This window comes from Eurypyga helias, unplaced genomic scaffold (assembly GCF_000690775.1).
Source record: "Eurypyga helias isolate BGI_N326 unplaced genomic scaffold, ASM69077v1 scaffold5042, whole genome shotgun sequence".
Classification (NCBI taxonomy): domain Eukaryota; kingdom Metazoa; phylum Chordata; class Aves; order Eurypygiformes; family Eurypygidae; genus Eurypyga; species Eurypyga helias.
Genome location: NW_010236476.1, coordinates 1 through 71310, shown reverse-complemented (window position 1 = coordinate 71310; position 71310 = coordinate 1). Strand labels below are relative to the sequence as shown.

The 71310-nt window shown below is 35.0% G+C and overlaps 2 protein-coding genes across 2 annotated transcripts; one reads left to right on the top strand and one right to left on the bottom strand.

Annotated features, from left to right (window-relative positions):
- The first annotated feature begins 11778 nt into the window (after nucleotides 1–11778).
- On the top strand, nucleotides 11779–30664 carry ANGPT2 (angiopoietin 2). Its single transcript, XM_010147091.1, has 8 exons — nucleotides 11779–11934; nucleotides 14038–14159; nucleotides 15793–16025; nucleotides 18333–18463; nucleotides 24100–24201; nucleotides 24712–24878; nucleotides 27852–27982; nucleotides 29375–30664. The coding sequence occupies exons 1-8, from the start codon at nucleotides 11803–11805 to the stop codon at nucleotides 29533–29535; spliced, it is 1179 nt and encodes a 392-aa protein (XP_010145393.1). The 5' UTR covers nucleotides 11779–11802; the 3' UTR covers nucleotides 29536–30664.
- A 1894-nt stretch (nucleotides 30665–32558) lies between these two features.
- MCPH1 (microcephalin 1) lies at nucleotides 32559–67224 on the bottom strand (the record flags this gene model as incomplete). Its single annotated transcript, XM_010147092.1, has 11 exons — nucleotides 32559–32600; nucleotides 33850–33927; nucleotides 41092–41254; nucleotides 44337–44374; nucleotides 55870–55982; nucleotides 60834–60842; nucleotides 63261–63458; nucleotides 64891–64986; nucleotides 65910–66050; nucleotides 66359–66479; nucleotides 67111–67224. Coding segments are annotated over 11 exons (1113 nt in total), but the record flags the coding sequence as incomplete, so codon positions are not given.
- Nucleotides 67225–71310: the final 4086 nt, after the last annotated feature.

Here is a 71310-nt window from a genome sequence, read left to right as displayed (position 1 = left end):
AGTGGATGGAAAGAATTCTTCTTGTTTCTGTTCTAACAAACCAAACTGCCTGCTTTTAGATCAATAACAATATTGAGACCAAAAAGAAGTATTTTTTATCAGGATTACATAATTTAAATTACTTTTTTTTTTCCTGCATCACACACCACCTTTTTTTTCTGCAATATGCTGCCTATACGTGCTGATATTATTTCCAAATATTTGTGTTTGTCTACTCTTAATGCAGTAGCTTCCCGTTTTATAGTTCAAGCATGGAATTCCTCAGAAGCTTTTCCTTTAAAGACTGTGCTAATGGAATAGCAAAGGGAATGAGTAAGTGGCATTTGCCAAGAACATATTAAGAAGCTCAGCTTTTTAACTAAGCAGAGGTGACCACCTGAGCTCCCTTTACTTGAGGCAGCCCGTAGTGCTTTCTGTAGTCACAGTCAAGTCTATTTTGGTTTTGGGGTCCTGCTTCCCCTGCCCAGCGTTTCGGAAACCTCAGGGAAGTTCTCTGAGAGGCCTGGATGGGCGAGTGAAGAATTTTCAGACTGGTCATGAAAATGTAGCAGCTTTTCAGACCCACCACCCACCCTGTCCATCTAACGTTATTAGCAATGGATGCGGTGGTGAGAAAGGAAGATGTGGCATGACTCGAGCTACAGAACTTAAGAGAGGAAATTGTACAGGAAAAACCAGTGTGTGAGTTCTTAGTAGAGAAATTCAGGCCTTCAAAACTGAAATCAGCATCTGACATGTACTGTCTCAAAGTCCTGAGCATTCAAAAATTGGCAGGCCTTCAGCTCAAAGGACTGGTTCTTGGTAGCAACATCACTGAAGCTTCTTCTTAAAGAAAAAAACAACCCTTATAAAAGCTCCTTAAACTATATTTAGAAGCCAGTATGTCGTATAGTTTATGAACTACTCAAAATGCTTTCAGTTTCCTTTATCTGTGAAGTTCCTTTAAAAAAAATAATGAGTTTTCATGCTGAAAGATGCTCCGTGAACACAGCTTTGAAACAGGAGACACCCAGTTTTATAGCTTACGAAAGGGACTAATTGTGTTCCACAGCTTCCTAACTAGTTTGATCCTTGAACTCCAAATCATTCTTCCTTCTGGTTGGAAGTGGAATGCAAGATGACTGCTTCCCTAGAAAGCAATGCTGAGAATGAACTGTGAATGCCTAGTTCTTTTTTACTTCCTCAGTAACATACTTTGAAAAGAGGAATTTGCTTCATATTTCCTCAAAAAGCTGCATTATTTGTTCCACCACCTCATGAGCTAGTCTCTAAATTAGGCTGTCCTGTTGAAAAAGGAATTCATATAAAAATTCACTTGATACTGTAAGTTGAGATTAAGAAGGTAAATGGTTTTATATTATGAAAAATCTGTGACAGATATAAATTTACTAAGAATTTTGTAAAGTTTATAAAATTTATAGCCAATGTCTTTCATGAAAAATGTCCTAAGTAGCCCCACCAACATATCTGATGGTGAGTTTATTTCAGCTGCCTATAGCTCAGTGAAATGGAAGAAATACATAAATAGAAAAGGATTACTTTAGATGTGGGATAGCAAGTGTTTATTCAAATGTGGGCTTTTTAGGGCAGCATCTCATCTTTACACCAGTCTGGTAAAGTCCTGATTCCCTGGTGGTAGTATGCAAGTACACAATATAGTTTGGGTTGGAAGGGACCTTAAAGATCATCTAGTTAATTTTTTTATGTATCTGTACAACTTATCTTCTTATTACAATTGCATCATCTGCACATTTATCTCCTTCTCTGGGGATTAATTCTAACATGAGCAGTCTCTGATATTTATTCTTCACGACAGGCCTGCTAAGGATGTATTTTCTCTTCGTTCTCCTGTATGTGAAGACCCACCAAACTGATAAATTTGACGGCTGTGCACACACATCACAGCACGCCTACTCTATCTCAGAGTTCCTAAGAACGTTATCAGCTGTTCTGATCGGGACTATTTCTGCAATACATTTTCTGTAAAGTCAGGTGGTATAGTTACCAGAATTTCCATTACACACTAACCCTGTGTGAGGATTTAAGGACCTAATCTCTTTTATGTAAGAGAACAATGGAGAATCACCTAGGACTATTAGCCAAACAATAAACAATATGGGAGCAAACTGTACATGCAAAGTGTGAGAGAGTTAATATTTTTTGTCCTACATTTTAAAAAATGTTGATTGTTTGAAGCTGCACTCATAGGACAGAGGACTGTAGACGGAATATTGGGAAAGGAAGGGGGAATGCACACCAAAGGGATGATAAAGTAATGAATGGCAGTGCAAACAGAAGAGGCACTGGGGAAAGTAAAATACACGGAGCAGAACAGTGTTATATTTACCAAAAAAAAAATTAAGCAGTGTTATATTTACCAAAAAAAAAAAAAATTAAGGTCAAAGAGGACAAGAAGAAACTTCAACTTTGAAATTTTGCCAAGAGGCAGCTTTTGGTAATCAAGGTAGTTCTATCAGAGTGTAGAAATGAAAGCCAACTAGAAGAGATCCAGAAGAGTTGGAGTAACTTAAGGTAATGGTGACAGACTGCCTGTCCACTTAATTTGGAAATAAAGGGAATGTGGTAAGGAAAGCAGGATTGGGAGGAAAAGTGTGAGAGATGCCTCCTCCTTATTGGCTAAGGAAGAAGCTAGAGGACAGTGACAGGTATGGGAAGAAAATAAGAGGAAGGCAAACTGCAAACATGCAGGCTTGTCTCCAAAAAGTTTGACTATTCAGTTGATGAAACTATAGCCCAATGCCGTAACCTAGAATTTAAAAATAAAATACTGATTGGCAGTATTTCTTACACTGTTCATACATAAGGAATCCTAATTCTGAATGTTGGTGGCTTGTTGAACATAACGAGGAATTTATATTCATTTCAGTGAATGGCAGAAGCATCACTGGCTTCTTGTCTTCTTGGCTTCAGTGCTACTGAACTTCGGCAAAATGCCATTCATGACTCACACTATTTATTTATTTATTCTTTATTTTTAGACTAATGGGAACTTTATGAATTCCGTCCCTGATTTCTAAGAGAACTACCACTTAGCTGTGATCCTGAAAAACAGTGATTCAGAATCTTAGATTAGTGCCATAATGAATATCCTTAACTCTTAATGAGAACGGTTAACCACCAAATAACTGATTTCAGTTCTGAAGATAATGTTAAATTTTGATTTTAAATTATTTTCTTATCCATGTAGAAATTCACACTATTAAAAGGTTTGTCGACTATTAACAACATTCTTCTTTTTGATATCTTAGGAATATTTATATCTCAGGAATACTTTTCATTTGGAATTTTATTTACATCTCCTAAAAAAATGCACCGTAAAAAGTATATGCATCATCTTTAGTATAAAGAACCTGTGTCATCCTCCGGGTGACAAACTAGGTGAAAACGCATGTGCAGTTAGGGAAGTTGTAGTGCTGTCACATGTACAAGACCAGCTCAGTGTCTGGAATGGTGGGAACTCAACTGTAAGATAGCCTTTGGGATAGTTTCAGCTCTCCAAGTCCCTTTCCTTTTCCTGTGCACTCTTTTGCTTTTTATAGATCATCATTTTGACTGTAACTTTTGTAGTTAGTTCAAAACATACAGTAGAAAGTATGATTATGCTATAACACCTTTTAGTATTAGGTACAAAATATTAGTCCCAGTCCAGAACACAGAGTGAAAGTCATTATTCCTAAGTATTTGTGCAGACAATGAAGGCATTTCATGCATTTAGTTTCATGTTATAATAATGAAATATTTGGGTTTTATTCAGGTAGATTATTGACAGTGAAGGGGGGAATTTTTTCCTTCTGCTAGGAAGTGTAAATTATAAAGGCATAACAAACAGCTTCCTCTAAATGAAATGCATTCAGACATGACAGTAACTTGGTAAGCTTTCATTAGAGCACAAGTGGCATTAACTGAACCATATCCTGTGTGTAGAATGTCTGCATTTACTATTTTAAGAGTTACCATTCAAACATTTAGTATTACACAATTTTAGCTTGAATATTTTCCAATAAATCACAGCCCACTTTCAGCTAGTAATTATGATGTTACTTTCACCTTTTGTTTGCTGACAGGAAAATGAGATAAGAGAAAAATCTTAGCTGGAGGTCTGGACAGGCAGACATGCTCGATGGGGCATGTAAGAAGCTAATAGCATAAAGACATCTCAAGCATTCCTATATACATTCCCAAAAGATTTTTTTCCCCTCCCTTGAGAAACAACACTATTGGGACTTCCTGCCCCAGAAAAAAAAAAAAAAAAGGCGATTTAAAATGTCCCTTTTCTAGACATGATGCCTTTTTTCTTTTGCAGTATACTACTTTTTTCCAAAAGTCACAGGCTACTAAAATGGATAACTGACTTTCAGAAAACATAGAGAAATATATTATTTTATTAAAAGCTGTTTTAAAATAGCTTAAGATCTGATTGATGGGGATTGATGCAATGCCCTGAAAAATGTGTTCCCTTGGGTCTGTCAAGAGAAATGGATCTTGGAAGGAATAGTGATTCTTCCATTTTTATTCTAACTTTAAGCAGTAGCAACATCAATAGACTGCGAGAACAAGTATGAAAACCTATTTTAAAGAGCACAAAACTGTCTGCAAAATTGAAAGTTTTACAGTATTCTGTCTTCATAACACCAATACATTGTGATGTGGAAATACAGATATAAGCACACGTGGAGACCCTGGCAATATGGTGCTCCATTCATTACATATATGCACATTAAGCAGCATGTGTGGCGCACATAAGTATATATATAGAGAAAATACTATATATTGCCTATATGAACTGCTGTGATGAAACTGTGATAGTGTTTTCTTCTTTTTATACTATGTTACATTTCGCTATTATCCATGCTCAGTAGGATCCAGAAAGAGGCTTATCCCAAGAAACCCTTCGTAGTGTGCATACCAATTATACTACAAATAAACAATTTGCACATGTAGTATTTTAATTGAAAGTGAAGTCTGTTAAACTAGTCTTTGATAAAACTATATTTTCTGCCTTTATATGCAAAAATGTACTTGTGAATCAGAAATGTAAGGATTCTGTGGCATATATGGGTAACTTTCTGCAATGAGACAGTTGCACAACGGCACAGCATTTGGAAAAAAAAAAACCACACACATTTCAAATTATGGGCTAAATTCTACTTTAGATGACTCATGAAGAAACCAGACATGTCCACAGTCCAAGGAACACTGCCACTCTGAAACAAGGGTGAGGCAATTAAGACCAAGCATTACTGAGTTAAAGATAACTTAAGACATCTAGTGGAAGGTGTCCCTGCCCATGGCAGGGGGGTTGGAACTAGAAGATCTTTAAGGTCCCTTCCAACCCAAACCATCGTGTGAGAAGTAGGAAGGTCTAATCTGTACTCCAAAAAAGTATTCAGAAAAAGAACTGATTGGACTCATCAGCGGTTTTCTTATTTTGCCCTGTCACTAGAACTAAGCAAAATTGATTATGGATGCTTAAGTTCATTTTCCATCTTGCTCACTTTTGTCTATAAACTGAACATCTTCGGGAACAGATTTTCCTCATGATGACTGCAGGTATTGGAAGGGCTGATGAAGTTCCTTAGGTTTAAATTCTCAAAGATAAGTTTTGAATAAAGTACAGGACATTTTTAGTAGGGATGCAAAACAATAATTCAAAAAGCTTTTGACAGCTTAAAGTAAGTCAAACACTGCAGCTTCAGTGCATACTTTAAAATGCCTAGCTGTATAGCTGTAAATGTTGTATTTTCTGTCGCTACGTTTTTGACTGGATCTACCCCACTTTTGGAAATTAAAAAAAAAGAGGAGGAAAAAAACCTTCAGGCATGTCATTATCCTGCAATGTTGTCTGTATCTACATTAGATGTATCTACATAAGCATGCGATACGTGTGTTGCAATACAACCTGTTCAACACCTCTGCAAGGTCTTTTGAACTGTTTTGTAAATTAATTACTAAGCACAGTCAAGGTCCGAATAGAAATAGCTGTTTCTCATGGAAACCTTTTGCATATTCTTTGGTTTTTCCCCTTGAAAAGATGAAGAAAGCTAGTTTTAGTTAAATTATTCCATATTTTGTCAGACTGCCGCTGCCAAGAATATGAAGGATCTAAAACTTCAAATTAATGGCAGGAGAACAATCAGTTGTCAATGCAATCAGAGGAAGATAATGACCCTCATATGCATTGATAGCTGTTGGTGAATATTAGGCAAAGTATGTATTTAAAACTCTAGCATATAATTTTAAATCGTGCTACTTCTTAAAATACTTTTTCTACACTATGAACAGCCACAATTATCTTAGTTTTGACATCTGGGAGAGATCTACAATCCACAAACTTGATAGGACATTGTCCCTTATTTTCTTTTAGGTTAGTATCTCCAGGCTTTGTCAAAAGTCCAACAACAAATGTGAGAGCCGGTGCAAGGAAGGGAGCAGGGACACATGGCTGGGGCATGGAGGCGTATGACCTGCCCACTTGGCCGGCAATCAGCTCTTAGATAGAATGAACAACCCAAATGCAGCTGAGCTTCATACAGTATATCACACGTAGCAGTTGCTGAGTTTATGAGGCTAATGACATTTTTCATGCAATGAATCTGCTGATCTCATGTCTCCAGGGCTGTGGAGACATGACTACAGATAAACTTTAACCTCTTTGCTGTTTCTCCTAGCAGGTACAGTTTTAGAATGGATGTTTTATTCTAAGAATAAAGATTATCTTCAGATTTCAGTAGTCCAGTTGTGAGAAACCACAATACTGTTTTTAGGCTAATTTTCACACAGAGATTAATTCCTTGGAAGTGGTAAACTGCCTAGTCTAGTAATCCATATTTGATTCAAAGAGAGAAGATCTTCGTAGATGCTGATGATCTTAGGGCTGGATACAAAGCATCGTGCAACACCAGCCATCTACCTACTTTAAGGGGACACAGAACTGTGTAGAAATTCATGATTAACATTACCTCTCTCTGAAAATAAACATTACAGTTGACAGAACCGGATTATAATCTTTAAGAAAATCACCAAACTTTACTTGGAAAGACTGCTCCAACAACTGACAAATTATGTAAAATGAAACTAACAGCCAGTACTATTTGTACCATTTATATGGGGTAGCGTTTGGCAAAGAAAGGATGTATGTGTTCATATAGCTATGAATGCTGCCAGGAACATGACCGTTTAATTAATATAGACTAACTGTTTGGCAGCAAAGAGCAAAAGCAAGACCTCATTTATAACTTCACATTAAAAAATGGTAAGTTAAAGTGTCTACAAAATGCACAGAGAAGTTATTGATTCTTTGGAAAATTATTCTCCAATATGGACACTAACAATAGAATAGCAATCAGGAAGGCCCTTCATTTAAATTAGTATTGGCCACCGTTTATAAAGAATTATTATTCTACCTGCCAATGGTTAGAAACCAAATTTATTGTAATGCATACTCTATGTGTTGTCTTTTCTTCTTGCCAATTTAAAGCTTGCAAAAAATAAAAAAAAGAAAATGCAAAAAATAAAAAAAAAACTTGGCTATAAAAGCAGTGTTTTGGAATGCGCTCCAATATGATTGATCTGTCCTCGTTCTTTTGACAACTTAGCTGAAGTATTTTCATCAAATTTTATGATTTCATATGATTCGAAGTAATAAAGCATGACAGCCCCCAATTGATGACCTGAGAGAATTTTGTGTCTCTAAAAATGCATCACCATAACTGTATTACAAACATTAATTGTGACATATTTTTTAAAATTTTCCCAGCTGTTTTTTCCAATTGAAACATACTGAGACTTGCTTTTTCCCAACTGTGCTTTCATTTTTTATACTTACTTTCTTCAAGAATACATGCCAGCCAGTCTTACACAAAAATTAGAATGTTTCATGAAAAATCACTGAATTGCTATAAACTAACTACTCCTTCTTTCAAATATGAATGTATTAATACCTCTTTTCCTTTCCCCTGCAATTTCCTTAAGATAGGATTCATTGATTTACACCCTCAGAAGCAGAATTTCTGAAAGAAGATGCATCACTAATACTTGGCTACTAGGTTTTGACAATTACTTTGACCAAAATAATCGTCAGGCAATCAAGGTTAACATATATCAACACAAGTCTTATACGCCAGCTATTATGTGAATTAAAAACAGTTTAAAAATTATCTTCCCATAACTAGCCATGTGGCAAAGGAGAAATGTGGCACATAATCCCTCTTCCAAATTTGAGCAAAATACTGGAGAAACGTGCTGTTCCAACCAAACTGCCATGCCTCTGAACTCATGGATGGGGACTGTAGCATTTCATTTCTGTGCCCTTCCCTCTTGTTAATGCTCCAACCTATTCTCCCAGCTTCAGCAATTCTGAGTGTGCTACTGGGCATAGAGGAAGGAAGCCGCTTGGCAGGAGCTGATGAATGGTACTCTACAAAGAAGTGTGCCACAAAGAACTGCAGTCTTGCAAAGTGGCTGTTAATCCTCTGTGATGAGGCTCAGCCTTGGCTGCCTTAACTGCAGCCTGTATTGAAAAGGTTCTTCCAGCTCCCGCTCAGGGAAACCTAAGGGCCTCGTTTTCTGGGAGTACGCAATGGGAACATGTTCCACTCTTGATAAGGCCAGTGGGAGATGATGGGCATTTTGGATCAAAGTAATTCTTTTATTCATCTTGGAAGGGAGATGAAAGTAAGCACCTGGCACTAGAAGAAAAATCATAAAATGTAAGAAGTCCTACTTTCTACAGCTTTGCATTGTATGACAGAGAAGGGAATATCAGGAAACAGGTCAGGAAAGGAGATTTTATGATGTGCACATGCATAGAATGCACAAAAGTGGGAGAGGATTAGTGAATATGAAGGAAAGAACAGAAGGGGTTTATGTAATCATGTTTTGTAGGAGTTTTAGGGGAAAAAAACCACAAGAAGCTTCGAAGCCACTTAATGGGTCAGTGTCATCTTGATGCTTCTTGTTGCTCTAAATTAGAATAAATGAGCCAGATCATGAAACTGGCTTTAAATCTTAAATGCTTTTGATGTTCATATTTCATGCTTTCAAGTAAACACAAATACCATATTCCCAAAGTTACTTATTTAATAGTTTTAAGTTAAAAAACAGATGTGAAGACAAAATGTTAAACCGGAGTCAAGAGAATAGTTCTGTGATTTAGAATACATGACAAATGAGATACTATTTGAAAAAGGTTAGATGCATGGACATAGGCTTATACTTACAGATACTCAAATAAGATAAATTATGAAAATTCAGATCAGTGTGTCCAAACAAAACTGCTTTCTAAGGTTGCAAGCACAGTGAGAAGGGGCATAAAAATCTGGCAACCAGAACCACCAGATGCCTTAAACTGTAATCACAGGTTCTGCGTACCTTACAGCTGTGTGTTTTAACTGGGCAATTGACTAAGCCTACCGTAAAATGTTTACCTTACCTTTAAACCCAGATTAACTCATTTTCTAGTAGTGTGTTTTGGAATAACTCAGTGATAACATTTTCAAAGAAGTCATGCAGTTTTGTAATCCTGTCTGCAGAGATGACTTTGCTCAGATTCTCATTCTGATCTCTAGTTAACAAGGAGCCAGCGTTGAAGAATGAAGTGTAATATCCGCAATTATTTTATGAAAGAATCCAAGCTCTTGATCAATCTTTGTTATCTATTTATTGTCTTCTTCCTTTTTCTTGTGAGCTTTTTTTCTTAATTAAAGAAGACACAATATATGTTAAATGCATTCTCATATGGTAGCTCTCCAATACCTGAAATGTCTTGTTCCCTTTTTTCTCTGTGTGTCCTTTTTTTTTCCCCAGTGTCCTTTCTAACTGCAGATGTGCACTGAGTCTGCCAGGCAAGGCCATATCCCTGGGCTTTATAAAGTCATTACAGTGCTTCATTGTGGTATGGAGGCAAATAAAATGCATTCTGGAGGTCTCCCTTGATTTTCTTTTAACAGAGATGCATTTGAGCAAAGGTATTTTCCAGGTTATTTATAGTGATACCCAGTTCTCCAGCTTCAGTTGCTCAAGTTAATTTGGACTCATATAAACTGTTTAATCCCCAGATGTCTAGCCTTTTCCGAGGGACACATGCTAATTGTTGTTCTCGGTCTTCATGGAGCAGCATTTATCTATGTAAAAGCCTTCAGAATTTTGCACATATCCTTGGACTATGGTGCAGTAAACATCTCACACTACTTTTAAAATAAATTATCACTATACTCTGACATCTCATAGCCTAACCATCAAGGACCAAAGATGTCTTCTCATTACTACACAATTAAAAGCCGTTGATCTTATTAGTTCAGCAGAAAAGAAGCTGACATAAGAAGTATATAAGAATATACTTTAAGAATTAGAGGCTTAACCTGTTTCTTCATTTGCCGCTTTTAAAAAAACAAACATGAAGCAAAAAAAAAACCCAAACCAGTACTTGCTCAAGTAATGTTTATGGGGGAAGCATTCCAAGCTGACACATGTGCCACTTGATCTTTAGCTGGTGAGAAGTGGAACAGCTGTATCTGAACAGTAGTTTGATGTAATACTAAATTGTGAGCTACTTTTTCATCACTGATATGAAAAGTAGCCATACAATAATGTTCAAAGCTCCTCCTCACTACAAGCCATTATTCATATCAAGATAGAATTATCAAAATAATATTTTAAAAAAATCAAGATATCAACCTGTGTTACCATCTTCCTTAGACTAGGCATTGGTGATGTTTTATGATTTGTACTTAACAACACTAGCTATTTGTTGTTAGCAAGTATCCTCTTTGTAGGTACAGCACGAAGCTCCAAAATGGTTATAGTTCTTTCGCTAGAACAATTTTTGGAGTGAAGTAGAAGTTTGATTCTAGAAATTTCTGTAAATTTTCCCAGTCAATGAAAAAAAAGAAATCAAGTGGTCTGGGTTTTTAAGAATTCAAGCATAAGGAATGACTCATGAAAGAAATATGAAGTATTTGCAAAGTTATTGAGAAAATTATATTAAATAAGCATGAAGTAAAATCAGACTGCTTTTGGATAATCCAGACATGTGGAAAGAAAGACTTCATGAAAGGTTACTTGAATTTTCTCCTTGCTACTTATTTTCTCCTTGCTTTCCTTGAAAGCAGTGTACTCTCTTATAAAATGACTACCAAGAAAGCCTTATTAGTTTAGACACTGAAAGAACTTCAGAATCAAGTATTTAAAACAGTTTTTGCATTCCTAAATATTAAGCATTTAAAGTATTTATAGGTTTTCCTACTGTTTCATGTCTCTATTTGAAATTCTCTCTGATAAAAATGCACACATAACAGTGTTAAATGACATCTGACCTCTTCTCTGACTTCTCGACATGTGATGAAAAATGCTTTTGAGAATATTTAAGTCTAAATACAGGAAGATGACTAAACTAAGTTTTTGTCTTCTAAAAATTCCCATCGCTGCCAAAGCTGGTGAAGCTCCTCTTGTGGTTACAGTGGTGGGAGCACTAGGGCAGAAAAGCTTCCAAGCGCGCGCACGAGCATTCTCGCTGCCGTGCCTTCTACCTACCTCCTGCAAATCTCTGTTCCTGCCTGTAGAAAATGGGTGGCCACAAATTCCTTGTTGTATTTGCTTTTCCTCTCACAGAGCTTAACACTGGGAAACTTCACATAAATGCATAACAGACAAGGACAAGGAACAAATTTGTTTAGCAAGGCAGCCAACAGGCTTACTGTACTACCCCCCTTCCAACATTTGAAGAATGCAACTATCTTCTCTCTTTCCTTTCCCATGTAGCTTGAGAATTACATCCAAGACAGTATGAAGAAAGAAATGGTAGAGATCCAGCAAACTGCAGTGCAGAACCAGACTGCAGTAATGATTGAAATAGGCACAAACTTACTAAATCAAACAGCTGAACAGACCCGCAAATTAACAGATGTTGAAGCACAAGTAAGTAATGAATTTCAACCTAAAAATGCTTCTGCTTCCCAAAGACCGACAACCATACATTTAACACTGTTTAGTGTTACACGATTCAGTTCAACAATTAGAAGTCAGTCGTTATAATCAACAGCTCTACCCATCTTAAGGGAACATTAGTATTTGGTAATACGTAGTTCCATCTCAAGCCCACTGTTGTCATTTGAAAGACTTTCATTACAGCAGGATTTGAAGTATGTCCAGCAAGACAATTGTTACATTCATCTTTAAAGGTAATGTATTTAAAACTATACTATATCCAAGCATCAGTTGGGTACTAGCATGCTTTTATACAACCCTTGTCATATATCTCGGTTGGTTATTCACCTCTCCCCACCAGAACTTATCTAAAAGAGTTCCTTCAAACTGCTTGTGTTCCATCTACCAGCCTATTATGTTTTTACATAAAATTTTCTTTTGTATTTTTCTAAAAGTTCTTATCAAGAAAAATGCATCTTTTTAATAAATGTTAAACACTGAAAGTGGGATAAATATTCATTTCCAGCACAATGCACTATATTATTGTTCTTTAACAGAGGGATAAATAAATGAATCAGAGATGAATCAGGAAAAAAGTAATTAGTGGAAGGCTACTATAAAAGTATATTCACACAGCAGTAAATTTGCCTACTGTACATATTATTTTCTAAATTATTTCAAACAAACAAAAATAAATGGGTTTATCTTTTATTACTGCTTTAATTGAAAATCATTAACTGTAATAACACACTCTGTGAAACAGAATGCAGATTTTAATATGTTATAAGGACAAATCCAGTCAATGTAGAATGGAATGCATTTGTAGTTTTGCTAACAAGGTAGGAAAATTCAGATATATAATTCCAAAACCAAATAATGAATATAGCAGGCAGCACATACCTTTTATGTAATGTTAATAGCATACAAAACATAAAATCCTTGTTATACATTTTACTATCTGAAAAATTCATTCTGTGATTTAAATTACAGTTTTTTAACCTAAAACAACCCCTTGTGAACTCTTTGATAAGCTGATATCTCAGAGCTCACAGGTGTACTGAATTCAACTTTCTGATTGCATTATTCAGGAGCCCAGTATTTTGCACATGTTGAGAGAATGTATTTATGTAATGGAAATATTCAATTATTTTCTGCTTAGAGGAAAAAAATCATCACTGTAACTTTCCTTCTCTGCTTGAAATTACGGGTGACTGGGTTAAGGGCTTAATTAACAACATAAGGAAATTAACCAAACAGTTGCTCTCTCAAGGACACTTACTTTTGGCAGTAGTTTTCAATTACAGTTAAGTGTGAAATCATGTCCTGAATGGCTGTTTTACATGAAGGACATGAGTAATCAATTCTTCCTGCCAAGGAAAGCTAAATTCTGCTGAATTAAAAAAAGCTGTTCTAAAACAATGAGAAAAATATTTCTAGAAAACATGCCTCAAAGTAATGCAATCCAATTCAAACTGAAAAGTATCTTCCATGTTTCCTAATATCTGCATTTCTTCATTTAAAGATGCAAAGACAGTGAACAATACATATAGAAAAGCTAACATTAAAATACAAGGAATGAATCAATAAAAGTGTGGCTCACATAATAAACACTTCAAAATATTTGGGATTAAGGAAAATAGCTAAGAGGGAACCATCTAGTGATTTCAGGACTTGGCCAAAATTTCAACCAGTGAGAGAGATGCAAAGTACTTTCTTCACCAGACTGAGGAAAACAACTCAAATTATTCTCTGAACCACCACCATAATAGTTCCAGTAATGAAATTAGAGTATCATAACAGAGGGGAAGGTATGATGGCAAAACTTAAGTACACAGTGTCTCTGAGACAATCAGCAGAAACGTAGCAGAGTACTGAAATAGTCCCAATGATGTATGGTAGTATTACAGCTAAATGAGTGCAAGTCTTTGTATTCTTCTAATTCTAGGAGAATTTCTGCCCAAATTAAGTGTTTAATAATATTTTCTAAATTTATAGGCTTAAGTAGAGATTCACATGATTTCACAATACAAAGAAATTACAATTTATTTAAAAGAACATTCTTGATTTTTAAGCATTTTTATAAATTTTATTTAGGTATTAAACCAGACAACCAGACTTGAACTTCAGCTTTTGGAACACTCTCTTTCAACGAACAAACTAGAAAGACAGATTTCAGATCAGACCAACGAGATAACTAAATTACAAGAAAAAAACAGGTAAGTTTGCCTATCAACCCAATAAAATACTATTCCCTGAAGTGCCCTTCAGTGGTATTAGAGACAAGTGTACTCAGCCAGGAAAATAAGGCCTTGTACAGAAGCTCCCCACACCCAGCTATGCTCATTACATAGGACATGTATTATTTAAGGCCTAGAGAGTCATGCAGGTTTATTCTTTCTGTGTTCTGTTTATATACCATTCTTCACTATCTAAAGTTCTCCTTTTTATGAGGAACTTAAGGTTAAAACTCAAATACTTCTCAGTACTTCAGTTGTATCCAATTTGTATACTTCTTTAGACTTACCCAGATGAAGTTATGGATTATGTAACTTGGCTCAAACTAATCCAGTGCAACCACTTCTCTAAAATTTCATTTCCATGCAGTATACAGCTGTCCTAATATACAATCAGGTCATTGCCAACATTTTTTTCTAACCTGGTGAGAGAAGTCAAATACTGCTCATAATCAATGCTCCTTACTAGTCAAGCTTTTGAAATACAGACCAATATCCAACTGTTGCTCCTATCTGTTTCTGTACTCAGTTGTTGAGCAAAGGCTCATACCTTTTTTCAGCTAGTTTCATTTTCATATCACCAGGGTCTTATTTTACTTTTGGCAATAAATAGTTTACAGAGAAAACTAAAAGCAGCAATAACAGTAAGTTTTCTCCTTCAAAGCCATGTTTTTCAATGAGAACCATATGTGCAAAGTGTTTTTTATTTTGAAAGATTTAGCTTAAAAAAAACAGGAGACATGTTTTGACATTTTTGTTCACTACTCTACATTTATATATGCTCCCTAAAGGTTTTATCTACCAGCTTAATAAAAACAAGCATCCTTATCAAATAGAAAGCAAAGTAAATACTGAATTTTAAAATGGCACTTTTTTGTGTTGAACTCAGCAGGCTTTAGACTACCCTTGTAAAAACCCATGTAAACACAAAAGCATTGTTTTTCACCTAAAAAAAGACAGTCTGACATCGAGCTAATCAGCCTGAAACTTAATTATAAGGTATAGGATTTCTTTTGCAACAATAGCAATGGATTTTAGGTGAACTTCTTTCTGGCCATGGATCTTTTAACATCAGCTTTTGCAAAGTCTGCATCAGAACAATTAGCAATGAAATAATATTCCAGCCAGTCACCTACTCACACCATCTCCAGAACAGGAGATGGGTAACACATCTTCAAGTAACTATTTGCACGTTTCCATGCCTTAATTCTGTAACATTTATTTATGCTAAGTGTACATTTTTTTATAATTACAGGATATGTGAAAAGTTCACAGTTCATCTTTAAATAAGTTTCGTCTCTTAATAGGGTAAAAACATGAAATCTTTCACTGTATCTTTCCTTTCATGATGTTAAATTATCAAATGCCCAATTGTTCCACTTTAAAAGCCTTCCATGCAGACTATGGTAGATAATGTTTATTAATGTCATAATATAATAAATTAAAGCATATGTATCAAACTAAACTCAGCTTTCATTTAGCTTTCTACTGCATGAATGGCATCAGAGAATGAAGGTGAGTACTTATGAAGAAAGAAGCGTCTGCAACAGGCTTGATTCTCTTTACATTAGCTCAAACTTGTTTCTGGGGAGCCTAATTGTAATCTTTTATTTAGCTTTCTAGAAAAAAGAGTTCTTGAGATGGAAGACAAGCACACACTTCAGCTGAAGTCAATAAAAGATGAAAAAGATCAGCTTCAAGTCCTAGTAGCCAGACAGAATTCTATTATAGAAGAACTAGAAAAACAGTTAGTTACAGCTACAGTAAACAATTCAGTTCTGCAAAAACAGCAACATGATCTGATGGAAACTGTTCATAACTTGCTTACTATGATATCTACACCAAACTGTAAGTAAAACCAGACATTCTTATATCATTTGAGTGACATTCCCTGATTTGTGTACATTATTACCTGTAAAGTCTTACAACCAGTTTTGCCACACTTCTGCTTCTCAAGAAGTGTATATATATATTTTTTTTTGCCTTAAATCCTGCATCTGAGTTAATTAACCTTTTGGGGGGGGAGGGGGGAGGTGCAGGGGGGAGGATGGGACACACAACAACCATGACATTTACATGGTTTCTTTTAAACATTTTTCTCATCTTTTGTGGTTTATATTGGTTTGCCTGCCCACTTCTCCAGGGGTTCAACAAAATACAGAGATGCCACGTATCATTCATCTCACATGGCATTCATTCTCCTGGGGTTACACACTTCCTTGACCATTTATCTAGGTTAGACAGCATGATGTAGGCCTGTAGCATTTCTTCCTGGCTCACAAAGGGTATTTCTGCTGCCTCTCATTGCTCTGTGCACACGGAGTTGACCAAATAAAGGACAAATTAGCTATTAAAGGCAAAGGAATCAGCACTGGCCTGGTTTTAGCACTTAATTGTGTGCCCCAAACAACAGAAAGCACCAGACCAGGGAAGCAGGTACTCCCAAAAGTACTCCAGTCATTCACTGAAGCTTCCCAGTTCATCCTAAAAATCCCTCAGTTTAGCAAATTTTATAGGCAATAATCTCACCCCTAAATGCCTGACAGCCATGCAAATAATCACAGCCACCCAACATAGCTTTCAAATTTATGCAGATTCACATGCTCCATAAAAAACCCACACAAACCATAAAGTTACGGCTAAACAGGATTTGAACAAATGAACAAATTCCTTACCTTGAATTTCATATGATATGGAACTTTGACAAATTAAGAAGGTATAGCTAGTCTATATAAATGAGTAAAGAATGTTTGCCTGTCAAGTCCTTAGGGCTGGAAATACACAAGCATAGAGACCCTCTGAAAAAAGGATTTAAAATTCAACACTAGGAAAGTTTTAAAATAGTTGTCATTACAACTTAAAAGACATTACAGAGGGACTATGCTACATTACTGTAAGTTGGATCACAAAAAAGGGATGGTTTGGAAGTCCTTGCTGTCAGTAGTGTCCTAAATAATATGATGCTGTAGGATTTTCTAAACAAATTAAATACAAAGTTTTTGGTCTTAATAACTGACATACCCCCTTAAATACCATTACCAAGTTGCTGATATTATCTCCTATGCTAGTGCACAAATAAGTAAACAAGTCAAAGTCATGTTGGCTACAACACTGTTAAAAAAATGAGTGGAAAAAATAATGACTGTTTGCCAAAAAGACAAAATTAGCAGGGAAAGCTTCTAAGACAGTATACAAACAATAGAGTGTGGAAAAGCAATTAATACACTGAATGTGTTATTTTTATATGTAAGGCAAAGCATGTAAGGTGGTAAATAACGAATAAGCAAGCTAAAAAGAACATAATAAGCAACTGTAATATAAGGATATATTTATATGGCAGCTACAACTTTTTAATAACTGTCTATGCTTGTTAGATTAAATTAAAAGGGAAAATACACAGAACCACCCCCAAAAGGGTCAAATATGAAATATCAGTCAGCAGGCAAAATGCCAGAAAATTCCAACCTCCATAGTTAATAAAGAACCGAACAAAAGATGAGCCTTAGATTGTTCTGTAAAACAAGAAGGCTTAGGCATATTAAAATGTATTTTTTGCACAAATGAATTCCAGAAGGGATGTTTCCTTAGTGGGTTGGTCTGAGCTACCAAGCTTCAGCTTGGTACATACAAAGTTGTTGCTGCTCAGCACAGGAGCAAAAAAACACGAGCTAAAACTTTGTAAGAGTAGTTATTCCAAACAGCTGTACTATAAAAGATTTCGTAACTCTTATGTTAGATTCTACAATTTTAGAGTACTGGCTGAAGATCATTATTAATATAATCAGTTGCTACACAGATACTGTATTGTTAGATACATTTTTTAATAGCAATTAATGCATGCAGAGGTTGTAATGGATCTGAGAGTCCAGCAAAGGCAATGAATGGAAGCAGAAACTTTTCAACTGAATTGAAATGCAATATCCTAAGTCTTCTTAGTAAACATATTAATGTGTCGTCACTTTTCAACCTATGAAGCAACCATGCTCATATCAGAATAACGTCTCTAAATGATATAAAGTAACAACGCACATAATTAATACCTTGATCTGTCATTCTTTCAGGACTAGGCATATTAAGCTGATTATATCATTAATTGCTTCTTAGTAATTTCTATTCATCTCCTATTAATGCCTTCAATTTCTATTGTATTTTTAGCAGCAAAGAACAACTTCATAGCTAAAGAGGAGCAAATTAGCTTCAAAGACTGTGCTGAAGCTTTCAAATCTGGACTGACAACAAGTGGAATCTACACCTTAACAGTTCCAAACACTGCACAAGAAAAGAAGGTAGGATGGCTATAAAGTACTACCTAGGCATACTGTGTGTTAAAAAGTTATTTGAGCTGTTTTAAAAACTAGTTAATAGTGAAGTTTATTACTTACTATGTTTTTATGAGCATTTAATCACTTAGAGATCTGAGTTATCTCACAGGAAGAAGAAAATCCTTTATGTGAAATCTTGGCTCCATTGAAATGAAAGAGCATTTTGTTGTTCGTTACAGCATGCCAGAATTTCATTCTTTGTTTCCACATAACGCAATTAAAGCAATATAGTACTGTAATCTCTTATAAAATCTCCAACACAATTGCTGTGCATGATCAGCAGTCTCTGGTCTCCTCTAAGTTCTTAGTTACTTCATAGGCCCAAGTCCCTCCATGTGACAAAAGGATCAGGGGCATGGAAGAGCACTCACGGATGTGTACTCATATAAGCAATCCACTAGTATTGGAATAATGTATGGGTTCCGTTTCTTTGTTATGCAGAGTTTTAAGGGCATTTGTGTAACAACTAGATTACCAATTAGATCAGCACAGCTGACACTGGGTAACAGACAGGACTTCCCTGGAAAATACTGCTCTGATTTAAATAAAAGGTGAGAGTTTGCAGTGGTTTCACTAGATCAGTTTTAATTCCTCTAAGGATATTTTTTTCCCCTATGTGTTTAACTGAAATGAACTTCAGTGTCAACTAAGTTAAAGCTATACACCACACAACTCTGTGGAAGAGAACTTGGGCTAAAAATGGCACTCGGTGGATGAAGGACTGGATGCCTAACAGACATGCTCCATCTACTGAAGGAAATAAAATGAGAAAGCTTCAGGTAGTATAATTCGGTTGAAACAATCCATAAAATCTGAAAGGGAAAAATGTCCCAGGGGAACTGTGAGGATACAGAGCCAAAAACTGCAGAGAGCGTTCTGAGGAGTTCGGCTCAAATGATGAATGTCTGCTTCCAACTTTTCAGGCACAGCAGGCTAAGGAGGCTAAGGGACATTTCAATATAAACAAAAGTGCTTAATATATTTCTTAGAGAAATACTGAATTTTCTAATGTTTTTATTTTATAATTTCATTTTGTAGACATTTCCTTACAAAAAAGGAAGTAGTTTACAGAATTCCTAAGACTCCACTATTATATCAGAAATACTTGGGGGAAAAAAAAAAAAAAAACCAGAAAATATAGAAAAGCAGAGAAAAGTGAGGGCACATGTGAAAAAGCAATTGGTAAAACTCTGACAGGGAAAACAATTTTTTCCCCCCAAGTTTTGATAGAAAAGATTTAGAAATTAAGTTTACCAGTAGACTAGTCTTTGAAGTGCCAGAACGTCATCTAGCCCAAGCCAGACTTTGTGATCTTTACCCTTACAAAGGTCCCAACTCAAGGAAACAAGCAATTTGTTTGGGTAAGATCTATAAAATACATTACATAAACCCTGCAGTTTTTGCAGACACCATCTAGAGAAATGATGTTATCTGCAGTCTGCTTCTCTTGGGAAAATTAAAAAAAAAAGGCTGGTTTTCCTTTGGAATGGGTTAGTCTACATTCAATACATGTTTCACAAGTAAATTAGTTATATAAGATGCAATAAAATGCTTTGTTACACATGAAGCAGGATGGTATTTAAATAGCACAGATATTTACAATTCACAATTTTAAAAGCTAAAGGAGATGCAAGCTACTGCATCTCTAAAGTAGTAGATTGCAGCAGTCTTTGTTAGACATCTCAGGAAGGGTTACATTCCTTGAATATTTTAATATGACTGGTCTCAAGGCTTTACCTTTGGTTTTCATTTTACTATCAAATATAATGTACAGAGCATGCATATTTTCTAAAGGCATGCCATATTACAGAATGAAAATTGCTGTCATAAACTTTAATGCTACATTTTCAAAGCCATAAATGTTAAGGTAATTTATATGATCTGAGAAGCCTTAGTAACATGCATTTCTACAAAACTAAAACCTACTAAAATATTCTACCCCTGAAACAAAAGTATAATTACACATTTCCTAGACTATAAAATATTAAATGCCTCATATTTGAACACCGATGCTTAAAACACTTAACAAAAATACCCAATTTGGTAACTGACTAGGTTAAAAAGTAATAAAAATGTAATAATTTAATTAATTAGTAATTAATTTAATAATATTAAATAATTTTGATTTTATTCTGCCAACTTCAGATAGAATGAAAAAGACACTGAAAAAGATGGCAAAGGTTTTACTTACTATGACATGGAAAATGATGAGTTTTAATCTGATGCAGATTTTTTTTTATACAAATGCAAGAGAGGAGTTGTCAAGGGAAGTGAAGGTTTAGGGACAATCAACACGTAACACCATTTTCAGCTGTTTATGATGTGGATGGCCACTCAGACCAGGAAACAGAATGACCTTTTTTTATTTGGCAAAAGTGCTGCACTGCTGTTTATGTTTTTGTCTTTTCCTCTTGCAACACCTTCTGACCTCCCAACAGGCTTATAAACAACTTCTGTCTAATCTGTAACTGATCCCACTTTACTAATTTGCTCCCATCATAATCCAAATCTAAGGAATTACATACAAGAGCTGAGAGGAAAACAATTATTTCATTCCATTAATATTTTCAAGCTTTCCTGTTCTGCACCAGGACAAAAGCTAAGTCCTTTTAAAAACACCAAGGCGAAACAGTGAAAGACTGCTGACTCAAGGAAAAATGGCTGAGGCAAACCCATAAAAAGTCAATAGCTTCATGTTTACAGCAGTTACCTGAACCAATTCACCTCCTGGTTTTAACCAGACAGAATAGTTGAGCCTGGATGACTCCAATATATTAGTTCAGCCATTACCACCACTATTACCAATGTAATACCCCAAATCTGAAAATAGTCTCTGATCTCTTCCCCATTTCTACTCCTATCGAGCTGAATTTTCATCCCAGAACCAACACACATTTCAAGCCAAGGCCATTTTTTAACCAAAAATTTCTTGCAAAAAGTGATTTGGGCAAGTTTGAATTTACAACTAATAATAAAAAAAAAGGCTTTGCTAAACTTTGCCAGGAAGGGGTCACAAGACAACTAGCTAGTCATTTCAGAAGGAGCCCATGCCATGGACCTTATGTCTAAGATACACATACACAAATTGTTTCCAAGCTCAGGCATTAAAAAAGAGTGCATGTGTAGCTTCTCCCATACAGTAACAGATCAGGTGAGGATGTATTTTTGGGAATTTTAGAAGTGTCACCATCTGTCTTTTGTTGGTAACTGGTATTAGGTGAAAATACATTATATGCCGTGTGTTGTCATTATGTTTTCCAAAACAGTGAAACTAAGACTGTGGTTCTTACCTAGTCACAACTCTAGGAACTAGAGACAGCAGAACACAAAATCATTGAGCATCGTTACTCAAAAGCCTTCTGACAACAGCCAAAAGTGATGCAAAGGGAAACTGCACAGGTGTGGCAACCGCACTTGCTTTGGTATAAAAACCTGTAGTGGATCATCATCCTGATAACTCAGCCAGAGTCTTACACCATTCAGGCAGTAGGTCTGAAAACACTTACACCCCAAATATTCTAATGTACAAGAAAAAAAAAGAACAAGAAAAAAAAAGAATAAAAATTGCTTGCTCTGAAGGTCAGCTTCCTAGACAGTGAAGACTGAATTGACTGCTGAAAGCTTATGCATTTACAGTCTTTGGAAAAGGGAGTATTTCTGGTTACATGTACCTTAAAGGATTTTCAAAAATACAGTGCTGATCGTTAGCTGAAGGTGAAAAACATAAACAGCTGATCTTAGTGCTCTGAGTGCTACAGCTGCTAGAACTGTAAGGACTGAAGCAGTTCACGAGATAAATCAAATAGTCCCCCTGCCAATTTGCTGTAATTTGAGAGGCTAATCTCTTTATTCTTTTTGGCATGTGTTTGAAGACTCCTGCTGCCTGCCTAATCTTGGTATCTATTTTTACTAGTTTTATGAAATGTTACATTTCTTCCTTCTGAATACAAAACCTAGGTTAGGCTGAAAAGTCAGAAGAGTTATGTTCTAGTAATGAGTGTTAGAGAAAGCCTCATATGCATATCATTTTACTGGAGAATGAAGATTTTTTTAAAAAAAGAAGTTATAGTCCAAATAAAGGCTTCATCTCCCCTCATCTTTCACATACATCATGAAGAAATTTTTCCCTCTGTAGACTGACACAACAATTCATTGTGTTTATTTTAAACTAAGCAAATCCTTTCCTTAATCTTCATTTTACTGAATAGCCTATCTCCATCCTTAGAATTACTTATGAATATACATCATTCACTTCAGTATTTTTAGTGAAAAGTAATGAAAATAGATCAACATTCATTTTCTTTCTGTAATCTTTAGCACCATTTTTCATCGCTTCATTTATTCTTTCCCAAATTAAAAATCAAGTGTGTATGTCAGTTTGAAGTTTCTAGTTTCACAGTGAATACTTTCATCCTGTTTAGTCAAAGAATTGATTTCTAGAGAAATGATCTGGAAAGCAAAGGAATGATTTTATAAGCAAAGCTGCATAGGTGAGGGCTTGAAAGGCAGGGTTCTGGTTTGTCAGTCAAGCCTTGAAAGCAAAACATTTCACTGTATGATGCTTAAAGGTGGCAAAAAGAATTTTCAAGAATGCATTTGAACAGTATATATGCTATTGCTTACAATGTAAACATCCTGCTTGATTTATATAAATGTGCGTCTGTAACATATGTACACATACATAGGCATGCACAGAAATACATGCATACCCTAGAAGAGCCAACTATATTGAAAGTAAGGAGCAAGTAAGGAGCACACCTTACTTCTTAACATGATACAAAGCACTGCCACAGGACAGACGGATACCCTGGCTTCTCTGAAGCCATACTTTTTCAGTTAATTTCAAGGATGTCTAACATGTTAAAGAACTCAAATCTGCTACCTGCTAACACAGATAAGACAGCCTACCCTAGAAGAGGATGAAAAGGACATGCAGCTTTAGTGTCATTCAGTCACATTTTAGGGCATTTATAGGCAAATTGTGACAAGTGGCAGTAAGAAGGAAAACCACTAAGAGAAACATGCAAATTCATAACGAAAATGCTCAGGTTTTGGTGTTTTGTTGTTTGTTCGTTTGTTTGGTTTTTTTAATTATTCATCTGTACAGATAAAATATCCTATCAAAGTGTAAGAAGCTAAGTCTTGGCTCCGCTACTGTAAATGGGAAGATGCAACTTCATTTCATTGATGAAAGATCTAGAATACAGAGTAGAAGTTAATGTAGTTTAATACTTAAACTTTATTTCACATCTTTGTGAAGTTATTTCTGAAGACAACTCAGAATTTTACTGTCTTGGCATAAAATGGTTAAAAAAGAAATTAAACTTCCAAATAAGAGAGCCCAAAGCATTAACTGTTCCCTGTCCACCTCCCCTTCTTAAACATGTTTATCCCAGGGGTGCTACCACCATCGCTGAGTGGCTTGGCCTTGGCCAACGGCAGGTCCATCTTGGAGCCAGCTGGCATTGGCTCTATTGGACATAGGGGAAGCTTTACACTTTAAAACATAGCAATATATAGAATTATGCAAAGTATGTGCTTTGTATTTTTGTTTTCCTCTGACAGCATGCACTTACGCTGTTACATGCTTGCTCTGGTAGGCCTACTGTGACATGGAAACTGGTGGAGGAGGTTGGACTGTTATTCAGAGACGTGAAGATGGCAGTGTGGACTTTCACCGGACATGGAAAGAGTACAAGATGGTAAACAACGTTTTCTGAAGCCTTAATATTAGTTACTATTATCTGAACTCTGATAAAATAAAGTTATATTAATAGCATCCCTTTAATGGTGTCTTTGTCCTCAGATGTTCATTTAGGAAATGTCAGAGCAGTATAAGTTCTTTGCCTAAGTAGACTTCCAAGTGTGGTGTTTGTTTTTAAAGAGAAACCTCACTTTTCTTCGACCAACTGTTCCAAGATATGTCCACATTTTTGAGTTATTTATATTTGTGTTTCTAGTGGCAACAGTAAAAACTGCTCCAAATCTACTAAGTAATATTGATTCACTGTTTCAGATTCCCAAGTTTGTCTTTGCTAAAATTAACTTTTTGAAATATTACAGATCTATAACCCTGACAGACACAGTAAAATTCTTAGTTGACAGACTGAAAACGATTAAATTGAAAAAGTGATAATGAAATCATTTCAAACTCAAAGAAAAAAAAACAAACCAAAACCCAAACATATTTAAATATACAACTTGAATTACAGGGATTTGGTGAACCTGCTGGGGAGTACTGGCTGGGTAATGAGTTTGTTTCTCAGCTGACTAATCAGAAGCGTTATGTTCTTAAAATACACCTGAAAGACTGGGAAGGAAATGAGGCATATTCATTGTACGACCACTTCTCTCTATCAAGTGAAGAACTAAAATACAGGTAAGCAGAAAAATCAAATCCAAATAAAAAAAGTTCTGATAATAATCATTATAGACTCTGTGGATGCATGACTATTTCATACAAGTTTTGACGTTTTTTCAGTTCACTCAAAATAGTGTTTGCTCCATTTTTCACCTACTGCTTAAAACAGTCTTAATAATCCATTTTTTTTCCCAATGGAGAGAATGTATATTTTACTAGTGCACACTGGGTAAGTGTAAGACACAGGATGCACAAAGATGAAGATAAACTTGCCAGTATCGTGGATGTTGGTGCACAATATTCAGGGCTATAGGAACCTGTCTGCACTTGCTATCAAATCCTGATTCCAGGCAATAAATACATTTCTGGAGGATGGATGTCTAATATGAACAGAACTGCAAGGACGTTTTTCCACTTCATTTTTTTTCCCAATGGAGAGAATGTATATTTTACTAGTGCACACTGGGTAAGTGTAAGACACAGGATGCACAAAGATGAAGTGATGGTATAAGATAAACTTGCCAGTATCGTGGATGTTGGTGCACAATATTCAGGGCTATAGGAACCTGTCTGCACTTGCTATCAAATCCTGATTCCAGGCAATAAATACATTTCTGGAGGATGGATGTCTAATATGAACAGAACTGCAAGGACGTTTTTCCACTTAAGTCAGTGGCTAGTAGGAGCTGTTCTGTCATCACGAGGAGTACCCTGAGGTAATGCTACCTTCTTCTTCTGTGACCTATGGGCTTGCACTCTTAGAGAATAACGCTCCTACCTGTGAAAATGAAGCTAACAGCAAAATGTAAATAAAATTAAAATAGTATTATAGTGTTACACATTCTGAAATATTATCAGCCACAGCTGAAATACACAGGCAATTCATACTTAATTCTCCTGGCTCTCTGTAAATGCAAGAGATACTGTTTGATTGGTTATAGAAGAAACTAGAGACTCTGCACTATAGCAGATGCTTTCCTACAACATGGTCCAGAAATGTTTCTGTGTAAGAATCTTACAGATTCACGAAGTTTTAGGTGACTAGACAGAAAAATTGCCTAAATTTAGATTAATTTCTCCAATGATTTCTAGAAACTAGTTGTTGATGATCTGATGCTGTTACTTTAACTCAAGTCTTATATGCAGAGCAATCCAAAACTACCAGCATCTTCCTCCTCTAAAACGTTAGATCTTAATGCCTTAGTAGTATACTGTTGTCTCAACTCCAAAGCAAATATTTTTTCATCTGGAAACAGTCAGAATCTACATCAGAGATTTTTTTTAAAGTAATGCTTTAAAATACTTATAAAGGCAACCTTTGCAGAATGGGTCACTACCCTTGTCCATTTCAATATTAAAAAATAATTACCGAAAACTAAGACAGTTGTCTGCAAATAGATGCTTCATTTTAAAATGCAACCAAACAAGGAATGCCTTATGAGGCATTGACTTAAAGAATATATTTAACATTATGAAAAAGAAAAAAAAAAAAATATTAAATTAAGAGCAACTTTCATTAAAACATTATTGCATTCTGAAGAGTGGGAAGATTATGAGTTAGGTCGTAAAATTGAAATTTCATAGATTCATAGAAAAATTGATATCAGAATGGACTTCATTTGAGTCAAATGCTGATCTCAAAGCTATGAGGTCAGACCAGGTTGCTCAGGGCTTTATCCAGTTGGGTCTTGAAAAGCTCCAAAGGTAGAGATTGGACAACCTGTTCCACTGTCTGTCTGTCCTCGTGGTGAAAAAGGTTTTCGTGATATCCAGTCAGAACCTCTCATTTCAATTTACATCCACTGCCTCTGGTCTTCTTTTATACTAAGCCATACTTTTAAAAATAGAGTAATAATAAATAATATTCTGCTTATGTTAAGACTTCAAATGGTATTTGAAAATTAAGCCTAGGCTCATACATTATACTTGGAACCTTAAGTACTATTGATGTAAGAAATTGGCTTACAGAACTTGAGCTCACTTTAAGAAAATCCAGAATATTTAACTTTTTGAAAGAGACTTTTGAGAAAATATCTAATGAGCTGATCTTTTGAAACCTAAATATCTGCAACTTCTATCATAAACAAAGAATTACATGCAAGATGAAGATTGATCTGGGTACAATTTAGTTCTCCTCAAAGAGTTAGTTCTCCTCCTTAAAACAAATAGAACAGCTCTGAGAAGGACAAGCTATTTGTTACAGAAATGCAGTCACCAAAGAGACACTGTGGGAACCAAGGGTTCAAGTCCTTCCAATTCAATGTAACACAGTAATAGCTGTGTAATCGCCTCCTCAGTTCGGTGCTCTGTGTCTCTCCCCGCAGAGACTGCATCTGCACCCGCATAAGCAGATCCAAACAGTAGCAGTCTCACTGAAAGCTTACTTTGCCTGGGAATTGAAGCAAACTTAAATATCTGTGATGATTTAACACTATAAATCTATGAAGAATGTGAAAAGGAAGAGTAATTAGGAAAGTGGAAAGGGAAATACTGAGAAACTCCTAAAACACCAGTTACTAGTTGGTAGTTTGTAGTCTGGATAATGCTATTATCTCTCATAGATGCAAAGTTGCAATGCTACGTGACCATGTTGTGCTAACAGCAAAATAGAAATAAAAAAAAAGTTTTGATTTACACGTTTGAACTTGACTAAAAAAATAATTAAACACAATATACTTACAGTATTAAGAAATTAATGCTTTATAAAAAATTACTGGAGTCATAATCTACCTGGTCTCATTTTCTTCTAATACAACATGAACAAAGCAGTCATCTCTACAAACACGGAGGCTGCTCATTCAAATATTACTGATGATCATTTCTGCTCACATGAAAACATTATGCTGCAAAACAGCTTACAACAGTACACTGGCCAGAAGAGAACTCAAGCTATTTGAACAGCATACTTATTGCAAACTATTCCATCGTTATTTTACAGATAAACTACCATTAACTTTGATGTAATAATTGTTTTTCCATTCCTTCTTACAGGATCTACCTTAAAGGACTTACTGGGACAGCGGGCAAAATAAGTAGTATAAGCCAACCAGGAAATGATTTTAGCACAAAGGATGCAGACAATGACAAATGTATTTGCAAATGTTCACAAATGCTAACAGGAGGTAGGAATGTTTTTTTGTTTCTCAGTCTTCCTATTTTTATTGGCACTGAAATGGTCTGTGAGATAACTAGTGATAATTTTGACTTAGTAAATTTTGACTGTTGAAGAAGTCCAAAACTCACAGATAGAAACTCTAGTACGGTGACTCCAAATGAAATATTTTATCATTTGACAAAGGTTAGTTAAAGTAAAACGAGAGAAGTTAAAACTAGGGTGAAAAAAGCCTATAAAGCTGGGGTACAAGAAAGTCCGTAGTTGTGGAACTTATCAGAGAGACAACTGATGCTTCCAGAAAATGAGATTAACATTCAGAGATCAAAACACTTTACTTTCCCTCAAAAAATAATTTTAGAGATTCAGTTTCCGGGAAATGGCTGTTGATTCTTTAGGCACAAATCCTTTCCCTAATTACCCAGAGGAGAAGAAAGTCCTCAAAAGCTGATGTATACTGTACATGCCACAGAAGGATACAAATATTTAATCCATATTTCAATATAAATATGAAATGGCAAAGATACACCGCATATATGAGATATCTATGTTTTTCTCATAATTGTTCACTAGTTATTGGAGCTTTAGGAGGTATCTCTTGAACCACACAAGCCATTTTGTAATTTTTCAGTCTAGAATTCCACATTCTGAAAGGCAAACAACTGCTTTGTAAATTTGACTTCTGTTCCTGTTATCTCTTAAGCAATGGTTCATTTCCCTATAGCACAAGTTGCAAGACAAAAGACAGCTTCAGTTTATCCAAAAGGATAAATTGGATCACTGCCCTGCAAAACAGAACAAACACATTATCGCCATCACAACAGAAGTATAAAAATATTATCTTATTAATAAAAATAAATTTTCCTTATGACCCACTAACAGGTCAGGACTGTAAGGATACAAAATAAGTTTGGGCTGCTCTTTTCCTTTTCCTTCTTACCAAGTTTCAGAGTTTTTGAACTGATGTACACAGAGAACTCAAACAGCTAACTGAATTAATCTTCTAAAAAGAATTAAGAAAGGAATTCAAATCTGTGAAGAACAGGAATTTACTGAAGAGCAGATAAAAACCAAAGATGACTCTATATCATTATAGTTCAAGTTCTGTCCTCAGACTGTTAACAATAATGTTTGGTGTTGATAATAAATTAAGCTTAATTGAACACCTTTCCTTCTCAATTTTAAACTACAACATAGTGCATAAGCTTCAAGAATATGTAGTTAATAGATAAATACATTCCTTTTCTGAGTTTGAGGCAAGTATTTTATACTGACACATCCAAATCATGAGAATGAAAAACTGCCTTTAGATTTCTTTCTCATTTCAGGACGACTAAGTGTCCTTATGTACTAGTTTGGAAATTGCCCCTGCTGATATTTTTCTTTGTTTTCTGTCTGGCAGGATGGTGGTTTGATGCATGTGGTCCTTCTAACCTCAATGGAATGTATTACCCATTACGACAGAACAACAACAAGTTCAACGGTATCAAGTGGTACTACTGGAAAGGCTCAGGATACTCTCTCAAAGCCACAACGATGATGATTCGACCAGCAGATTTCTAAATGCTTTTGCATTATGTGAATTACATATTGTATAGTCTATAAAGACTTCATCTGCCAGGCATATAAACACACATCTGCAACTTGTTGCATTTTCAAGCCCGAAAACATGCGCTAGTGTTCTGGAGGGATCTGCTCAGTACAACTCCTGACTTGCAATCACCTTGATCAGCTAAAGCTCATCTTATTCAACCAGACACAAAGTCTAAAGTATCAACCTGATGTAATAGTGATTTGGCCAAAGGACTGAATAAAATAACATCCAAGAAACTGACAGACAACTTAAGGACTCTGTTTAACCGATCATTTATGTTATGTGTGTGTTAGTAAATAACTGGAACTGTGAAAAATAGCTAAATTAGTTTTAGAAATAGGCATATTGCCTCATCACTGAACTTTAAACATTACTCTAAAACACTTAACTAGATCTAGAACTATTTATCTCTGTGTCATATTTGCCTTCTATGTACATAAAAAAATACTGTCCTGTAATTAGCTCAATACTGTAGTTAAAGAATACTTTTTTCCCCCCATAGTCTCCTAAATAACTTCTTACACTTATTCAGGGATTTTTTTCCAATAGTCTGTATTACTTTATTTATCAGAGGACAATAGCATTTTAAGTACTTTGCATTTATTCTTGGGAAATACCTTGTACAAAAATCACCATTTCTTTCAGTTTGTACTTATTACAGTCACTATCTTTAAGTTACAAAAATCCCTGCAAATTATAATATAGTATGTGTGTGTTTATATTTTTATGAAGGTTGCACTTCTTCCTTTCCTTGTCATTTACCTGTCAAATAACTGATCAGTATTTTATAAACCGAGACAACGGCATTAACACCAGATGTGCGGCTGTCTATGACAATCAGTTATCACCTGGTGCTGTAGTACATCTATACGTTTTGTAAAAATAACCTAACTGAAAAACATATGCATGTTCTTTGATACAATTAAATTTATGCAGTTAAGATACAAATTACTATATTTTAAAAACAGAAAAAAAAAAAAGCTGAAAGTTTTCTAAGGTCATACTGTTGGGTTTTTTCAGTCAGGTTAGGACTTCTCCCTAGAAATTCTCTGTAGGTAGGCCCTCGATGTATGATGCAATGTGAATAAATTACTCTACTGGGTGATTTTTGCCTTTTTTTCTTAATTACTGTATGCTTTACAGTTGTGTACTATACACTGCAGTTCAGCCTGAGAAGATACTTCTTCATTAATCACACAAAATAATTTTATGCAGATTTTTCCCCGAATTAACTTTAGGTTTAAATTCTCACGCTTAGCCTTTGTCTTCAAGTAATAATCTGTAAATTTTTAATCTTCAGCAGATGACCAGATCAGTTACAAAACAAGAACGTATCTCATACCAAAACAAAATAAAACCCCCAGACACAACATTTCTGGAGGCTTACTTAATCAAAGCTATTGTATCTTAAAAAAAGTAAATGATTTTGAGAAAGATGGAAGAAAACTCTTTGTTTCATACTGACAGTCATTAAAGCTGCTGTCAGAGTACACCACCGCAAAAACCACAACCATTTTTCTCTGAAAATACGTGAGCGTTACTAAAGGGTAGTGGAGACAAAAAATACTTGTAATATTACTTCATGATCCGATTTTAAATAAACTGAATGAATGTAAATTAACAGTCATCATCTGAAGACCTGCATAAAAAAATCTGAACGTGTTTAAGTTTACTGTTAAGTATTTTATTGTTTCTCCTAGCAAACTTGTAAGGATAAACATATCTCAAACTGAAAAAAAGTACTTCAGAAAACTGCTTTCATGAATTTCTAAGAAATGTCTTAAAAGAGTAAGTCTAGCAGAGGGCGACAAACTAGTGACCGAGCTAGGCATGACAAGAAGCACATGACATACCCAAGAGAAGCCGAGACAGCTGGCCTTTCAGCCTGGAGAAGAGAAGGAGAAGGGAGACCTTACTGTTACCTACAATTACCTTATCAAGGACACAGGGAAGACAGTGCCTGACCCTTCTTGGAGGTACACCTCAATGGGACAAGATACGGGGCCAAGATGCAGCAACAGAAGTTGGAATTGTGGAAATGCCACGTAGACAGTTGGATTTTATTTTTAATTTATTTATTTATTACCATGAGGGTGGACTGTACAAGTGTATTGGAGCAGGGCATTAACTAAAAAACCTTCAGAGGTCCTTTTTAATCTGAAATATTTTGTGATTCTATGAAATTTAATAGTAATGCTGAGTCTATATTACTGTATTTCCTGCTTCACTGTATTTAATCAGACAACTAAAGAAAATACTCCCAATATTTGAGACAGCAAGCATATCCAGCCCAATAATCTAAAAAACCAAAAGGTTCTTAGAAACCATGATGGAATCTGGCACAGTATGAATGCTCAACCTGGCAAAAGAAAATAGTGCTAACTTCTGGATAACATTAACCTTCATTATTTTAGTAAGAAAACACTATATGACAAGAATAATTAAATATTGCATGGGTATTTTCGATTTGCTGGATAAAGTATAAAGCAAAAAGCTTTTTGATGACTGTTCTGGGAAAGTGATTGAAGATACTGTCATAGACATTGAACAGATCAATTATTTAATAAGACTTTCATTTTTTGGAAAATGGAGTAATATATCAACATGAATGTAAAATTTTAAAGCAAATGTTTTAAAATGACATTTAATGTAAATTAGATTGCATGGCTTAAACTGCAAACACCAAAATGAAGTGAGAGGAGGACATTTTGGAAGGAATGCAACAATAGGACAAAGACTGCTTTGGACTTGGTACAAACAATTAGAACACAACAGCAAGATAACTTGTTCTCTTAATTCATTCGTATAATCAAATAAACAGTACATAAAAATTGAATGCCCTTCCATTTTCTCGAAATACTTCTTAGAAAGCATAAAAAAAGAAAAAAAGCAAATGCTCAAATAATAATCATATCTTTAGGAATAAGATATCTATTACATTAAGAAACCAGAATGACTGAAGAAGGGAACGATCAGAAAGGTGATGGAAATATCACCTTGGACACTGACTTTGTTCCTCTACAAGAGGACCACGCTGCAAACAGAAGCAATGCAGGGTCTCAGAACAACCATAACCTCCTTCAATTTTATCTTTTCACTCTCTCTCAAGCCCTCCTTACTTCTGCCTTAGGAATAAAAACTCTAAACACAATCTAAAAAGCAAGCCCAGCGGAAATCACTTCCAAGGAATGCTATGTAAGTTGTTACTGATAACAGACTTGGTTATTAAAGAAGGTAGTCTGAGAAGAAACAGAAAACTCAATACAGCTTAATCTGAAGTAGTGTGTTCTTTTTTCCATACCAATACACAAAAGGACGGGGGAAAGAACCTACTTCTTATTTATTCTGTTAATATATTTGCTATGTAAAAAAAACCCCTCACCTTTCTCATTTGAGAAAAAAATGCTTCATTATAATAGATGGATGATTAATTTCTTCGGGTTTATTTCAGAATAACTTAGAGTTCACTGCGAACACACAACTTAAATTAATGAAACAAAGTCTTCATCTTGAACATGTAAATTTACATAAGCTACAGATTTAGAAAGACTGTTAAAAATAAGCTCTTAAATAAAGTTGAAACCCCATTAGTGTTCTTTCTTTAAAGCCTGTATGAAACTTTGAGAAACAAGTAGCAGATGATAATGTATTTAATTAGCTGCTACGGTAAAAAAAAAATCGCAAAACCATTAGTGAGTGACTAGTAACCTGCTAGAATTCCACTTGGTTTAAAACCAAAATAAAATTACTGTTCAATCAATTACAACACATGAATCTGCACACCATGCCCCCATATACACACTTCTGTACTAGTTCACAATTCAATACTTCAGAATGATCATTAAAGGCAGGAAAAATGCTTCATTTTACCTACTTAGTAGTTTAGACGTCCACGGTAATTTTTCATTGCTAAAGTAATTTCTGGACTGAAAATAGTGAGTCCATGACCTAAAAAATCTTTCCACTAGGCAATAACATGCCTCTCCAGTATACATACCAGCACAGATAGAAATAAAATATGCCACAAATAAATTAAAGGATGTTTATACTTAAATAATGACCTAGTTTATTCAGACACTAATTGGTGAATCAATTTTTTGCATTTTCCATCTACACCAATGGTTTTGCACATACTTCAAAATGTAGTGGACAAAGGAGAAAATAACTCTTTACAGTATTTAATTTTTTTTCAAGTAGGCTTTCTGGTGTACAACACCTATTTAGAAGGCCAGTCATTTTCCAGATAAACAAAGTTTACAAGATTAAAGGGCTATTAAACTTACAGGAGCTGCAGGGAAGCTGGATGAAAGCTCATATGGTTCCTCTGAGATCCAGTGACCCAATTCCAAAGACCACAGAACCTAAAATAAATTAAGCAATAAGAAGAACTCTTTGTCATTTCTAAAATAGCAAACCCTTTGAACAGGCAATTAGAAGTAAAAGTGCTGTTACAATAGTTGGCTTGGTATTTCATTAACCCAAACCCAACGATTATCTGTAAAAGCAAGCACTCAGGTACAAACAAACCATTAAAATACCAGTCATATTTCTAGGCATAGTTACATCAAATTTCCAAACCTTGTGAGGATATTAGAAAAGGCTTTTGCACCATAATACATAAAAGTAAAGATTTGAAAAGGGAAGTCATACTATATCAGTTTTGTTCTTTTGCTTCAGTTCATCATCAGGAGGTTCCTGTTGGCCCATTTCTCCAGTCTGACAAGGTCCCTCTGAACAGAAAAACCCATCTGGTGTATCAAACACTCCTCACAGTTTTGAAACACCTACAAACTGTCTGAGGGTGCACTCTTCCCCATCATTCAGCTCATAAATGAAGATGTTGAACAATATTTGACCAGTATCAGCCCCTACTACTGACCGGGATTATGAAACTATTGTATATAATCCGTATGACATATGTGAATCAGTCTGCAAAGAAGAAAAGCTGTGTTTAATTCTCTTTGGTATCCTCCTCTGACAACTGCACATCCTAGAGCAGCAGAAAAAAGTTGGTAAATGTGCAGAGTACTTACTCCCTGGGAAATACATGATCTTTTTTGTTCAACTGAGCTAAAACTGGATCAATATGATTCTTGGAGACTAGCAATTCTGACACCTTGAACAAGTTTCAGACTTTTGTTCCCATCAAGGTTATTACGAAATAGTTAACAGAAAAAAAACCTACTTCTAATGGTTATATTTTCTATTATTAATATTTTTTGGGGTAAAATTTTCCCAAAACTATTCCACCCATCATTTTTTACAGGGTTGATTTTCCAAACAGTTTTTCAAAACAATTTATCACTGCAGCCTGTAGACTATAATACTAAAAGCCTCACAAAGAGTGTTCAGAGTATCCCTCAAGTGTTAAAAACATCACCTTCATGGGAAAATGGAAAAAGACTGAAGTTCCTACCCTTGCTCTGTCCTTGAGTCATATAAAGGGTGTTTTCCTATTAATTTCTAGATAGTCTAAATTCTGAAGCACACTCAGGTGGAAGAGTTTATTTTTCTCATTGGCTTCACCAGTGTGAGCTGAGCCATAAAGCTTCTCATATAGGCAACTGTAAGTTGACAAAGACTGCTAAGTTCTTTGCCAAGTTTGTCCACTGTCACACAAATCAACAACTTTCACCTTTTACAGGTATTTGAGCTTCACAACATCCTTCCTGTAGTTGCCATAGGGCAAACCTTAAATAAGAGTCAAAAAACCCACTTACCCACCTGTGAGGCAGCACGATTCATACACACAACCTTAAAAAACACAGTAACCCCCAATATCCTGCTGCTTCTACAGCAACATGTAGCATTAAGTGAAGAAGCAGCATGCCTATACCCCCAAAATGGGATGTATGGAATTTATTAGAAAGTAAATCCTGGTATTTAGGATAATTCTACCTTTGGCAATCACATTTTCCCTAAATAGCTCTCTAGCCATTTGAAATAGCTGATGTCTGTTTCTTACTGTTAGCACAGCCATACACCATTAAAATGTTGTCATTATTCACCTCAGAACAAGCTGAATTTCATCGGTGTGTGAAATTATTCCCATGTTTCATTCACAGGTAACTGAAATACTCCATATTTTTTATGCTATTGGAAGAAGATGCTGTACAAATCCATATATTACCAGTTTTCATTTAAATTATAAAACCCTCATAAAATTTGGGAAGCAGTGCTACGAGATGTTGCCCTTAGACAAAATTTGGCAAAACAGATATTAAGCATGATAACATTATCCTTTACAATATTATAGGTCACTAACTAAAGAAGATTCTAAGCTGAACAGACTGATTATAAACCAGTAACATAAATCTTAAAAGATTGCCTAATTCTATGTAGGAAAATAACTTCCTGTAAAGGGTCTTGTGTCCAAAATCTGGTGCTACAAGAAGCAATTTGTAAACTCAATTTAGAAAGCAGTGTTTTATCAAAACCAAGTTCTGTAGTCTTTAGTCCGAAGCAGCTTATCCTTGAGGACTTTCAGGGTAACCAGCAACCACTTACAAGAACTGCAAAACCTGGTGCTTTGCATGGTGTGGCAAGTGGTGTTTCACTTGTGAGGGGACGTGTATGATTTTGCAGGCTATAGGAAGTGAATAATGATTTTTCATTGATAATTAAAACCAGCACATCTTCAAACTTATTGAACGTTATTACAAAAATCCAAAGCATACTATGTGTACTTTTAGAAAATGCTCAGCTAAGTACTTGAAAATGCATCAGTTGTATAAATAAGAAAATAATTTCTGTAGTCATGAGATCATACGAAACCTAAAAGTAAGAGTTAAGCACATTAATAAATCAATTAACTTAAAAAAATTTCAAAATGTAATCATGCATTGCTGGATTCAGCCAAAAAAAAGTATAGTAACTTCTTAAAAACATATCGTTAAGAATGCAACTTAGGATTTTAAGTTATAAATTTTAATGTGCTGTGTACATTTTTTACAATTACTTTTTACTATTTAGAACAAAAATATTGAAATCTGTTAGCTTGGTACTCATAGCTGTATATATTTATTGCAAATAAAAGAAACTTGTTGATCCAAGTAATTTCTCTTTTAATCACAGTATAAATCAACTTTAACTCAACCAAGAAAATTTTAACTTCTAATACAGTTCTTAGAGACATGCTGCATGAAAATAATTTCTTCGTAAATAATCTTGAGCAGGAACAGATGTACCATGCCATATAATGTGTACATCATGTCCTTACAGCACCAAAATGATGCTTATACCAAGAGTAACTGGCAAACAATCCAAATAGATTAAAACAAACCCAATAGATTAGTTATGATTAAGCAACCCCATTTCATTTTCAGGCCAATTTTAGAGTAAGAACCTCTATCAATCCTTGTAGTATTTACAGAATTTTGTTTAGAAATGTATTTTGTTTATCTTAACAAAAGATGGATTAATGCCTGTCTATCATGGCTCTGGAACTGAGTACAATGTCATCATATCTACTCTTCTAGACAAAAAGAAAATTAGATGCAGAGTTCATGAACAGGTCCTGCAGTAAATAATTAGGTCACCACTCACTAAAACATTGTTTTCATGAACACAATGACAAGAGGTCTCCATTCGAAGTAACTGAAGGTTTAGTTCTGACTTTGGCAGAGACAAATTTACAACTAGTAAATTTGCATGGCAACACTAAAAAAATGCTTCAAATTCATGCAGGACAAAACCAAGTTCTGATTTGCAATATTATTCTCGAGTAAACTACTTTTTATATCAGTAATATCTTCATATTCAACACTTTCTTAGAATGTGGAAAAGGACTAAGAAAAGATTAAATATTGCAGAGTATAGAAGTGCTTATATTGAGAAGAAAGAGCTATCTAAGTTCTCAAATGCACAGCTGCAAAAGAAGATTAACTTAAAGCAGTGCAGATCAGGAATGCTGGATAAAGGAATATCCGCAGTCAGGACAATACAGCTGATAACACTGAGACATTACATATGTCCTGGATCCTGTAGAACGATCATGGAGAATGTAGGAAAGGAGGAATTAGAGAGGGAAGAAGAGAGTGTGAACAGCACATTTTTTCTATGGACCTTTTACAGGCTTAAATAATGATTTGGATTCCAGACTCATGTTGATCAATCTTCTGTTACTTCACCCTCAAGTATGGACTATTTTATGTAATGCAGTAACAGGCAAGCTGTATGCATGGAGTTCCAGCAGGCGTCCTGCAGGTTACACAGCTGTAAGGTTAGCCTTGCTGTGAAGCTTTCCTTTGCATATCCATACCAGCCATGTTCTTTTGTTCACACTACATAGCAAATTTATGCCAAAGATCTTAAGGGTCTGAAAACACACTGACTAGTCGTTACTTAAGGCCTCTTACCCATCCAGTTAGCATGCTGAATGCTCATATGGTATTTATGCTTTAATACGTCAGACTGAAAGATACGTAAAGGGCGTGCTATGAATATTAAATGCCCAGTGGTAAATTTGATATTTCTCCAACATCCATCTTTAAAAAGATAATTTTACATTTTTCTCAGAAGAAAAAAAAAAGTGCATCCTAAATTCTCTCCACGTCACACGTCAAAAGGCAGTGGTAAATAATACTTCAGCGTCTTAAAATGTTAAGCAACATCTTCCAGGAGACAATCATCACTCTTCAAATTTAAAGCCTTGTTTAAAAAGTACTAATGATTTCTCTAAACAGATTTATTGATCATTTTAAGTACGCAATTTGAAGTATTTTACCAATGGAAGTACTTCAGGTAGTTTATAAATGCATTTAAAGGGTTCAGTATTAGAGCATTAATAAAAGGAAAATGTTATTTTGCCTAAATGGAATTCTCCTGACTGATTTTCTACAGAATTCCTCATTCTAGTTAAGTAAGGCTTCAGCATTCTTTTCTCAGGGTAAAGCATTCAAGAAACTTATTTGGGTAAAAAGATGGCAAAATTATGCCAGGGACACTGTTATATAGACAAGAACTCTCTTCTGTGATAAACTGTATATATTTAACCAGATTATGAAACTTTTTAAAAAAGTTCAAAGCAATATTTTCTTTCAGTGAAATAAATGACTTAATTACTTGAGGTATTAGACATTTATGGACAAAGTTGTACCCAGCTGCAGTGAAAAATCAAGCACAGTACTAAGAAAATTAAGAATAGCAATACTCATAGATAAACATTTATTATAGAATGAATAAATACGTGATTTGGAGAACTGAATTCTGAAGTTTTTTTTCTAGTTCCAGTTCTCATGCGGCTCTCCTAGTAACTTAAGAATTTTGTCTAAATAGCAGCTCAGTAAAATGAGTAAAGACAACTTCAGCATTTGATCTTTGGAACAGTTCCATTTAACGTCTTGGTAGATGATCCTGTGTTGAGTCTAAACGGTAACCCATAAGACAACAGAAGATATTTGGCATTGCCAATGGTCTAGTGAAGAGCACGTGTTGATGTTTTCACCATGCATTAATTCATAAAATGGCAGTGCATAAAATGAGCAATGAAATTCCAGGACAGCAATTGCCAGAACACTGATTATCAAAATACTTATGTATAAAGATAGGAAGCTATTCTAATCAATTTTTGTGGTAGTTAACTGCAAAGATAACTAAAGATGTAGATATTTAAAGCTTTTTCTCAACGAAACGTATAGTTTTCGGATTTGACTTCCTGTTATGAGAAAGTAACTTACAGCAAATATGTTGCTACTGTTTAAAACTCCATACGAAACTAAGTGTGGGACAGGTATTTCAATGCATTTTATTCATAGACACATAGAATCATAATAGTTGAGGCTGAAATGGACCTGTAGAGATTGCCTTGTCCAAATGCTCTGCTCAAATATGTTCCTCTTAATGCAACAAAGAATACTATTCATCTTTTTTTTTTTTTTCCACAAAAGCACATTACTGGATCAGTAAGGTGACCAAAGATGCAAACTTATTTCAACAGAAGTTAATCACCAAGAACTTCTGAAATCCTCCAAGTATACCATAACAGTTTCTTCAGATAATGACATGTATTTCATGTAGGACAAACTTTACACTTCTAAGTGCCAGACATCTTGAAAACAAAAAGTCAATAGGTAGTTTATTTTGTTTTCAGCTCAACAATTAAATTTTAAGGTATTTATAAGAAACAGGAAATGAAGAAATTTGAAGTTATTCTACAACCCTTTTCTGTATAATATGGTGAGCTATTTCCATGTAAATTCCAACAGCTATGTTTTATATCTCTGGAAACATGAGAAAAGCTGAAAAAACTGTCATCAGCAATGGCCAATTGAGTGGTTAATCTCTATTATCACAGTGAACAATTGAGGTGGTTTAATCCTGGGCTGACAGGTAAACTCCCCAGCCACTGCTCACTCCTTGCTCCAGCAGGATGGGGAAGAGAAGTGGATGGACAAACGCAAGAAAAAACCTCAATAACCTGCAGGTTAAGATGGTGACAATTAATAAGGGAAGGGGGGAAAAAAAAAAGAGTTAAAAAAACACCAAGGGATGTAAAAGTAATCACTCCCAACACCAGATCAATGCCCAGCCAGTCTACAAGCAATGGCTGCTTTGCAAAAACTCCTAACCAGTTTTATATCTGAGTGTGACCTCATATGGTATGGAACAATCTCTTTGGTCAGTTGGGGTCAGTGTGAGACCTCTCAACCCTCACAACTTCTTGTGTACCCCCAGCCCACTTGCTGGGTGGCCAGTGTGAGAAGCAGAGAACACCCTGATGTTATATAAGCACTCTTCAGCAATAGCTAAAACACTGATGTGTTATCAACACCATTTTGGTCACCAGTCTAAAACACACCACGATACAGGCTGCAATGAAGAAAATTATCTCCATACCAGCGAGACCCACTACAGCAAGTCATGATTATTTTGTCTTTACAGTAACAGTCTGGTAACTTTACATGGTAGTCTACAAGAAATTTTGAGGAAATACAGTGATTATTTGATCTGTATGACTAGGAACCATTTCTTTAAATTCTAAAGTCTCCAAACTACTCATCTGCAAATAGCTTTCCTTTTTTTTTCCTATTTTACAGTTTTTCTACTATGCAGCAAAAATATTTAATAATTTCCCTTCATTCCCTTGTTTCCCTTGAACACAATATGTTTTCCAGAACACAACAGAAATATATTAAATCAGTATATAAAAAATTCAAACTGAATAATGTGACTTGGCTAACGTTGAGCAGAAATGGTTTGTTTAGCTTTTAATCTGTCCAAAAAGAATGCATGTGACATGAGTTTCTCAACCATGAGATGAGACTTCAGGCATTTCTAAAACACAAACCGAGGCACAATACAGGAATACTTTGGGGTTAGATGAAGTACTGAAACACTGTAAGTTCTAGTAACAGAGCTTCACGCAGGCAAATTTCCTCTAACTGAACAAATTCTAGGTAAGCCTGAATATGTGAACATTGCACCACTGAACATAGCATGGACACACACGGTTATATGGTTGATATTTCACCTACACAAAATATGTTCAATTTATTTTGCAGTAAAAGTAAAAAAATATTTCTTACCCATTCATAAGAAACAATCCAACACCCACGAGCAATTCCCAGCATAACGTTCAAGGTACGACGAGGACTCCCTGTAACTACATGACTTGTTGTTTCACATACATCATCTGAGAACAAAAAGTCTCCCAGTTTATTCACCACCTCAATTACTATATTTTGCTTCCTAAAAAGAAGAAAAGGAAAAAGCTGTACGTTCTTGAATGGATATTATAAAAGCATATACACACAACTCCAATTAACTCCAACTCACCTAATTTCTTTCCTCACTAATCATTTCTTACCCTTTTCTCACTAAGCCTCTAACCTATTTGCTAGCCCTAAATTCATTAACTTCCCCACAGAGGCCAAACAGACCCTTTCTTGTCATCACACAATCATATCTACTTGCACATCAAAGCTCTTTTGTCCCCCACATCTATCTTGTCTGTTTAAAGAAGCTGTTTTAAAGAAGCTGTTTTAAGAAGCTTTTGAGTCAGGAATTATCTAACATATTGTTTGTGTACAATGCCTAGTACAACAGAGCCTCATTCTTGGTTGCTTTTGTAGTACTATCAGAAAAGTATTACCAGGAAATGTAAACAATTAGACACAGCACTCTTAAGAGGTTTTTATTAGGAAGCACCAGATTTTCAGCATCTGAATAAAATGCTGCATCTAAATTTACAGAGAAGTCCTAAAGCTCTGGCTTGCTACCTATACATCTAAGCCAATGTTTCAATTAAAAATTCACTTATCCTTAAATACAATTATAATTAAATATATAAAATCCAGAATGGCCACTTAATTGGAGTTCTCTACGTAGCTATGCCGAAGCATATAAATATATCATCGTGAAAACAGTGGATTCGTGGTATCACTAGAGAAAAGCTGTTGCATGAAAACAATTTACTGTTCTTACTAATGTTTATTATTATAAATCATTAATATAAATGATCATAAAAGATCTGTAAATGAAAGCCAAGTTCCACTGCCCTCTCTACTCCTCCCAGCTGACTTGGAAATGCCCATGGCATGCTACACAAGATAAAACAGTTAAGCACAACCTTGAACATAGTCACATCTATCAAAACGGTGATCCCCACAGGTAAAACATTTGAAGGTAATCACTGACGTAAAGTGAGTGCACTCAAAACATCTCCAGAAGCCTCTGGGGTTACTTCATTCTCACTACATTTCACGCCAAAGAAAGTAACTCAGTTAAAATTCCCCAAATACCCCAGCTACAAGAAATATTACTTCAAGGAACTCTAAAAAGAACTCCAGGAAAACTCAAAAAAATTCTTCACAGAGAATGAAGCAATCTATTTTGTAAGAAGTTTCAAAGAAATACATTAATTGTAAAAATGGTTTAGGGTATTAACTTTATGCTTAAGTCAAAAGGTGATATTGTATGTGAAGACACTAAAAAAAAAAGAAATCAAACCGCTCACCCTCACTACAGTGTGAATTTTGGCATTGGCTGTATGGCTTTGAATGTTACTAGAATATTTACTATTCCCTTTCGATTTTATGAGTTTTAACTTGACATAGCCTACAACTGAATGTTTTTGCAACACTGCAACCCATAGGGGATGGCCCTGCCTAGACTGCATGCTCAGGGGATACATTTCCATGATCTACCTGAACATTTTCTTAGTTCTTTCTTGTGTCTACCCAAAATTCCTTACAATGAGATGAGAAAGTCCTGTTGTACAAGAACTGAATCTAAGATACCTTATAAATTACAATGAAAACTCATCAGTTTATACTTCAGTCAGCTGCAAAAACTGACAGATGCAAATTTGCAGCAAAATTGCACTGAATTTGTAATTCAGAAAAACAGGTAACTTCTGGCTGTGAAACAGTGAGCAGCATATAATCTCAAAACCCCATGCCATGAAACCACTGAACTCGTGATCTTTAAATTTAAATTCTAATGAACTACTTTTGAGGTTGCAGCTACTGGGTAGTAAAATTGGCTTTTGGCCACTGGATTGTACTTTGGAGAACTATTTTCTGTTCTTTAGTTCTTTCTGAAGCAGTCCTTTTCCCTTCACCCATTTACAGGTTGATGAGTGCCTACAACTGTAGACAGCCAAAAACACAGTCTTGTAGAAGTTGTGAAGAAAAGCAATTATTACCACTAGATGATTTTTTTTTTTAAATTTGATGAAATATTAATTGCCTAGTGGTAAAAATCAACATACAAGCAACGTAAAAGAAATAATATACTAATGACCTCTTTCAACAAGAGAGCTTTTTCCCCAGCTCTGCCAGGATTTGTTCTCTTTTAGGCAGATCGCAGCCTGTTTTCCACAACTTCTATCTGCACTGTATCTTTACCTCCCCCACAGGGATCCTGTTTGGCATGACAGCCAAAGTCTTAGTGTTACTAGCATACAGTCACATTAAATACAAGAAAAGTATTAATTCTGTTTAATGTTTCTGTCATATATTAGTATACTTGTTAGTAGCTATTGACAATCATTTACAAAGAACTTCTAAAAGGATAGCCACTGAGTGCTGTTTCTGAGTACTTCTATCTGTGTAACTGTCAGGATTTAATTACTTCAAACCTGAAACAGATTTGTGGGTAGTAGAAATATCTTGAGTTTTGAAAAACAATTCAAAAAACTGTAAGCAAGTGTAGTATAAAATATGGAATTGTGTTTTTGTTGGATGTTCTTTATGCTGTAAGACTTTTAAGAGAATGATAAGATCATGCCAGAAAATTATTAACTCTCCCCTAAAATATGCAGTGGCAGCTGCTTCTAATGTTTTGAAACTAAGTGGCTAAAAAGACTACAATGGTATTTCTTCAGCATTTATTTATATTAAAGAAAATCTGAAACATCAGTTCAAAAAGTTATGACTTCTTAAATAGAACTAATTAAAATGTATGGGGAAAAGCTAAGTCTTGGGCTGAAAGACTGAACCACTTAATACATAAAATTCCTTTTTACACTTCCTTCAGAAAAATTCAATACTTGCTTAAGATTTTAGTCTCACTGCTCTGAAGCCCCATTTTGCTCAGCTATGGAATAACTACTTCAGTCAGCACTGTAGCAACACAAACATATACTCAGAGCATAGTTAGCAACGACCTATACATTTATATACTTTCTTCTAGCTAGAATACAGAATGAAATAAAGCATTTTAACATACGGCATAAAGATAAAATTAATTTTGTATAGGCACAAAAAGATTATTAACATTTAAGTGTAAAATGCATGCTGACTAAAGAGTCAAAATATTTAATACTTACTCAGGAGACATACTTGTCATAACTAGTGTCCTTGTTGTCTAGAGATAGGAAAGAGACAAGAAACATCAAAAATCTGAAAAAGTTTCCCATTCGAAAAAAACCTTAAATTAGAAACTGTTCTATTAATAGGACTAAACTGTTTCATAATTTCAGTATCAGCTGGGGAAGAGACTGCACTGATTAACACATGTACTAGACATATTAAACTCTGAGGACAAGGAAGGAAAGAAAACTCTTCATCATGTTTGGTATCAAAGCATCCAATACAGTAAAAGACAGGAATGTAACTTTTCATTAGCAAAAACAAAAGCAAAGGATTTCCAGTCTGGGATGCCAAAGAAAAAAGGGTAGTATTTTACATTCTGCCTTTTCCTTCTGATCAGGTGGAAAGGAAAAGGCAGCTTACCTTCAACAAAAAAACCCTGTAATGTAAAATTATTCCAGTTTCTTCCAAAAGAAAGGCAGAAATTAGCTGAGATGTTGCAGATGAGAGTATATTTATTGTAAAGTATAATTTTAAGAATTTTACTTTGATAGTGTAGCTTTTGGGTTTCTAAGTGTTCTTTCACTCTTAAATCTTGTCTAGTGAATAAAATTGTCTGAGTAATATAACACACAAGGTATACTCAGAGTATAGCAATCCTTAAATCAGCAATTCTGAGATACCTTAAAAAGCAACCCTCCTTCCTCTGCAATACCCTCCATAGATTATGTTTAAAGTAGGAGTGTTTACCCATACAGACATTAAATAAGCTTTTTAAGAATTAGCAAAGTCAGAAGAGGAAGAAGTATCCTTTGGTCATCACCAACAACCATGAAAACCTCCAGCACTCAAAAACGTAGGACAGAACATGAATTTTAGCAGTATCACATACATACATAACCAAACATAACAGGGTCATCAAAAATATATGTAAGAAGATGTTTTGAATACCTTAGCTAAGAATTACTTGCAGCTACATGTACATGCACAAATAGGTATACATAAACATTTCAGTTTTGTAGAGAGAGCGACTTTTATACAATGATTTCAAACAAACCCTCCTAATTTCCAGAATCAATATATGATTTTCAAATTACTTCTCTAGATACCTACCACTCCATAAGAAATAACCATTCCCATTTCTTCCCCCCTCCTCAAGTATATTACCACAAGCAGTAAGCTCCCAAAGTCTCTACTAAAATTGTTTCCTTTGAGTAACGTATTGAGCCGAGACCACAAAAATGTTTTGAATTGGATTACAGCTGGTAGCACAGGCCAAAAAAGACTCAAGGGCAACTCATTTTATCCAGTAATGAATCACAGAATAGAGGAGAGAACACACTCTGATGCAAGTCCATCCATCCTCTTATCAGTACAGAACTGTTCTCCATTAAGTGTTCAAGCAATTTGTCACATTTAATAATGGAGTTCCTTGGAATTATCACTGTAGACTATTAGTGTTCACCATGACTGTTCATTATATGAACGATGTCTGCATAAATAAACCAGAATTTAGATACCATTGACAAGCCAGATATTAAAGATAACATAAGCAGTAGTCTTTTCAACATACACATAGTAATTTCATTCTATGGTTGGGTAAATTTGAAAAACATAAAACCCAGATACTATATAAATCCTTAAAAGCAACATAATGTAGCATATTCAATATTTTTAAAAATTCATCATAAAACATGTACTCAGACAACATTATGTAAGCTATCCAATAATTCAGAACTAAAAATACAGGCAAATGAAAATGTAAGCCCAATTAATAATAGAATGGAATAAAACTTCAAATAAGGAAAAGATGAAACTTTTATATTGAAATATTTCTTTGAAAGAAATTCTATGCAGGATTTTTGCAAATGTAAGCTTCCAAATTCTAACTTATTGCCAGCAATACTTACTGATGATGCCTTAGATTACTGCTAGGCTGACAGTTGAAGAGAAGACAATATGCATTTATTTGTAACTGAAATTTGTTGTATTCTTAGGCAAAAGGCTTTCTACTGCATTACTTTCAGCTCCAAATAAGTAATCACCTTTAATTGCTCTTGGGAGTTCAAAGAACTTCACAGCTTCAATTCCACATTTAAGTTATATATATAAAGAGTTTGAGCCAAAATAATAACAACGCAACAATATAAAATTTATCTATCATAACGTTAATATAATTTGTGTTAAAAATTAAGTGATATAACTCAAAAATTGAGTATATACACTCGAAAAGACATCTAGTGAGAAACTGAGTAAGGGTTCTTGTGGCAGAAGGATTGCAATATTAGGCACTCTACTGCACAGTTTAGGTCAGATGACTGAAACTGGACATGGGGCCACATTATACAGCAGTGAGGACATGCCTCATACTGTCTTAATACACGCTGGATTTGCATAAACTCATGATCATTGAAAGATTCTTTGACATGGCAGCCTGGGAAGGCACAAAACATGTCTTAAGAGCAAGGTTTTACTCTTCTCTGTTCAATCTTTCTGGGCTGAAACCCTCATCTATGTCAAATATGTATGCTTCAGCATCCTTATGACGCTCCCCTTCAGTATCTGAAGCCAAGCTTTGCTGCCATCCGAATGAAGTTCTTTGGCTAAAAGTCTGGAGTTATATCCACACAAAAGAATTGGACTAGGCTCTTGGGGCCTTCGTGTAGTACTAGCTCCACACCCAGATAGTGATGTGCCTGTTCAGAATGTGCAGAAAAATACCCTTCCTCACAACCTTTTATAAATGAAATGTCATGGAAGAATTACTAATCAGACCACTGCCTCTGCCAAACTTGGGTTAAAAAAAAGCATTACTATAAACCAAGGCCAGAACAGCTGGAGAGCCTACAGCTGCTTCTTCAGCATCAGAGAAGAAATGTTTCTTAACAGTTCCTTAATACCTTATCTATAGGGAAGTTAAAACACCGGATCCACAGAAATTGGGAAACCTGCAGCCTGTCCTGACACTGCCTTGCAAAATCAGCTTCTGAATTGTAACTTTTATGCTACAACACATGGTATATAAGATGGTACAGCGAGTATTCTGTGCAAATGTTCTGTTAGTGCACTTCAAAGTGATTCAAAGACTCAAGAATGCAGAAGGATGCACAGAAAGGGTAGAAATTGGAATAAATCTAGTTTCTTCCAAAATATTATTTCAATTCATAACTGCATTTTTTTTTTTTTTGCAAGTTAGAGGTCATTTGCTAAGCAGACATTTTGTTTTATTGCTTCTGTAAGACAAGCAGTTCTTTTTAATTACAGTTACGAAGGAACAAACTTAGCCAAACTATGTTTTAATTTTCAGTTGTAAATTTTTCAAGTTAATTGCTTCCCCCCACATTGATATGTAATTCTTCTTCTATGCTCTTTTTGTCTGTTTTATTTTACATGTTGCTTTTATTGCAAAAAATCTTTTTGAGTTAGCATTTTCTTTTCTGACCAGCAAAAAGACATCTGGAGAGCATCATTGTGAGTTCTAATGCACATTTGTAGCAAGAGTATTATTAATAAAACACTGGAAAGGGTGGTATTAAGTTAACTAGTCCTTTTATTTATCATTAATCTCTGAATCCTGAAGAGTTGTGTATCTGTACTCTAAATAAGAACACACTTCTTTGTGAATTATTTTTTAGGTCTGGAATACAGGCTATTTTATAAACGACATGCTTCAGCTTTCCTTTATATATTTCTTAGGAGCACAGTTGCATTAAGTATTTTTTTTTACAGTTCTGCCAACAATGAGTTTTTTTCTAATTCATCTGAAATATAAAACACGTATTTCAGTAGCTTCAAGGAAATAGTATTTGCAAATCCTCCCAGTACTTAAAAGATGTGATATTTCCTGTATGCTAACTGGTCTACACCACAAAGATAGCATCCACACTCAGAATGTATTCTCTCTCTTAAGTCTGAGCAGGTGCTTCTTGGAGCTGAAGGACAATAAAAGTCCTGTTTTGTACAAACTGCTTTTTGAGTAAGTGAACTAAAATTCTGTTTCCTTAAGAATGTCATGAGTTGTTTTTCCTAAGTGACAAATGAATTAAAATGTGATCATAAAATATTTTTTGAGGCCAGTTCTCAAGAGTGAAGTGTATTCATGCTACGAATTGACTTGATAGGAACAGTTTTGTATTTGTGACTGGTTAAATTCCAGCCTAAGAACATTGAGTCTCATTGTGTCTTTGGGTCAAGAACCCAGGCCTCATATTTTTCAAGAAAATGTTTCAACTAATAAATGCACTTTTGAATTGTGTGTTACTTAGTCCAAATGTTCCTCTTATGCCTTAAAGTTGACTGATTTTCTGAAAGAAATAAACTTCAGTGTACTCTCAAACTGAGATGTATGCTGTGATGGAGTGAAAAATGACCTTCACCTGCAGAACTCAACAAGATACCCTGTACGGTTTGGCCAATATACCAGGGATAAAAGACTGTTTGGGGGGTGGGAGGGAGGTAGGGGAAAGTAGTGCACGCGTGTGCAAATAAAGTGTGAGTACAAGATTACTGTGCTGTTTTGTTCTCTTCCAATCCTTTTTTCCTCTGGCTATTGTAGATCCATCAGATGGTTCTGAAATTGATTCAGAACTCGTATGCTCACTTTTGATCGTTACAGCTGTATTTCAGAAGGAACAATCTTCAGTCCTACTAGTACATGAGACAAAAAACAGAGCCATGTGTAGCATGGGAATAATCAAGAACCAGGTTAATTTCAATTTGCTTTCATCTAGGAAGGTTGTACTGAGGATCCGAAACTTTAAGGTTGTTTTTAGAAGCAATCTATAAAGTGTGTCACATTAATTTATTCAAGTAATTGTGGCTGTAATTTCATAGCTGAAAATAATTGGTAATGGTAATGAATGATTACTATTCAGTAGTTTTACACAGCAATTATTCAAAGCTGTAATTTACTTTCTGGCTGGCCTTTCTTATCTTATCAGTCCTCTGATACTGATATTTTTCCAGTTTCCTCTGGCTGCAAACTCAGTTTTGACTCTAGTTTCCTGACAAATATAGTACCTCTGCTTTGGTCCTACAAAGACATAAAAAATTCAGCCATCCTAACTAAATCAATACTACCATGGGGAAAGACGAAAAATCAAAGCAGGTTATAAAAAGATAGAAAAATAAGATGACATGACAAGTGTCTGGGCATCAGCTTTCTTTCACTGCCAAAGATGAGACAAAAAAAGAGAAAACTGGTCATCATGGACATAGGAACTCCTAGAACTTCTGTCAGCAAAATTAAGGATAATGAATAGCTTCACACTTTTCAGACTAGCATTGTCACAGTTTAAAACTTAGTAACATTTTCAGTTTTCCACATGCAACCATAATAGCTAACAACTTTGTTAAAAAAAAAATCAACCATAGGGGATACAAAACTGTAACAAGGGACAGCTTTCACAGCATTCTGCAACTTCAAAGAACAGGTTTATTTGTCTGTGATCATTAGCAAAACTAGACGGACTTTTTCTGGTAGGACAGACAAAGATTAAAGGGAGAGCAGATGTTCCTTCCCAACCCTTTGACTGCAACCAAAAATTTCCAAGTCAATCAACATGACATGAAAAAAGCCAACAAGCACGATCATTTCTGCAAACACAGACAGAAGTGATTCCCATTCTGATGGGAAGTCCAAGCCTTTCCAACACATACAAATTAGGGTTTGGCTTCCCAGTCAGCATCGCCCAGGAAAAGAAGCAACCCAGTTATCAACTGTCTTTTACTAGCAAATTTTCAGCTCTAGACCATATAACGTGAAACCTGAGGAGACAGAGAGGGAGAAACTGCCCATGTGACAGAAATGAATCTCAAGAAGTGGGATGCTAAGGGGAGGAGAAAGCTATGTTACAGTTTAAATTTTAACAGAAGATGAAAGCTCAGGTGAAGCACACTCCCTCACCCCAAAAAACTCACAAGACAGGACAAAGAGGAACAAAGGCTATCATGGGGCAACACCGTGTTATGGAGAAAACTTATGCATAGAAGCTGAAACATTTTAAAGACCACACTGAGGTATAAATTAATTCTGTCATTATCACCAAATAATGCCCAATCTATACTCACCTTCCCAAATGATCTGTGAGACAGTCAGGCACAGTTAATTTTTTTCTGCTGAAATTTTCAGCAATGTGAACTTCTCACCCTTACCCCTCAGCTTTACCAAGGCTAACAAAAATAGTTTGTACCATGCTATGAAGAATTTCAACAAAAATTAAGGATGATGTAGGAGTGAATCTGCTTCATCTGTTTAGACATTAAAAACTGTTTATGTTTTCATAGTGATCCAATGAAGTGAACAATTTCTTTGGACAGCTGACATGACCAACTAAAAGCACTTCATAAAGCTTCAACTGAGATACCCTGATCCCTAACTGTGAGATAAAAAACAAGACACAAGGGTAGTGGGCAACAGTAGAGTAGCTTCCATGAAATTAACGTTTTGATTTTTAAGCCCTCATTAGCCATCCATTCCATTTTTGGCAATAGTGGGTGCCATTCATCATTGATTCATTAGAAATGATGTCTGCTTTAGCTACTTCATTGCAGACATCAGTGGCCGGGTTAACACTGCTCACTATGGGTCATACGTTGGGCAGAAGCAATTGAAGTACAGACAGACACGCATCCATTGTGCAGGCTGCAGTTATGGAATCATTTTAAGAGGGAAAGAACCATTTTGAATCTCCCCAACTCTTAAATACTGGGTTTGCACTTTTATTAACACTGCGAGGTTAATTTGGATAGCTGAAGTCTTCTGGAGATTGCCAACTATGCAGCAATGAGTGGAATTACAGGTGAAGATACTCCTGAACATGTTTGCAGCCCAAAAATGTCAAGCCTGAATTTATGTTATGTTTATGTTAAGATGCAAGACTGTGCACTTCTTGTCACCCTGCTGACAAGATTGTAACCCACTTGATGATGATAGTCAACAACATAGTTAAACCTTCACTGCCCTCTAGACAATATAGTAAACAAATAAACAATACTTATTTCAGGCTTTGAGATGCAGCAGCAATATTATCTGAATGGCAGAATAATAATAATAGAAAAAACCCATAATTTTGGATTTTTTTTAGAATCTTGGATAATGAATTAATCATACACGCAAACAATTCTTTCAAAAACTTTTTTTTTTTTTTGTAGTGCATACTTATTATCAACACCCACTATTTTTGGCATTTCTAACTCTTTATACTAGCAGGAAGTAGTGCATCTATTAAGGAGTAATGTGGTACAAGATTGTTTTCCTATTTAACCAATTGCATATTTAGATTCATGTTCCATGCAGACTTCTTCGTGCTCTCCTAATTCAGTTCTACAAAGATCACACCGCTAATCCATACAATGTTTAATTTCAGCGTAGAAAAGAATGGAGTTATTTGTTAAATTATTTTTTTTTAATTGTTAATGAAGACATACCAAATGCTGATGAAATGGAGCTTAGGAAGTCTTTTGCTCAGATTGATTTTATATAATTTTCAAGAGCTGTAAGGTCATCACTTTGACAGCACTTCCATCAACTAAAGGATTTCTGGCCTATAGAGTCATGCTAGATACTCATAAGTTTATGTAGGGCTTTAATTTTTCCATGAGTTAAATTTCCCAAAGAAAAAAGATCTGAACAGCCATTGATTTTCTTCCTGGTGGGTTTCTGATGTCAAGATGGAAAAGAGTTTCAGTTTTAGAATCATTCTTATCTAAACCAGATGCAATCCAGTCGACTGTTAGGTTTTCTGGCATGACAGTTATGACCTCAGTGTTAAATGTAACCCCAAAACTAGAAAATAATTGTGATATATCAGTAACTAGAGTTAAGTTACAGCATACATGCATACCTCACTGCTGAGTATGTCTCAAGGACAGAATGTATGCTCTCACTTCTTACAAAATGTTCATGCATTGTTCCCCTCATGCTCTGAGCCAGGAAGAGTTGCATCTGTTTCTTGCACCAAAGACTCCCACCATCAAATCCAAGAATGCCATAGACTTTTAAATAAAAGGATGGACGTGGTATAGATGTATTTTGAATAACTTGGGATTCTAGAATTTTATTCCTATCTATTTTTCACCATGGATAGCTCTCAAGCAGTTTACTACTTGCCTAAATGTAGTAATAAAAAATATGTTCTGACTTCACATAAGACCTCATAAATAGTCTCTGGACCAAAAATCACCATACCTACCAATCTTCTGGGGAAGAAGAAAAAAAAAGAAACACTGAAGTTTTTTTTATTAATTCTATGCACCCAAAAAAGGAAACTCTTCATATGCTTAAGCCACTATTTCCTCAATAAGGTTCTGAAAAAGAACCAATATATTAATCTGTTGACCAAACAGAAGTTTAGTGACAATTTTATAGAAACTTAGGTGAATTCAACTCCTGGATTTTAACTAGCCTGCCTGCTAAGATGACAAACTGCAAAGTGAACCATCTCCTGTATCACTGTCACAGCACGTTTGCAGTGTTCCAAACAGCAACCCATGCAAGAGTATGAACAGCAGCTGCAATTGTCCCTGTGTCAACAGGAAACTCCCTAAATTTGAGTTGAGAGGAGGTTGTGCCTTTTGTCATAGATTGGTACTGACTTGAAAAGACACTTTTTTCAAGTTAAGAAATAGACAACCGCACTTCAGTACATAGTCCAGAAGAACTAGCATAAAACCTATCAAACAGAATGATTTCCAGGGGCACAAGGACATGAATCGGTCCACTAGGTACATCTACAGGAGACCCTTCCTGGAAGGAATGGTAGCATCCCTAAGTGGTGATAAATAAGCTGTTGCATTAGGACATGGTCCAAAGCATGCACTTTAAAGTGCAGCAGCAGATGCCAAGAGTATAGCTTCCATTCTGGAAGTCCTCTCAACTGGATGTGGAAGAAGTGTGTGTGTGTGGGGGGCAAATTCACTAGCTGGACAAAGTCCAGAACAAGAACTACCTTGCAAAGGTTGAGTGAAAATACTCGTGAGATTAAACACACAGCAGGACCAATAAGTACTTAATCACAGACAGTATTTTGAGACTTTTTTTCAAATATTTACTAAGAACACTTTTCAGTGATTTTAGCCATCTCATATTAACCTTGCTGATACTCGTTTTTTCCTATATATCACTCTTGTAGCATTCAATATTTTAAAAATCCATTAGGCCAATATGAAATTCTTAAATTGTTTTTCATTACATAAATTTATACCAAAAGAAAGAAGTATTTTATTTAATTAGCATCTGCATATTCCATTCATATGAAAAAAATAGTAACACTACTTAGTGATATGCCATTTTGTTCTCAAATGCCAATATTATTACAAATTGGTCCCTTAAAAAATACCCATCACCTCTCTTAACCCTCTAAAAATATGAAACAACTTTTTAGTTGAAAAAAAATGGCAGTTAATTGGTTATTCATTATACGTCTTTCTCTGATGTGTTTAAAGCACAGAATGTTGACATTCTGACAGGCAACAGGCATTGTGATAAATGTACACATTATTGTGACATTAAGCAATGAAAAGAGCGCTCAACCTTCATACCAACAGATTAACACCACCGTAATGAACTTGTTTGAATACATTTCTTCATGATTTTTAGTTATTTCACTCTGTCGCCCCTATGCAAAGCAACAAAGAACTATTTATTCAATTTTATGGAATAACTGAAAAATGCATCACAATGTATAAAGGGTTTAACTTAGATTTCTAGACCAGGGAAGCCACCTGCTGACACTCACAGGCATTAATCCAGTGTTTATCCTTACCAACTCTGTATGAGAAGAATCTGGATCTATCCTCAGTTATGGGCCGTCATATCTCAAAACTAACAAGTTCAAACTTACAGGCCAGTTTTACAAATCTATCTTTACGCACTGCATTTGAATTTGTACAACACACCAAAACTCCTGAGTTTTTTGGGGTGGTGGTGTTGCTTTAGATCAAAAAAGCTTGTTCTTGAAGCCATTAAAGATGCCTGAAAATTTTACAACATGCCTGCAGTTGCCATTAGAAACTGCTCTATCTTCCTGGCTTTTGTTAGTTGACAGGTCAATTCTAGATAACTATGATTAGAAGTCTTCCATGTTAAGAGTACAATAAGCATGCCTATATAAATTGTATAGATGAAGAAAACATGAGTACTTGCAATCTAAAGTTGTAACATAAAAGTATCTGAACAAAGTACTTCTTGATTTTAAGATGAGCTGAAACAAAATACATAACAGTAGCTCAGCAAAAAAACTGCTTGTTCACTATAAGACCAGGTTTGAAAAAGGGGAACCATAAAATTGGGTTTTGTCTCTCTTCAGTATGTGATAGTAATGCTGGGATCTTTTCTTAAGAGAAATGAATCAAAACTAGCACAACTGTGTAATGCTCTTGTAGTGTAATTACACAGAAGGAATCTGTACCAACAAATCTGATAAATCTTCAAGCACCATTTCTGCAGACAGCCTTAGCTCCTGATTGTAGATTGTGGATATAGGTTTAGCAGCTTTAGTCAGATTTCTGTGGCAGAAACTGTTCTGGATAGATGCTTTAGCCTAAGAAGTAGACTACCTTATATCCATGTCCTACAGAAACGGATATATAGTGAAGTTGATTTATAAATTCTACATAATATTAATTATGCAAATAATACATATGTACATATTTAGGAAAATAAAGTGAACAAATAGTTAAGAAAAGTAGCAAGCAGTAAGATGCAGTCAAGAAGTCAAATAATTTTAACACAGAAAAGATCACTAGTCCATGGACATTAATATCCCATCTCCAGAATGTTTAGAAGGTTGAACAGCCTAGTAATTGTACCTGCTCGGAAGTTTTACATAAAATAGGATCAAAATCTGTGATCAATGCCTTTGAAACTCCACCAATGGCTACCAATAACCACCCTGTCATTTATTTTACAGATTTTCCTCAGACATCTTTTATTGCTTTAGGACTTCCCATTCTCAAAACAATTCAGTGCTCATTTTAATTGCATGACATGCTACTTCCTGGTAAAAAGAACTATTTTTTTTCTTGATCAGTTTTATATTTACTTAGAAAAAACTTTTACAAGGGAAAACCACGTATTGCCTATATTCAGTGCTGATTCTTTTTTTACATCCAAACTGAGCCTAAGTTAAGATATTTAGCTTTACCTGAACTTAGAAGAAAATACTGAATAAATCTTTATCCTGCAGAAATATCCACTGAGGATAATCCACTATAAACCAAACAAACTATAAAACAAAACTCCGACCTTACTCAGTAACTCCTTCAAAAAAAAAAAAAAAAAAAGTCATCTTTTCAGATTACTTCAGCACTTTTACAGCTAAGTTTGACCTGACTCACCAACCTCCTTTACTGTGACAGGCTGGCAGTCTCTGACACCATAAGTTACCAGGAACACCATTCACATAACATTTCAAGGAAACTGAGATTCAGAAAAGTTTTTAAATTGACAGTGCATAGAAAATGCATTTCTTTTTTGTACCTACAAAGGCACTCAGTCATTCTCCAAGGAAAAGAAAGAGCTTAACAAACAGTATGTGCAGTTAAACTGACCTTTTGGAGTCTTCTAGTTTTTCTTAACCCCCCATTGTGCTTATTCTTTTGTTCATTAAAAACTTTGCAAGAGCCATCAGTAACATGATACTCTGAAACTTCGTTTTCATCACCTAGAAACCAAATTTAGAAACTTGAAATGAAAAATGCAATCTTGTGAAATGAAACTGCCATCAATTATTTTATCATAGCAAACAGAGCTATGCACAAATAAGATACCTAAGGTAATAATTTATACCAGTTATTTTTCCACTGTATTTCAGTTACAGAAAAAAGAATGACACTCAAGCATGTGACTTCATCAGCTAAACCAGTTTGAACTGGCTTACCAACCTCCTTTAAGATGAAAAGTTGGCACAGTCTGACACCACAAGTCACCAGAAAGCTGAGTTCCATCATTATATGTACTGTGTTTGAACACCATTTGCATAACTTTTAAAGGAAAGCGATATTCAGGTGTTTTACAACCAGTTGTAAGTAACCTAATTTCCAGTATGTTGAAAATTATATATTAACTACAAGTAGAGAATCAGCTAAATTGCTTTCTACTTATTACAAAATTTGCACTTTCTCTGAATACAGATATTTGAGAGTTTGCAGCAGTCATGGCTAGATTTTCACTTTCTTATTGAAATGTCGACGCTTTCAGTACACACTATGTTTATCTAATGACCTGAAGGTCTGAAACATGTTTTCAAACACTTTACAAGCAAATCTAGCAGCTGTTATCAGGCAAGCATTGCATGTACATGCATGCTTATCAGTCCTATTATTTATAAAAAGGCACCAGCCATTAAGAACGTACTCTAATGTAGCTGCCAAAAAGCAGTACTTTTCCATCATATATTTTGTGAATTAACATATATTTAATTCTTCCAACACTGGCAGGATGACTTTTATAAGTATTAAATAATAAACTTTTGAATAGTTTGAAAAATTCGCTTGCTTGCATAAGATGAAAAACTTTGACTTATCTTTTGATCAATGAAGTTTTAATTACTGAGGATTTAAGTAGATAATTTTTTCCAAATTTAATTCAGTGCAAGTCTACTTTAGGACATTCGTTAATTTTTCATTTCAAAGAAATGCGTGAGACCAGCTTAAGAAAGTTTAATAATTCAATGACTAATGTGGCCTAAATTCAGCTCCTCCCAAATAAGCTTTTAATTACTTTTGGAAAATACTGAGGGGTACTATCCATATTTACCAGTCTGACTGCATATATAACTAAGAGTAATTTGTTTTAACTCTGTCAGCTACTTAAGCTGTTAATACTTGAAGTAAGAAAACAACAACAAATTACAACACAAAAAATGACATTTTTTCTTACTGATTACTTATTTTAAAATCATAGTCCTTAAACTAGTCAAAATTTAATTACTTATTCACACTAAGGTAGCAAGTTTCACGTGAATTTACACAATATTGAAGTAATTTTTGTGTAATGCAAGTAAACCTGCCTTGCAGGTACAATTGTTAATGTAAACTCAATATTTAAATACAAAGTATCATTTAACAAAAGGAGAACTAATTACTTATGTTAATTTTATTTAGCATTGCACTGAGGCCCATCTTCACTGAGCAAGACTGATGGCAAGAACAACAGAACAGATCTTGCCACAAAACAAAATAAGCTAAGAAATTGAAATTTAACTTTTACATGGAAAACAGAATTTTTAAACATGTATTTTGAATCTTAAAAAAATCCCACAACCACAGGACTGAAAATGATGTCAGGAGATCATCTACTCCATTGCTTTACCCCAAGCAGATAGGGGTAAGGCAAGGTATGTCTCTGTTAATTTCCAGGAATTTATTTCCATCACTGTGAAAGAACATTCCACTGTTTTGCGTTTTTTTGAGGGGTGAGCTGGAGATGGGAGGGAGGCAGGCAGAAACAAGTGGTGTAATACGCCTTTTGCCACTCTTCATCTGAATGCTCAAGCTCCGCAGCTCTTGTCCCACTTTGGATTAGTCTCAAGACCTGTATGACTGCACCTCTTTCCAGTTATAGTCCACTCTCCTTGGTTCTTCATATTTACAGGAATGGTGGAAGGTCCATCACCTCCTATGATTATCATCTTGGATTTCTTATACATTACATAAATAAGGACTATTCTTTGCAATCCAGTTCCTGCTTCTCTCGACTATTAGGACTCCTCAAGCACTTTCCAGTTTTTCCATCCTGTAGGTCTCAATCTTCACAGTCCATTGTCAATTTTTCATTGATTGCTTCATTGTAAAGCAGTTGCTCAGTCACACATAAGTTTTCATCTTTATAAGTTTTTCCTAGCATATTTCAAGCTAAGACTATCAGAACTTTTTGAAGCAACTCCATCCACTGTTAGTGATCCCTATATTTAGCTCAAATACGCAGCTAACTCATGCCACCGTGGTCAATTAGATCCCCTGAATTCTCTTCTAAAACATTGCTTGATGACTGGTATCAAAAATCTACAACTCTGATAGCCCTCTTTTAGTCTTCTAACAAATGAGTGTGACTTCATTTTGCAATTAAAGTTTCTACTCATTGATGATCATTTATCACCACTGAGAAATTCTGAACCAGAATATTATGTTCAAAATCTTATCTGATATTTCCTTAGAGTTAAAAAGCAAAGTAATGAGTAGGCCCAATGAGCGAGCTTTTGTTCAATCAAATCAACCACGTCTACCTAATAAAAATTTTATCTGTTGTGTTCTAGTTTAAGAATATCACAACAAAGTGTCACTGAAATTGAGCTATATCATATCTACTATTTTGTACTTATCCACCGAGTTATTTACACCAACTATGAAGAAAGTAAGTCTGAATTTGTTCATCATTAATAATCCTTCAGGTACCTATGCATAGAATATTTGATTACTTGTGTTGTTACCATTATGGTAGTTATTATTCCACAGCACAGGCAAATACCAGGTTTTTTCTTTCAGAACACAATTTCTTCAATTCCTCTGAAAGCTTATGTGGCTACCAGGTTCTCAAAAAGAACCTTTGATGGGTTAAAACAATTTTATCTAGTTTGTTATGTGCTCTAGAGCAAGTGTCATCAAGCCTTTTAAATTTGACTACATCAAAATATTCCTCACCTTGTCCTCTATTCAGAAATACTTGTCCTTTTCTGCTTTAATAATTAGTTACAATTAAACTTTTCATGAAAATACACAAAACAAGAACCAAGCAAAAAACAGTTTTCTTCTTCATCCTTCCTTTTTTTTTTTAAAAAAAAAAGGACAAAATACCAGGAGAGGACATCATACAATATTTTTAGTGAGTCTGTCTACTTTCAAAACTTTCAAAAAAGGCACATCAAATCTAAGAAGTTTTCACATGTGTTTTTAAAGACATAAACAGCATTTTAGCAGCATTAAGTACCTAGGGCCTCAGGTAAAACTCATTCATCTAACTTAAAACTTCATCATTTTTGCACCAAATAACAGAGTGATATTCCAGATTCCCCATCTTAACACTGAACCACATTAATTATACTGTAATGGGTCTTAGTTTATGTCTTTTGCCCAATTAAGATAATACTTGCTTCCCACATTCAACATAAATATCTAAAATTCACTCAGCTAAGCCTTAAGTTTATTTTTATGACTAGAAATAATGCTAAGTCCCACTTCAAATTTCCAAATATTTTTAGGATGATAAAAGCTTAAAAGAGCATACTCTTGCATTCCCTGCCCAATATTATTTATTGTTGTAGCTGACAGATAAAAAGTCATAGGAATTAATGAAATCTGAGCCAGTATTGGCATTCTAAACCATGTAGTTCAAATGCCAACTTACCCTATCCTCAGCCCTACTGAAAAAGCAGATGGACTGGATTTCAAAGTAAGGCAACTTGCAATATGAATGACAAAAGTTCTTAGAGCCTCCTAGTAACACAGATCATTAACTTTCACAGAAGACAGTATTATCGCATTTTGATAAACTTATATTCATGATAGAGAAAAGCCACCTTTTTCCTTGCTTTGTAACTGCTAAAAAATTAGGTGCTGACACACAAAACCCAGTTACACAGCACTTATTGATTACAGAGCACTAAAATTTACTAGGTATGGCTGGTTTAATCAGAAAAAAAGCTGAAAAAGTGAATTTGAAAGCATCTTTTAGTATTTTAATGCCCATTGAATTTCAACTCCTGTATCTCTGACAGTTCTCTACTTGATTTATGACTCAGAGTAAGATGAAAATAAATAGCTATGTTTATGCCTGTATGGCTCAGTAGAACAGCTGGAAAGCCTTGCATGTACCCCACAGTGGAACCTGAAGTTTGCATCAGGACTTGAAAAGTTAGTTTCAGGTTAGCCTTCATATTACACTTCCAAGTAGTCTTAGTAAGTTTGCTTTCCACAATCTTACTTCTTGTCATGAAAGACACCGGGGAAAAGTGCCACTGACCTAAAAACACTAGGAAAAAAAAGGGCAAGACAAATGTTTGATATTTAAAACATATACAGATGTAAATAAACTTTATATGGATATTTGATTACTCCTAACTGTATATATATGATGTGTGAAAAGAATTATTTAGTTTTTAAGGATAATATACTGAAGTTACCAGCTTTCAAATCACATACAACATACGGAAAACCCAAGCAATTTACTATTTATTTACTACTTAAAAGAGACAAGAAATAAGTTACATTCAAGCAAAAATAAAAATGGAGAATATTAAACGCATATTTAATTTAAAAAAATAATCATTCCATCATACAGTGTCACAGTATGTAAGTAGTAAGTTTAAAACAAGATTTTCTTCCATAGAACTTGCATTAGGGGAAACACAATTCATCTTTCATTATTCATTCCTTCCATTTTTAAGTGAGCTCATTTGAACTGTCAGACTTGAGGTTCTGCTTGTCCACACCACAGATGCATTAACCTGAATACATTATATTCAGGGGGAAAAAGCCATAATTGAGAAATCAAACATCATTAAAATAACTAGAAACACCAATTGAGACTTACAGAACTTCATAACAAAAAGGATAAAAAGTATAAACATCAGATAACTTTTTTTTCTGAATACTGTTTCTTTTTCCTCTCCTCCGAAATCCGTTATCTTGAACAAGTTGTCCAGCAAGAATATAAAAGCATAACAGGCTAGAACACTGATCATAATATAATCACTAGAATTTAAAAGTTAGAATTACCTCTACAATTAACTGGCATACCTAAGATTAAAGGTAGTAAACATTTTCTCCTTCCCCATTTCTTTTCATGATTGTTTAATAAAAACCAAACTGTTCTTTGGCATTAAGAAATACATAATTTAAAGTTCATCTTCTAGTACAATGCCACAAAGCAAAAAAACACATACAGTGGGTTCATACATTTATACTTGTATAATATATACCTGCATCAACTTTTGTTAAAAAAATGTGTTATAATGATGCACTCCAGATATTAAAATACATATGCAGTGAACCCAAAATAGCAGCTCACAGTTCAGCAACTTATTACCCAGAGACATAAGCGCGGTCACCGTTCAACATTTCCACTAATCATAGAATCATTGAATGGTTTGGGTTGGAAGGGACCTTAAAGATCATTTAATTCTGCCCCCCCACCCCCCAGGGGCAAGGACACTTTCCAATTACTTCCTAACTCTGATACCAATTCTGTTGAGCCCTTTAACTTAGTAATTAATTTTATATAATTCATTAATGCACTGCTATAGCATTTTCTAGGGAAAACAGGTGATTAAGATAAACAATTACAATTACCAATATTTAACCCTATGTAAAGCTTGACAAATTGTGCTCAAAATACCAAAATCTGAAAATGATTACCCCAGTGCAAATTAGGAGCATTTTTCAGGGAAGTAGCTGCAATTCCATATTACAGTATACATTTAGATTGAAATAATTTAGGCTAACTAACTTGAAAATGCTCAAATATGAAAAATACTGTTAAAATCATTATTAAAAGATAAGATCAGCTCCATATTAAAAAGCCATGGGTGAAAAAAGATGTTTACGTTGCAACTCTTGCACATGCCCTCAAGTAACTTATTCAGTCTTCATCATAGCATGATTTAGAAACTGGTTAAGTCAATTTTTTTTTCTCCACTAGAGATTTTATGCCCTTAACTGCAATTAATCTAAAGGAGCGATTTTAATTTGTGAAATTAAAATAATTTGAACAAGGGACCCTATGATGAGGAGTTAGTTATAAACAATTTACAAGAGCACTACAACATTTAAAAGAGAAAGACTTTGGTTTTTTAAACAGATTTTGAGTAGCAGCAGAAAGTTTACAGGATACCAAGCATTAGGGTTAAAGGCAGCTCAACTACTTCTGTGGCACTTTGCAAGCACAGTTTCCTTATCTGCTGATAACATCTTTGTGTTTGCAATGCATGGGGAAAAAGAAGGTGTTGGATCTTATGCACTAATTTATTTTACCCAAAACCAGTCAGTACTGCAGCATTTTCTTCTTCTGGTGTAATTCTGAAATGTTTTTCCCTTGGGAATGGCAGTTAATTTTGCATTTTAGTTGCATATTTAATGCAGTATGATATCTTTTCATTTTCCAGCTCTATGTAGTGACTTACCAGTGGTGTCAGTACAGTAATTCACATTGGTTCTGTAGGATTTTTCATGAGCATGCTGAGGCAGCCTATTCACATCATCAGAATCTAGAGCTTCTGCAGTGTCAGCTTTTTCACCATCTGACATATAATTTAATGGCACACTTCCAGGAAGTTCAGCTGGTTTGAAGTTTTTCTTTACTGAAACATCATTCGCTGGAATAGATTTTTTCCTACTTTTCGTGGAAGTACTATGTGGTTTACAGAAACTCACACCAAGTAACTCCATGCTTGTAAAGGAGTCTTTGCAACAAGCTTCAGGAGGACTCTGTGATCCCTTTGGTATTTGTACCTTTACTTCATTTTCATTTGAATTATATGATGAAAAGAAGTCTTCATAAGAAGCCTCTTCAGTGCAAAAAGACTTGCTATATGTAGTAACTGCTTGCAAAAACTCTTTAGGCCCTGATGGACCTGGTTCTGAGGGAGATAGTTTCAAACTAGACAGTGTTTGTAGTTTCTTCCTCTCCTCGTTTTCAAGAATACAATCATTTCTGCCAATAGGGAAACTTCTATCTAATGAACCTGTATTTAAGTCTTCACTGTTCATAGGTGATTCAGAGAGACTGCCAATCAAAGCAGGAACAGCATTTAACTTGACTGGTTTTTTGGAAGGAGTACTATGATCCAATCCCTTGATCTGGAGAAGAGAACTTTCATTTACAGTTGAAGTAGTTATGCTATTTTCATCCTTCTGATTTTTCTTCGGAAACTGTTTTAGATCTCTCTTTTCTAAAGACAATTTATCATCCAAAGTGTGCTGCAAAATCCGTTTCTTTCTTAGATGACTTCTTCTGTGTTGTTTTGGTGTTAAGCTCTTGTCCTCATAGCTATGTGAGGGAGAATTAACTGATGCACTCATGGATACGTGACTATCAGTCCAAGTACCACACGCATGTTTTACCACCTCTGTTTTCTGTCTCTTTAATTCATCACTTCCACAAAGATAATCATAACTTGAGTTCAAGCAGACTTCCATTTGTTCTCCTGCAAAATATGAAAAGTGACAATATAAATGTATTAAAAAAAACCCAGAAAGTGTACTAATTTCTTAGTAAAATATATATGAAATTACTGTAAAGAAGAAAACAAGGATTTAGCTACTTCTCTGGATATTATATGGCAAGTCATCAAAAACTAACTGAAAATAGATTAGAAACAAAGCCCATTTTATGTTGACAAGAAGCTACAATGGCTTTAGCTATCATACCTTCTTATGTGGTAATAAGTATCCATTACTCCTGTTTTGCTTTCTTGCAACAAAGCAGCAGAGGAACTCCCTTTCACTCTTACATTTTGGAAGAAAAACAGAATTTTGCACTGCACTGAATAAGCTAGCTATAACAATACTGGAAACTCAATAATCATTTCTGCAAACACAGCATAACCACCACCTTGTAGTTTTTATAGTTAGGGTGAAATTAAATACAACATCATAGTATCATACCCCATAAACCAACACAATGTATTAAAAAAAAATTAAAATGTGGAAAAATATATAATTTCTTGCAACTATTCTTACAAAATGATTTCAGGGTAGGTGATATACAGGAGCTCTTGATACCTCTTCACAATAAATTCCTCTGAAACAGGCTAGTGTCTTTGATTATTGCATTATAGGCGCTTTTGTTTAAATACACACTGAGTGCAAAGTTTCAGCCATACCACTTCAGTAAGTGCTCCTGTAAGTTTTAGGGGAAGTCCTGATGTTGCTTACAAATGTAAGTAATATTTTTAAACATACAGTGTAGCTAGCTAAACTCAGAAAAATGAAATATATTGAGATGAGAAACTTCACATGACATGATCAGACTCCCATATTAACAGCTGAAAAGTCTAAACTTCAACCCTCAAATTAAACTGGATTCTTGAACTTTTTTAACATTATTAACCAACATTCTCTCAAGTATCTCACAAGCATTGTTATTTATTTGATTGTTCAGTATTTAAGCTGAAGAAAACATTAGGTTTCCTTTTAAATTCAAGTTTTTTGATTGAAAATTTGGAAGACATCTCAGTTCCCTGAGGTTTCTGTCTCATTCAGTTCTCTTTTTTGCTTCCCATTTCACACCGTTTAGTGTGCACTCTGTATTCTACACAAGATCTTTCTAAGAGCAGAGAAGACTGACACCATGCCAGAACAAGAAGCCATTAATGGGGAATGTTGTGCGGAAAGAGGAAGAATTGATGCAAGCAACACAGCACTTAGGCAGAGCATTTACCCAACTTCATTCCTTATGCTCCATTTTCCTTGAATTCTTACTTCTGCATAACATGCCAGTTAAAAAGAACTAAAATAATTCAGCTAATAAATTACAGAGCAAATATATATAGTTCTCATTTCAGTACTTTTCAAAATAATATATACAGTCTATGTATTATTTTTAATTTCTGTTACCTATAACATTGTGTTAGTTACCTGGTATCAATGCATGTTCTGAATTAGTTAAGACACAAGTAGACAGTGGGCAGTCTCCTGGTGAACTACTTGGAGGTATCGGAGACACTTGTGAAGCTAGGAATTTGTAAATAATAAACTAGTTAGCCTTGTTTGCAAACATACAGATTTCCAAACCATCTCTTCTTATTTCAAAACAGCTCAATCATAGATAATGAATGATAACCATACAAATAGACTGCTTAACAGTTTCTCAAATTTACATACTAATAAAAAAGAACCTATTAGATATTCTATAATTTTAATCAACTTTATTCTAGATAACGCTGCAGCACATTCTTCTGAAATCAAAGAATGATGGCAAACCATTTAGAAAATATTATAGATCTTTCTAAGCCAGTTGAGGCATTTTACTACAGAATCTGTCAAATTCTGCAATTATCAGCATAGCCTTGATGTGGCAGAAATGCTTTTCAAAATATTTAAAGGTATTACCTTAAAACTCAAAGAGAATACAAGCCCTGCTAAAATGAATGAGATTTTTTAGCACTATTCTTCAGTACCTGGACAGTTGCCTCATCAATTTTAGACTCCCTTTTAAACTCTTGGCCTGGGCATAATGCCATTACAGTCTTTTTAAGTACAACATTCACATTAAGATTTAGAGTCTTGCTGTAAGGCTTAACCAAGTTGTGATAATATCAATTTAAAGTTTAGGAAGTCTAACTTAAACATTAATCCTTGTGAGCTGTCTAGTGATTAAAAAATTCCTTTTTTGCAATCATTGTCTTCCATGACTTCTTGGGCCTTTTGATAAAAAGAAACTAAAAGTGAAAGCATTCACATCTACTCGAAACCTGGGAATAAGGAACGACATGCAATCAAGTAAGATATTGCTGGGAATAAGGGAGATCATGCAATCAGGTAACATACTAAAAGAATTTCGAAGGCCAGAACAAGACAAGTGTGCCAAAAATTCAGCAATTAAGGTGGTAGCAATTTGTGCATGTTCATGGGCAAGTAAAAATGTCACTTCTTACCAGTAGGAGAAAGATGCTCTCTTTTTTTCTTCATCTCGTTTATTCTTCTTTGCATTGCACTGCACTGATCTTTTATCTTATTAACAGGGCTGTATACAAGTGAACCATCGTCTTCAAATAACAAAACTGGTACATCAGTTTCTACACAAAAAAAATGCATTTGTTCATTAATATTACATGCTATGACAGCTTCAGGTGAAGTGTCTTTGGTTGTTTTTTTTTTTTAATCGAAAAAAATCAAGTTTCCTATACCCAACACCGCTACAGATGCTTTAATAACACAAAGAACTCTGTAAAAAATGTCACCTTTATTTCTCATGGCAAGATGCAGAAAAAAAAAAAAAACAACACCCCAAACAAAAAACCCAACACAACAAAACCTAAAGCCCATCAAATGCTTTAAAGAAATAACTGAAAATATTTGGATCTCAGTCCAAAATAGTCCTTACCAGCGTTAACTGCTAACTTCTGTACAGCTAATTCTTTAGCCATCTGGTCCAGTCTTCTCTGGAGCTTTCTATCATTTCTTGGAGATTTTTCAACAAAGTGTTTTGGCTGCATACATCTGTGCTACAAGACACACAAAATCATTAATTATATGGTATGAAACTGCCAGAAGTAACCATACTTCTTATTTGCCTATCACTTTATCATGGTATTTATTATTAGTGTTTAACTCTATGCTACTTATTATACTCCTGCGTCAGAGTCACAGATAATTGTAGAAGTTAACGTTTTCCAAAATGAATTCTAATATGAAATAAAAAAGAACCTAAGAGATTTTTTTTTTTAAGGTTAGATTTTAGTAAAAAGAAGACTAAGTCACCATCTTCTCTTTTATGCTTGTAGCAAAACTAAGGCTTGATTTTTTTTTTTTTAATACCAGGATTTTATGGTTTGTCACAACTCAGTGAAACATAAGCCACATTACAGTCATGCTTTTTTTAAATTAGATAATCATTATGTCATTTTCACTTAAATCTGCTTTATTTACCAATATAAAAACTCTACTTTTATTATAATTTCTTCAGATAAGATGTCACATCATCACAGCCATACCCTACCTTAAAAAACCTATTCAGATGGGTAGATAGAGTTTACAGTGTTCTGAAAAAAAAAAGTTCAAATGCCTGAGGTTAGGAAGTCCAAACTTTAGTTTACTACTCTAGGCCAAAGTAAAACAAAAAAATCACCTACTCACTTTTTTGATCGGTAGTGGTAATCCTTCATTAGTGTCCACTGCAGGAAATAAAGACTCATCAACATGTACTCGAGTTTCTCGACATCTGTGTAATAAATCAGAGCAGGTTTGTTTCTGGGTTTTTTGTGTTTTTTTTTTTTTTTTTTTTAATTTTTTTTCATAACAAAAACCTTTATTGCAAAACAACTTGTCTGAGCCCTGAATAATGAAACACCAATGCTTCCTAAGTGTGTATCTTTAGGATAACTACTGTAACACCAAAAAAAAACCCCAAAAACCCAAAACTATTATACATCAAATACAGGACACAACATTTTTTTTGTCTTAATGATGCCCTCTAAATTGCTGTTCTGTAACTCAAAGATTCCCACTCACATGTTATTTTTTCATGCATTCAAAAATGACTGTATTAAGTCCTTCTGGCCAGATTCTCATGAACCTCAAATATTGCCCTGACTTTTGTGAGGAGTGTAGGCTTTCATTGTTCTCTAGATAGCGAATTTAACCTTAAGTTGGTCGCTGCGATTACAGTAAACTACAGTCTACAGAATGTCATGGTGGCAGGAAATCTTTCTATTCAGGCAAATGAGGAAGGAGGCTTCATCTGATCCTGGCTTTTACCTCTTATCCGTTAGTCTCCGTTTCCTGCATGCTCTTTGTATATGCGAAGCTAAAGATCTTTATTGAGAAACAATCTATATTTATGCAAACATTTTTTTAATTACAAAACACACAATCCAACTGACACCATACCCCTAGTTTTCCCTGTCTTTTCATATTCGAAGACCACCTTGAGAACAGTAGGACTAACGTTATCTTGGAATATAATAATATAATACAATCTACTGTATTTGTGAACACTATAGATGATGTTAAGACAAGAATTTGGTTATTAATACATAAAGTTTTTTTGATCAAAATAGGTAAATACAGTTTTATTCTCAAACAGTAAGTAGTATCATGGGAAAGGGTAAGGAACCTTAGTAGGCTACACTAGAATTCACCCCAAAGGCATTCAACGCTGTGATTCTAGTGACACCTAGTGATGTGACTGCTGTAAGCGTGGATCTGTGGAATTACAACCTAATGCTTAGTTAACTCAGTTTGGACTAAAGAGCCAAACCACTACATGTATTTGTCAAACTAACCGAGTTGAGAGTTTTCTGGAGCATCAAATAGAAATGATTTCCAAAATGCTGGACTTCAGTGACTAATATTAAGTTCTGGATAATAATTATCATGAATGTAGACTACATTAAAATTTACATTAATTCAGAGAAGCTATACAGAAGAAAATTTGACCATTAAATATATACGTTTTTTTTTTTTTACTTTGCAGGTAAATCTGAATTTAAATGATTTGTCTTATTTGTGACATGAGTTACTGTACTAAGAATATATAAGTAGTTTCCCAATTATAGGTTTGATTTGGAAGTATGAAGTGTTCTTAATTTGGACACAAATTGTAGCAATTCTATGTTATGTTTGGTTCTTTTTGTTGTTGGGTTTTGATTTTTTCTGTAGGTTGCTCAATGAGATATTTGAGTTGAAGAAGCACTAAACCCAACTTTTTTCAGCAATCCCAAAGCTGTCACTCCTTTTGCATTAAACTTACTATTTGTAAGTTTTACTCTAATATTTTGTGCTGATTTTTATGGTGAAAAGTGAATAGTATAGTATTTTTCAAATCACACGGCATGTTCCAGTTAGAGGCTCAAGCACTGCTTGGGGAAAGATAACACTAGTATGCACACAGCAGTGTGGAAGAAGGGGTCCACTAGCTCTTAAGTGGGAGAGTATTTGGCACAAAACAGGAGAATCAGGAAACGCTGGAGTAATTGTTTATCATCTGCTTCCTTGGCTGGTGTTTTCAGAGCTCAAACATCAAAAAGTAGCATCCAGATTAAATACCATATACTGCAGCATCCTGTTTCCAATATCAAGCATCCCAAGAGCATGTAAAAACATGAAAACACAGCCAAATATTCCCAGTTTACTTTGCTATATTCCAGGGATTTCTGGTTTAGACATGGTCAGATGCAATACTGTATTTGGTTTTTGATTAAATGTTTAATTGCTTCAGCACTTTTTTTAAATCCATGTAAGTCTTTGCTGACTGTGACTCTGCAACAGTGTTCTACAGCCTAACCATGTTCTGCTAAAAACATAATTTACTGTATCCTCTGAATCTGCCTCCAGACTCATGTGATGCATTCCAATTCTACTGGAAAGGAAAACATAATTCATTACCTATTCAGCCTCTCCAGATGAACCTTTGTGTTCACAGGTCTCTTGCCCTCCACTTCTACTTCTTTTCCGGACTAAAGAATTATTGTCACTTCAATCACATCTTGTGAGAAAACTATTTCAGTTTTACCAGTCATGCTCACTGACATCCTCTCCCAACATTCCATGATAAAATGCTGTCAGCCCACTACATGAGGTTTTACATTAGGACTACTGCTGAGCTAGAAATACCATGAAAACATTTACTGTTAATCCCAAAATCTAAGTTTCACCTCACACAATTTGATGACCATCTTCCTCCTGCTATACTTAAGAGGACTTACGCTTTAAATAGTCTCCTTGACACCACCAAGAATTTTATTCCCTTCACTGTCTTAGCTTCTTAACACAACTTCTCCCATTTTAAGTAGAATTTTTTTGAAGTTGAGCCCTGTTACAGAACTTCTTGGGTTTTGCTGTTCCAGTACGAACACTGATTTTATACTGTGGTCATACTTACAAAAAGATTCTTGGAAATAATTTAAATCACCATCCACAAAGCAATTAAGACCAAGCAATACCTAAAATATTTGTCTTCACACTGCACTCCAACAGGAGTTACCTAATCACCAATCTACACTAGAAAGTTGCCCTTTACTAATGCATTTCCCGAAATGACATTTCACAGCATTTCTAGCCATCTCTAACGTTCAGAATGTTCCATTTGCAATTGAAGGGAGCAGCTGGTTAATCAAGTCATCTTTTTTTTTAGCAATGCTAAAACTTCAACTCATATGAACTCTGCATTATTTGCTTACACAGTTGTAAGTTTCAAACCAAGCTTCCATTCATACAGGACCACTATTTTAGTGGCACAGACTCTTCAGTCCTCCCTGTTTACATTTTCCCAGGGTTCAACAGACTTTCTTCTGCCTACCAGATTTCTCAGATACTGATATACTAGGCATATAACTTAAAGTCAGGCACTCCAGTTCCCTCATCTTATTACAAAGAAATTTAACATGTATGCTAGCACAAACTAATTTTGTATTGTCCGTGCCTCATCTGAATAACACTATGTAGTGAGACTATTCATTACTCTCTCTTATGTAAGCTTCTGCTGCTCCTGACCTACAATTTGCTCAAGGATATGTCATACCTATGAATTCTGCCTAGAATACACATCAATGTAAGTTCTATGTTCTTGTGAACCTTTCAGCATTACCTTTAAACTAAGACAGAAGACAAAGATTAGAGACGTTCAATCATAATTTACAGCTTGGTTGTCATCACCTGCACCACAGTAACAGTTTCAGATGATTTCCACAGTTCCAACAAACCTCATCTTCTAAGCCATATAGCAAGACCTTGCCTTGTCCAGAGCATGATACTAGGAACACTTCAAAAAATACCAGGAAGATGCTAGTGCTACTTTTGGTTGGGAGAGAGTTAATTTGCCTCAGCATAGCTAATATGAGGCATCGTTTCGTTGTGCTGAGAACATTGATAACATACTATTGCTTTTAGTTGTTGCTAAGGAATGTTTATATGAAGTCAAGGACTTTTTCCATTTCTGATACTGCACCTGTTTTCCCAGCTGCTTCTCTACAAGAAGCTGGGAGGGTACACAGCCAGGACAGCTGACCCAAACTGACCAAAGAGACATTTCATTCCCTAAAAATCATACTTAGTATATAAACTGGGGGGAGTGGGCCAGGGGGACTCTATCGCTCTCTGGGTCAAGCTCTACTGACACTCTGGCTCTGACTGTTTGGGGTCAGGCTGGGCATTGGTCAGCAGGTGGTGAGCAGTTGTACAATTTGTTTCCTTTTCCATTATTTTCATTACATATTAGTAGTAATGCTAGTATTATCAGTATTGTTAGTATTATTGGTATCATTATTTTATTTCATTTATTTTCAATTACTAAACTATTCTTATCTGAACCCATGAGTTCATAGAATCATAGAATCA

Bases quoted from the DNA above. Each gene is read 5' to 3' on its own strand.
- ANGPT2 (XM_010147091.1), top strand. From the start codon at position 11,803: ATGAAGAAAGAAATGGTAGAGATCCAGCAAACTGCAGTGCAGAACCAG. The intron at 16,026-18,332 runs GTAAGTAAAACC...TTGTATTTTTAG, and splicing joins TATGATATCTACACCAAACT to CAGCAAAGAACAACTTCATA. The intron at 24,879-27,851 runs GTAAGCAGAAAA...TCCTTCTTACAG, and splicing joins AGTGAAGAACTAAAATACAG to GATCTACCTTAAAGGACTTA.